Here is a 50473-nt window from a genome sequence, read left to right as displayed (position 1 = left end):
GTTTTCTTCTTGTTTTTTTAATTAGTGTAAAGCCATTTAACACTGACCCGTGAAACATTCAAGCACTGACTCAAGGGACGACCCGGGGTCGTATCTACACATAACAGACACCTCAGTGAAGAACGAGTTTTAAATTCTCTGTAACCAGCAGCCTGCTGCCAAAGGCCATGATTCCTTTGATCTCGTTAGTCAAATCTAACACAGTTTCATGTAATACAATCTCTGGGTTTCCCAAAGAGCCAAAAACTAACCAAAGGTTTGGCCGGTGTGTCCTCAAAACCTGGACCTAAAAACACCATCTACAGCAGATGAAAAGTAATCATGTCATTAAGAAACAGGGAAACTGGAGCAAAGACCTGACGCAGGACCTAAAGATGCATCTGGTTCTTCAATCGATCGAGCCGCTGTTCACCGAAGCCTCATCAGAAATGTCTCAGTGGACGATTGGCTGTCAAGAACCGTTCTTAATGCTGAGTTATGCCAAATTACACAAGAACTGGACTGAAAATCAATGACGACGGGTCTCACGGAGTGATGATTCCAAATGTTACATTTTTGCTAATTAAATTAACAAATTATGAAATTATTGATCCACTTGAAGAAATGACCAGAAAGCTTGCCTGAAGGATAAAAGTGATTATACTGAATATTGGCTTTCAAGCTTATTAGAATTGTCCAAACTCATTCAGTTTTTCCGTGTTTCAATAAATCGCTGCACCTATTTCACATTTTCCCAGCAAAATATTTTAAAAGGGCTGGCTCAAGACTTATGCACAGTGCGTACATTTTATTTTCCACATGACATTGCGTTTGTTTGGAAACCCAGCAGGGATATAACACGGGGACAAAGTCATGCTCTTTATGTTTGCATGAGATCAGAAACCACAGCTTTCTTGCCACAGTCACAGTGGGGGGTGTGGGATCACTGGGAAACAGAAGACTGAGGGGACGATGAAATCATATTATCAAACACCATTCACGCATCACTTTTAAATGACTCCAATTATTCTTTGAAGCACGATTAGCCTGTGGAGGAGTCTCATGAGAACAGTGCGGTGGATTAAATATGTCAGCCTGACACTGAGGCCGCGAGGACAGATTGCAAACTGGGGGACATACAAATGATGGTACACTGTTATTATGATTTATACTGGCAGGTCTCAGACCATAATTATGACTCTTTAATCAATGAGCTGATTGATTAAAGTTCATTTCTGTAGAGAAGGCCACGTGAAAAAGAACAGACTTGGACTAATTAGCCGTGTGAAACCTCGCCGTATCGCAGGTCATCCGATTCCTAAATCCTCACGTAAGCTGACATCACTAATCCTTAATGACTGTTGATAATTTGTGTAAAGGGGACATTCAAATATGTGACCTCTCTGTAAATGACTTGTGTGGCATTGCTTGGAAGAACAACCCACTCTGTGTCCTACATTTCGCAGCAGCTGGTGAAATACTGAAAGAAGTCCTGAGCGTGCATCACTGCGCATCACTACGCCGTGCGATGCACAGGTGACTTTTCGTCCTTGGGTCAGTTTGCACTATTTGATCTCTGATGTTCCTCCGTTTTCTTCTTGAGTGCGCTCAGCTTTCAGCACTTCCTGTCTTTCTGCCTCCAGTAATAAATAACCTTTTGCGTCTCTCCGACCCTGACCTTGGTAACTATTGATGAGGGGATGGAACGCTATTCACAGCCTCATCTACCTGTCATGCTGATGGAGAGAGAACAGCAAGTCAAGCGTAGTACACAGACACTCGTGCATGCTCACACCGAGAAGCAGAAGGTAAGAAGAGAAAAACGATTTCATTTTTAGAAAAACAAACAGATTTTATGGGTAAAAGAAAAGCTTTTCATCCTGAAGGCAGTCTGGTGTACACGTGCAGCCAGTTTGTATTAGATTGCTATGAATCAGACACATTTAGCAGCATACAGAATAATGTGAACTTTTTAAATTTGTTGCAGCGCTCTACACCAGAAACCCCCAAAATTTGGCGTCCAGCCTGTGAGATGAATCATATAAACTAGTTCATGGGTTTCTAATGGGTTCGCCTATTATTCCCTACACACTGTGGATTAGGGTGTGTCCTGGATTGACCTTTGATCTCTCTGAGGACATCCACAGAGGTCGCATTTAATGATAAGTAGTCTGTAATTTCCCTTACGCACTGACATTCGTTTCAGCAGCCGCTGGGCTCCATGACTGATAAGACACGGTACCAGCGTGGAAAAGTTAATCTAACCTGGCCTCCATCATCATTAGAGTTATGGGAGAGGGCGGGCAGGCTCGCAGGGCAGTACCTGTAGCCCACAACAGCTGTCCTTTGGCCTCAGCCCTGATCTAATTTACTCGTAATGATTAGCCGTCACTGAAGGTGAGGCGATCTGTCACCGTGTCTGCCCACAGGCAAGCACTGAGCGTGTAAAGAGCATATTAGAGGAAAAACACCAGAGTCCTGCTGTATTAAATATTTTAAATGAGTCATTTTATTATGTTGAACCTCTTTTTATTCTCTGCTCATTGATCTGCTCTGAGCTGCCACACAGTCGTGCCCACATACATCTAAGCCTGATGCACAGGACCATTCCCCTTTTTAAAAAATGTTACATGTCTTTAAGCTGTGCTGCCGCTTGAGATTTATGCCGCTTCTTACGTTTGTTTTTTCATTTAAACTCCTCCCCCTTCACATCTACTACTATTTCTACTATGTCAGTATCCACGCCACTAAATCGTATATATCGGACGTCTGAACAGGAAAACTCGGCCCGTTGCAGGGAGGACAGAGACACTGGCTGATCAATAGAAACAGCATTTGCTTCCATTGTTTTCCCTCCTCTCAGCAGAATTGCTGTTCTCATAAGGAGACTGCTGCCTGCAATTAGAGCGGGCTAGCTGACGGTGTCCTGGGTGGACGGGGATTCGATTTAGGAAAAGAGATTGGGAGGTGGAGGTGGTGCTGTGTGTGCATGTGTGTGTGCATGTGTGTGTGCATGTGTTTGTGCGTGTGTGTGTGAGCGTGTGTGTGTGTGCATGTGTGTGTGCATGTGTGTGCGTGTGTGTGTGTGCATGTGTGTGCGTGTGTGTGTGTGCGTGTGTGTGTGAGCGTGTGTGTGCGTGTGTGACCGTGTGCGTGCATGTGTGAGCGTGTATGTGTGTGCATGTGTGTGTGTGCGTGTGTGACCGTGTGTGTGCATGTGTGAGCGTGTATGTGTGTGCATGTGTGTGTGCATGCGTGTGTGCATGTGTGTGTGTGTGTGAGCGCGTGTGTGTGTGCATGTGTGTGCATGTGTGTGCATGTATGTGCGTGTGTGTGTGAGCGTGTGTGTGCATGTGTGAGCGCGTGTGTGTGTGCATGTGTGTGCATGTGTGTGCATGTATGTGCGCGTGTGTGTGAGCGTGTGTGTGCATGTGTGAGCGCGTGTGTGTGTGCATGTGTGTGTGCATGTGTGTGTGCGTGTGAGCGCGTGTGAGCGCGTGTGTGTGTGCATGTATGTGCGTGTGTGTGTGAGCGTGTGTGTGCATGTGTGAGCGCGTGTGTGTGAGCGTGTGTGTGCATGTGTGAGCGTGTATGTGTGTGCATGTGTGTGTGCGTGTGAGCACGTGTGTGTGTGCATGTGTGTGCATGTATGTGCGTGTGTGTGCGTGTGGAGGATAAACTTCACCGGGTTATGGTCAGATGTGCTGGTTACTGTTTACTTGGAGTTTTAATAGATGGAAGTACAGCAGCAGGTTTAAGTCAAAGACAAATGTGATTCAGAGCACAAACAGGAACCTGTGTGCAAACATAATACATTTAAATGTTTGCAGAATATAGAGAATTATACTTGTCTTAATGTGGTGTCAGTCCCAGAAAGAAAAAATGACAGAGGACGGACTGAACGTCCACAGAAAGTGCTTCATGACCCGGGGTGGCCTCGCTCCCACGCAGAGAGCGATCCAGCCTGAGTGAGAATTTATCAGCAGCAGCGCATGCAGTCACACAAAGCTCCGCCTGACAGCGTCCGTCCTGTAAGAGCCATCGTCCCACGCTGATGCTGTAATGTGGGCCCTGCGAGCTCCAGCACGTCCCGCTGGTCTCTGGACGAGCATGTTTGGGTGAGGGGGGGCTGGTTAGAGCTCTCTCATTGCCTGTTACTGCTGAACAGGCACATCTGACCCTCCATAAATTGGCCTGCTTTAGCACTCATTTACAATGCTAAACGAATGCTGTCTGTCTAACTGTCAGCACGCTGCTAAACGACGGTTTCAGGGGGAGAAGCCTTGTTTCTTTTTCTTTGTCCTGAAAAGAAAAAGATTCTTGTTGTGTATGTTTTGTATTAATAAAGATATTCTACCCAATACTGAGCTTTTGTTAATGCACTGGTTTGCACGATTGTCCAGCAAAGTTTTTAGGAGTAAAACTAACGGATCCACACAGAAACGTGCAGTCATGCAAACCGCACCTGGAAATCCTTCTTCATCTGGCTTTAAGAACAGCATGCTGCTTAAGATAATTACGACTTGCAGTGTAGTGTGTAAATGCTGAAGTGAACTACAAATGACTCCTGTGTCTTTGAATACAGTCACAATACTTTTCTTACAAGAACTGAAAAAAGAAAGTGAAGGACAAAGTCATCCTCACGGTGATATTTGTTAGAAAAAGATGGCGACCAGGGTCTTTCTGGAACAAAGAGGCGTTTCCCTGGCAACTCCTTCAAAGAAATGTAAACTTATCCAGTCTTTTTCTGATTGTACTTTCATGAACTCTAATGTGACCCTGAGCCTGGTTCTGCTGGAGGTTTCTTCCTGTTCAAAGGGAGTTTTTCCTTCCCACTGTCACCAAAGTGCTGCTCATAGGGGGTCATATGCAGTGTTGGTCAAGTTAATTGAAAAAAGTAATCAGTAACTAATTACTGATTACTTCCCCCAAAAAGTAATCCTGTTACTTTACTGATTACTTATTTTCAAAAGTAATTAATTACTTAGTTACTTTTTAAAAACACGATTTACAACCTGAGTAGGTGATAAAGCGATAGATCTCTCAGCCCAATTCTACTTTTTCTACATAATCCATCATACAAAATGTAATCAAATGGAAAAGTCTCTTTTTAAAACTTGTTTTATTAGTTTTAATCTTTTAACTTTATGCATCAAGCAAAGATTTAATTATCTGCAACATTCTCTGACTGGAAGAAATTAGTTTAACATTTAAACCTATTTTCTGCACATTCCAGCTCATAAAATAAAATATTTTTGTGTTTACACTCACTCTTTCAAATAGATGCAAGTAAAACACAGCAGAAAATAAATAAAATCAAAGACTCAGCGGTCCTGTTGCTCTATTTTCACCTGTAAAGCAGGAGTGGGGCAGGCGGAGGTTTACCCTGGTGCAGGTGTGCCGCGGTCAGTGGAAGAATCCGCGAGTTTCTCTGTGAGTTTCCCATTACGTCGTAGCTACTCGGTGCTTGTTGGAAGTTTAGGGGTTTTTTTCGCTGTAAAAAGAAGTTTTCTTCCCACGCACAGCGGACACTAATGTTTTTGTCACTTTTTATGGAATCAAACTCAAAGTAAGGTCAGTACTTCCACGCTTTAAACGCTGCACGCTCATACTCTCTCTGCACTCGATATATGATCCACTGTTGATCTGCACACAGCTGTTGTCACTAACGGGGCACTCGCTTACGTCACTGTCATGAGACATTCTGGCAAAAAAAAATCACGGTTTTAGTAACGCAGTAACGCAGCGTTCCTACGGGAAAGTAACGGTAATCTAATTACCGTTTTTGCAAGGTTCAAGGTTCAAGGTTCTTTATTTGTCACATGCATAGTTATACAAGTATAACACACAGTGAAATGTAGCCTGACACGCTCCTCGACATGTGCAAAAATTGGGGGGGGGGGGGGGGTGTAGAGGAAGAACATTATATATATATATATATATATATATATATATACACATACATACATACATATAGTATATACACTGGGTGAATGTGCAGTAGTAGCAGCAAGCAGGTGAATTCTGTACATTAATATGAATAGACATCTGACTATTTTACAGGATAGACAATATAAACATATTTAAAATTAAAGGAATTGAAATGTACATTGTGCCTTGGTTTAGTGTCTGGAAGAGTCCTGTCTCAGTCAATTATAGATGATGTGAGAGGGCGGGTGTGTGTGTTTAGGGCACGGATGGCTTGGGGATAGAAGCTCCTCTTGAGTCTCTCTGTCCTTGCCCGGAAGATGCGGAACCTTCTACCAGATTGCAGAAGTTGGAACAGTTTGTTGCCAGGATGGGACGGGTCCATCAGTATCTGCGCTGCTCTAGTCCGGCATCTCCTGGTGTAGGTGTCCTGAAGCGGGGGGAGAGCAATCCTGCAGCAGCGTTCTGCTGTACGGATCACTCTCTGGAGAGCTTTTTGGTCCTTCACACAGCTGTTCCCGAACCACGATGTCATGTTCTGTGTGAGGATGCTCTCCACAGCGCCTGTATAGAAAATCCTGAGGATCTTTGGAGAGACCCTGAACTTCCTCAGTTGTCGTAGGTGATACAGGCGCTGCCTAGCCTTTTTGGTCTGGACCTGAATGTGGGCAGTCCATGTCAGGTCTGAGGAGATGTGGACACCAAGATACTTGAAGGACTACACCCTCTCCACTGGAGCTCCATTGATGATAATGGGCTTGTAGTCTCTGTGCTGACCCCTTCTGAAGTCCACCACCAGCTCCTTGGTCTTGCTGACGTTCAGCTGGAGGTGGTTGTCCTGGCACCACGATGCCAGATTCTTCACTTCATCCATGTAGGCCGCCTCATCGTTGTTGGAGATGGCACCCAACACCACTGTGTCGTCAGCAAACTTCACAATGGTGTTGGAGCCGTGGGTGGCCACACAGTCTGAAGTGTAGAGGGAGTAGAGCAGTGGCGAGAGGACACATCCCTGAGGTGCTCCTGTGTTGATGGTGATGCTGTTGGAGAAGCACCTGCCCACCCTCACCACCTGAGTTCTGCCAGTGAGGAAGTCCAATAGTAATCCCTTACTGTACTCATTACTTGAAAAAAGTAATTGGATTACAGTAACGCGTTACTGCCCATCTCTGGTCATATGATTGTTGGGTTTTTCTCTGTATTATTGTACCTTACAGAGCAAAGCGCCTTGAGGCGACTGTTGTTGAGATTTGTTGCTGTATAAATCAAACTGAATCGTGTTAACTCAGACCTGTGAGTCTCACATGTAGTTCTTGGGGTTTTTTTGCATTTCTCTGAGCACTGCGTGGTTTGGGATGATTTGCTGGGCTGTGCATTAGTGGGAAGGCTGTGCCAGCGCGTTAACGCACACCCGAATGCTCCAGACCAGCCAAAACAAAATGCATTTATGTAGCCGCTGATGGCTGCTACTTAACCTCTTAATTCCTATAGAAACGGTAAGGATGCACTTAGTTTTTCACAGACAGGCACAGAGCCCTGATGTTGTTTTCTTCACAGGACTGTAGGTAGGAAGCGTTTAACGACTCAGTGAAGACACTGATGGTCTCCTGGGACCTGAGGGTTTGCTTGGATGCATCTTATTTTTCTATTTAAAACAACAAGTCTGTCCTCATATGGAGACAATAAGTTTACTTCAAAGCACAATACATATACAATGATTGGTGTGAAATGTTAGCTTAAGAGGTCAAACATGCTATTTGACAGCCGAGAGCTATTTTATGGTTGCTTGAAGAAATGTAGCCAGAACAAAGAAGCTTCTCACAGCAGCTGAATGTTGTGCTAAACCATGGCAGCGATGATTATATTTACCAGTCTCTGCAGTGCTCCTCCATGTCTCGATCTTCTCCCCTCTCCTTGTTATTAAAGGTAAAGCGATTCTCATAACACGTGTCCACATGTGGTTCTCTTTCTCTGTGTGATATCTCTGTTCGATCTCAGGGGTGTTGAGCGTTATATGAATATGAGATAAGGATATATTGACCGCTGACTTTCATGAGAAGGACAGCTTCTCGATATTAGATCGCAAACACAGCAGCAATAACGAGGCCAGCTTTATGAAAAGATGAAGCAGATAACCTTTGAAAGAAAAATGTAATTTTAATGTGTGCCAATATCCTCAAACAAAAGTCTCAACAATCTATTATTGAACTGTCCTCACCCGTAGTTGCATCACCACTGAAACAAATCGTTACCGTGACAGAAACATTTCTATTAAAATCGTTGGTTTTTGGGGAAGTCATCACATCACACGTGATTCAGCAGATAATAAATGAGAAAATCCATTAATGAGAAAATTTACATATTTTTCCCTTGACTGTAATGGCAGCGCTATGTTTTGGTTTTATTTTTCATTCAGACATTTCTGCCTCCGTCTCATTACTGCAGCAAATTGGGATTTAATTCCATGTTTGCGGAAATGAAGGAAAACCAGTTAAACGGCTCAGCGTAGATGTGTTTCACTGGGCTAATGTTCAGATGTATCCATAGACGAGGAAGTCATCAGTTCATATAAGACGTAAAAAAACTGCTGACAGAGCTTTTTCCCCATTTCTGATTTCTTTTTTTCAGACATGCGTGTTTCTGATCCTCAAACACATTTTAATATTAGACAACCTGAGTGAAAACAAGATGCAGTTTTTAAATAACTATTACAAATAAAATAATTACATTTTCCAAACCTACCTGAATTTCATGGACTTAAAGATCAGCTGAACGTATCTTAGGGGGGAAATTACCTCATAAAAGAAAATAAAGAAGATAATTGTGAGTTTCTATTGTTAAAATGATTTAACCTTGTTGTAACCTGAGATTTCTTTTTGCCAGTCAGCTAATTAGAAGGCAACAAACATGTGAGTGTGAAGGACCTACATGCACAGACAAGAATATGTCTCTGCTGAAATCCTCCAGCGGGTCGCATGTTCCCGTCTGATTTTGGGTTTACCCCCAAAGCCAGGCGCAAAAACGATGAACGTGGCTCACGAAGCCGACTAAACCTTTTTTAAATCTTTCTTTCTTTTATCTTTTCTTATGTTTTACAGTTATTAAACCTACATATCCTCAGTTTTAGTCTCTTTACCAGAGAAGAAAGGCTCTGACCTGGCGTCCAAACACGGTGGTGCAGCAGCTTCCTGACACACGTCGCCGCCCCTGCATATTCCCTCACACCGGTGCACCTTTCTGGCCTTTCCCCCTGGACTGCTGTGCGACCACCTGTGTGAATGAGCATGTGTGCGTGTGTGTGTGTGTGATTATGAGTCAACACGTTGGCTCAGTGTCCCACTGCACTGGAGAATCTGGGTCAAAGTGAGCACCTGAACAGCACACGCCTGCACAGACAGAAGCCTCCTCTTTCCAGCACACTGCTGAGCCCAGCTGAAAACACCTGGTGGATAAAAATGCTGTTTTTCTTTCAAGCTGTACAATCAGCTACAGAAAAACGCTCGATGGGGTTAACCTAGTTTAGCTTTTGTGGCAAATCTGTTAAAATGGATAATTAGATGAAAGTAGAGAAGTGCAGATGCTAAAGGAAACGGGGCTGTCAGGGGAGCTCAAGGACGGCATAGTTAATGGGGCATCACGCAGATGACACAGAAGAAAGGAAACAGGGTGGGTGTTGAATGAAGGGATGGCTGGCAGGCTCGGAGCACTTAGCTTGTGTGATATAAAGATGAACAGGAAGTGTAACACCGCAGAACAAGAAAACAGCAAGACGTGTTCGGGAAATTAAAGCCAGCCTGTTATCTAAATGACATCAAGCTTCACAGTCGAGACTTCAGGCTTCATAATGTAAGATTTGGATTTACTGCTATCTTTAAATTACAGAGGACAGTGTCGTTGAAAGGATGTCTTTACACACTAAAGATATCGGCTGAATTATGACTCATCGTGTTGTCTTTTGAAAGTCCCTTTTCTTCCTGTTGTTGTCTCTCGGCTTGTTAGTCCTGCTGCAGCTGCCAGCCTGGAGCCCAGGCAGGATGTCAGCACTCACCCATCAAGCGAGCGAGTCTATGTGACACTTGCGTCCTACTTTGTTGACTTTCTTCACCTGGCACCACTTCTCTCCGTGCGTGGACAGACGTATGCATGAGTAGCCCCTTTTTATAATTTTATAATTCACAGATTCATTACATAAGTCATCTTTTCAGGATTAATAAATATGAAAATGGATGTATTTACATAAAGTGATGTTACGTCACTGTTTGGGACTGGAACCTAAAAAGGGGGTACCTCTCAGTTTAAGTATGTAAGTGCAATAGCAGCACGAAACCCTGCGTGAGGGGGAAGGGGCGGAGCATGGAGAGGTTAGAGTCTCACGGTTTTCCGACCGTGTGCACAGGTACTTCTGGATAACTGCTTTGTTTTGGAACGTCCATGCTTATTTAGGAAGGAGTTCATTGTTACATCCTCAGTTTGTAATAAATAAACAGTCTTCAAGTCCTAACAAATTTCCCACCTGTGGGACTAATAAAGGTCATCTGATCTTATCTTATAATGCAACTGGAAGCATTTCTTTGGGAATCCAGGAACACGCGTCAGCCATAGACTCCCTTTGTGAACTTGCTTTATTGGAAATTACCCTACGACGCTCTTTCCACCCATTCAAATACTGTTGGCTCGTTTAAGGCTGGGAATAAGAATTCTTGTTCTTATTATATGCACAGTGGAGCTGTTATATAATATAGTTTATTCACTCAGGTGTTCATGTGTGTCACTCACTTCCACCTGAAGTAGTAGCATCAAAGTATAGTGCTGTAAACACAACTGATGACTATTTGATGCTGCACACTGTGTGTGAGCTCATCATCAACGTGATAGCATATGGAACAAACACAAATGAGTCGGGTCTTCTCTCGGTCAGCAGGATCCGTCTGACCAGTTGTGGATTCTCCGAGGATGCTCCTCTGGACCCTGAGTGGGGAGTGGTGTGTGCGAGACCACGGAGGTGCACTGTGAGCGATGAGCACAGCAACAGGGAGCTGCAGCCTCAGCACAGCTTAGCAATAGTCAGGATTCATCATCCAGGACAGCGCTTGAACAGTGGAGGTGCTGGTCTGCATGTGCAGACATGCAAGCCTGTGTATGAGCAACCACCAGCCGCTGTCAGCTTCCGTGAGCGACGCAGGACCAAATGAATGCAACACTGCATTCTGCTCAGCATCTGTCCCGAGCTGCCTCGTTACTGCTGCACACAACGAACATCTGCTGCCATCAGCATTTCATCTGGACTGAAAACATTTACTCAACTTTACTGGGTTCAACTGCACATTAATGCAAATATGTAATCAGCTAATTCAGTGCATTTATGCAGGCAGACATGGTCACGGTGACCGTGAAGGTCACACCGAGTGTCACAATGTTCAGCGACTCTGAACATGGCGGCTTGTTGGCTCCAGACCGGCTGATCTGAATGAAACTGATGATCTACTGGGATTTCCCCACATAAACATCTCTACAGTTTACGGAGAGCAAGAAACTAACTAAATCATTACTAGTACTACTACTAATAAATACATAAATAGAAACATGATTGAATACGCTGAACACACTGAGCTAGCCCCAGCCCAAACTGACCCTGAACTTCAAACTGTCCAGCTGCAGCCTCGGTTTCTACCTGTTTTCTGAAGTAGGATCACTGTGGCGATCACAAGTGTCTTTGTGCTGGTTTCCTCTTTGCGCCTGTCAGCTGTGAGTTCATACCTGAATACTGAGAGAAAGCTCGCTTGCGCCTTCATTGCGACAGGAACTTGCGTTGGTGTGCGGGACCGTAGCCTCAGCTGTGATTCAGCTGAAGCAGCAAAGTAATGTAATGAAATACTTTCTCCTGGGAGTAATTAAGTAACATACGCTGCTTAGCAATGGCGGTGACGGTCACAGCGAGCCAGTGAGAACCCAACAGACTCAATAACAGAATCAATAAAGGATCGAATCAATAATTGATGCCAGTAATAGAATCAGAATCCAACTCCCATTCCAGGTCGGATCACATTTGGTGATGAAACATGAAAGTATGGATCCATCCTGCTTGTATCAGCAGTTCAGGTGTAATCCTGTGGATCTGACACTGTGGGCCCCTTAGCACCAACTGAGCATCGTTTAAATGTCACAGCCGACCTGAGTATTGTTGCTGACCATGTCCATCATTTTATGAAGTTACCATCTTCAGATGGAGCTCACTGCAGACCTCAGTCCAACAGAGCACCTTTGGCGTGTGCAGCTGACACACTGACTGACTGTGTAACGCTGTCATGTATGGAGCAAAACCTCTGAGGAACGTTTCCAACACCTCCAGTCTGTGCTGTGACATAAAGAGGGTCCACTACAGTCCCAGCAAAGTGTACCTAAAAATATGTCCAGTCAGTGTACATCAGAAAAGCACACTGATAAAGATTTTGTTGTTCTTCCATGAAACTGTCTGAAGGTGTTACAAAAGTTATTGAGCAGACACAACAGAAATAAAACCGTAGAGATGAACTCTTTCTGTCCCCAGACTGGAGATGCTTCAGGTCCCACGTGGCCTTTCTAACCTCCACGTTTCTGAGACGAGCTCCTGGGATGCTGACCGCACAACAAGGCACAGTGAGGCTGGCACATCACAGCACTGAAGGCCGAGCAGTCGCACCAGAAGTCACCGAGGAGAAACACGAACGGCACGAATCGCCGATGAAACAATCCAGGTCACCCTACATCGTGACATCATCACACTGACAAACCAATGAGTGCTCAGCCTCCGCTCAGCCCCGGAGATGCTCCCAAAGGAAAGATGACATGAACAGTGAAATCCCACACGAGGATTTAATTAAAAAAATAATTAGCAACTGCCCTCGAAGGAATCACATGATCTCGTCCCAAAACGAACCGTTAAAAAACCAAAAAGGTGGATTGAAAGTTGTTTCCAAAGGTGACTGTTCATTTTATTTCTTATAATAAATATAGACTCTTACAGGTCAACAATCACACTGAAGCATTATCATACATACAAGGACGACAATCCTCAGTAAAGATGGGAGCGCACTGATTGGCACTGGCGAAAGCAGCCACTGTCACCTCTTCCACCAATCAGGTGCTGGCGTGCTGCGACTTCAGGACCAGCGTTTGCCTTAGTCCTGAAACGACCATCCCACATGCTTGAAAACCAGATATTCCATAGTGTTGTGCAACAAAGTTAATTTTTGGAAATAAAATCACGGCAGTGGTTTTGTTTTTTGCAGTAGCACCTCCCACAGCCACTGGGATCAATGGTTCCAACTCTGGGCCCAGTAAGTTGATGGTGTGCGTCTCTTTTTGATGGAGAAAGACGGTGGAATAAAGGTATACGGTGACATCACGGTGACGTCACGGTGACGTCACGGTGACAGGATATGAAGGAGTCTGTTTGACGACATAAGTTTTAGTTACAAATCTATCGGCTGATTCCCACATGATTGTTTCCCATATTGATAAAATGGCATCATTTAAAGCCAACAATGGCAGAGCTGCATCAAACAGCAAAGCTCAGCCTACAGGCTGCAAGAAGGACTTTGGATGAATGTTGTTGGTGGTCTACTGCCCCCAAGTGTGAGCCTGAGGAACTGTCAGGAATAACTGACGGAGCAAAGCCAATAGATGGAGAAGCAGCTCGAGCTTTCAGCAACACTACTCCACAGTGTTTTCGTAGCAAAGTCCGGCCCCCACACGTCCACCTGTGTGTGTCCCCTCCTCCCTGACTGTGAGTGTTTAGTGCACATCAAAGAGTCTTAGAGGATCTGCTCCGTGCTCGAGGCGGAGATATCCAATAGTCTCCAGGCAGCGTACGGGTTGAGCTCTTCCTGGTCTCGGCAGAGAGCCCACACGTACATCATCCGGAGGACTTTTTCCTGGAGGAAAGATGACAGATGAGATCACTTCACTTTAAATTCAAACAAAACAAATAACATGATGATACATCTGTAAGCGACTGATTGAACCACGACACAAACATCTGTTTTGCTGCTGGCTTGATCGACCACACAGTCTCCTGTGGTTCAAAGGGAGGGGCTCAGCCTGTGCAGAAAGCTTCTTGGCATTTTCAGTTTCAGTCAACATCCAGACGTCACATTAAAAAGTTTGAAAGATGAAAGACATGGAAACAGAGACGCTGAGTCCAGGAGCCATAAATGGTCGAGTGTGTCATTTAATGCTCAGACATTAGAGCTCAGCTTATAAACTCCAGAGGAACAATACATCCACCATTTATCCTTTGGCAGAAGCCTTGTATCCTGAGCACTGGGCATCTGCCAGCTGCACGGTGCTGAATGGATACTTTGACCTCGCTTCCAAGCAAACGCGTCCCCGAGCTGTCCTCGGCGGCTGATTCACAGCCCATAAAGCTTTCTGGGTCTGAATAAACAAAGGCCAAACGGCTGAATATGACTCCACCGTCTCGTTGCATTCACTTAATGATCAATTTAAAAGATCTCACACACGTGTGAGTGTGACAACATGCCAGCTAAAGCTCTGTAATAGTTCACGATCAACCAACAACTCTGTGTGTGTGTGTGTGTGTGTGTGTGTGTGTGTGTGTGTGTGTGTGTGTGTGTGTGACTTACAGGATCTCCTTCCACCACTTCTCCTTTGGTGTTTCGGATCACCATGACTAACTGAGCCTGGAAAGTGATAATCAGCACTGGACCCTGGTCCATCATCTTACCCATGGCCAGCTGGAGAACAACATGCATGAATATTTACTGACCAGAATTCAAGGATTTCCCTTCATCAGGTGAAACATTTACAAATATAAAAGTCGAATCAGTGATCAGAGTCGTTACAGCTCCCGTCAGCACACGTATGAACTGCAAACTGATGAAGTGTTGCTATTTTTAAACCTGAGATTGCAAAGAAGAGCCAGTAGTCTGAGTATCAGCCCGCAGAGTCTCGTCTTACGCAACTTACATCAATACTGTCGATGTCCAGAATCTTGGAGTGGAACTGAAGCCCCATGGCCTTGGCTTGCTGGATTGGATGAGCCAGCTGGCTGTACGTCTGCAAACCCAGTGAAGGAGAAAATGGAGATCACATAATGACAAAGACACTTCATGAAAAACTGGCCACCTGCAGAGAATCGAGGCACAGCAGAGCCATGGAGCTGTCAGTCCACTTATTTAAACACGCAGAGCCAGCGTGTGCAAAAGGACGTACCGCTTCATAGCACCAGTCCTTCAGAACCTCCAGCTCCCCTCGAATCATGGCCTGTGTGGAAAAAAGGCTTAAATGGTCGTCCTGACTTGTTTTATGAAGGCAGTGCACAGTCGTACCGAGTATTCTCCTTTTGCAGAGGTACACTCTAAATGACAGTTTAAAGATTTAGAAAAACTTGAGTGATATCTGCTGAGATTGGTGTTACCTCCAGTATGTTGGGGATGATGTCTCGCTCACACTGCTTGAGAAAGGAGTCTTTGTCAAAGGACGGGTCCACCTTCAAAATCTCTGTCAGCACTTCAGACATCTCAGTCTTTGAAAACAGTCCACCTTTATGCACACGGACGAGCAGGACAAAGATTTGTAAAAGATTCATCAAGTATATGATAAACAGCGATATAACCTCCAATAATAAGTCAATCCTCTTCTGCTTATCCGATCAGATGTCTGAATCACCCCAACCGGGTCCTTTGGATGTGGAGGTCGGGCTGTTTGATACAACGATATGAAAATGTCTGTCGTTTCATATCGTTTACTTCCTGCTGTCGCAAAATAAACTGTTCACGCCAATATTTTTTCACCGTTTTGATGGTCACTGCAGAATTAGCTTCTTAAAGTTCTCTCTTACATTTAATATCACCACACTGCGGACGGACAAGCGACTGTTTTTATGCGTTGTCGTTAGCAACAACGACGGTAAAACCACCATCCGCTTGTTTATTTTCCACATAAACCTTTCACAATAAAGCTGAAGATCCTGTTGAGATTTTTCAAAATAAATTGAATCACGTGAAAGATGCAGAGTGTTTAGAGACGAGAAGCTAAAAAGAGCCGTCAGGTGCTAACAAATAAACCTTAGAACACGCCGTGTAATAAATACTCAAAGAAAACGGCGGCCTTTCAACTTATGTCTAAAAATGTATCGTTTCAGCATCGGTCAAAACACTCGACTCCAGCTACACGACGCACAGCTGGAAACACTTCACACAAGTCGAGCTGCCCGAGATTCACAGAATGGACAGAAAATGCAAAATGTTTGTGAAATATATCGCTGTTGGACGGCGGATGTCTTATATCGCGATATCAGATTATAGTCATATCGCACAGCCCTGTGTGGAGGAGCTGTGCTCCTTATGAACGACTCCACTTCCCCCCCGAGGAGTGGGCACTCCACCCTGTCCTGGCTGAGGACCAGGTACTGATCCTCTATTGGTGGATCAGTACCGCATATGTTACTAAAAACATCTTGACTAGACATCATATCAAGGTCCACGAATACAAATTAAGTCTTTCAAGCATAAAAAGAGATACATGTAACAATTGTGTGTTTCAAAGCACCGACAGTTCCCACAGATGCTCACCTATGATGTCAGTCATCTTGTCAGTGACGGCACGGGACGCTCTGATAAACGCGTTGTCACTCTCATCATATTTCATCTTCATCTCAAAGAACCCTGTGATTATTAAAAAAATCAGTTTGTCAGAGGTTTGGATACAAAGGTAATCTGATTTCCAGGCCTGGATAAGTTCAGGAAAGCAGTACGAATATTTGTCTTTCTAACAATAAGCACATTATACAAGCAGCATGTTTGTTTATAGCATTTTGAGTCAAAACATTCACAAATGTGTCAGAACATGTGGGCGGCGGAGAGCTTCACCTCACAGAAAGCAGGGCAAGAAAAGCGTGAAACCAATCAAAGACTCATCCTGCATCCCAAACTGGAATGAAAGACTTTCATGGCAGCAGTTTGCCAGCAATGTTATTTTATCAAACACAGAAGTGAGTGATCAGCATTTTCAGCTTAGAAACGCTGATGGGGCCCAAATGGCTGTGAAAAAAACTACATGATTACTTTGTGTAACGTCCCACCTGAAAGGCCATCTTTCACACGTCCAAACATTATTAATCATTAACAGCGTTTCCATAACTAATGCACATAAAATTAACCGAGTGTAGCTACATCTTCCATCACCCTGCTCTTTCAGAAAATGCTTATTAATAGATGCTAATAAACTGGAGGGTCAGTAACGACATCGCCGGCCAAACACAAAAGTACGCCAGCTTTATTACTCGGGGTCAACAGTGAAGATGCAGCAGCATCACATTTAAGACAACAGACATATCATTGGTCCTCTCCTATAATTACACTGGGACAGTTAAGCAGGTAACGCCTGAGCGACTAAAACAAAGAGTCAGTATGTGTAACATGAAGGGGGGGGGGGGGGGTTATTGCTTACTGTTAAAGACCACGTTGTTGTCTTTGAAGTCCTTCCACTGCTGGTACCATTTTGAGTCTTTGTGGAGCACCACGCCCATAGCTTCCCTAAAGTGATGATATAAACATATACAGTGATATAAAATGTGATAAATAAGCACTTTACAGCCAGATCAACAAGGCAAATAGAAATGAAACACTTGAAATGACAATGAGGTGGAGGAAATGGCACACAGCTGTTACAGTCCTCCTCCAAACATCAGGCAACAGTTTGTGTGAAAACTGTCATTTGATGGTGTTAAGCTGATGATACCAAAACCTGCTGAAGAAATAATATTAATGTCAGTTTCTTGGTATCTGATCGGACGTGAGTCCCAGCTCTCGCTGCTTTTAGCTTTGGGTGAGTTTCAATTCTTATATCTTTAGTAATATTGGCCCGATCGATCCAAATATTGATCGTGAAGCTGAGGGGCATGTCCCCTCTTAGCATCAGGCAAACAGAGGGCCCTCACGTACTCGTTGGCCTCAAAGACCCTGCTTTCATCCGCTGCCCCCTTGGAGGAGAATTCCGTCCTCTTTCTGAGTCTGGTGGGAGGCCGATAAGGGCCAGTGTGACCCAAGTCACCGATCTCTTTCTTCACACTCTCCATTCCCTAAAAACAGAAAATCTGTCAGTGACACAAATTATTTCTAATAGTTAGTAAATAATGACCTCGTCTTTAATGATAGCTCTGAGAATAATGGTAACACGTTTATGCGTCATACATGCTGTACAGGAGAAATAAAAGGTGAATCATATTTAACTTGCACTGTGACTGCATACCTGCGATATTGCTTTAAATGCGCCCGTCTTCCCCAGCATCTCTCCACTCTTGGAGACAGTCTCAGCAGATGTCTTTGCTGTTTTGGCAGCTTCTTCCATTCCTTCTTTGATTTTCTTCCCAAATTCTGTCCGGCTGACCTCTTCCAGTCCCTTACAAACATACAGAATCGTACCAGCTTCAGCAGCATGACTACAACAATCAGAGTTTATACGTGTACCTGTCATATTTACCTCTTTGACCGTCTCTGAAATGTTTCCCAACTTCTTCCTGAGAACCTCGGACGTCTTCACTGTTTCAGACTCTATATTTTTCTGGGAAAAGACAAGGAGAGCATTTCCAGACCTGCTACTAGTTTAAGTGACAGAAGTTCAGCGTGCGGCCAGATACTTACATATTTCCTCCGAGCTTGCTTCAATGCCTCTGACTCCTCGAGTTTTTTGGCCTCTTCTCGAAACTTTTTGATGTTTTCTTTCATTTCCTTGCTCTTGTTTAGCTCCTGTTTGAGGTTATCCAAAAACTCTCCCAGGAAACCTCTTCGTCCACCACCCCGCTCTCCTGACAAATACCTTACTTGAAGAAGGGCTGACTGAGGCACCTTGAAGACACACAAAAACCCCACCAGGTTAGGATGAATGCAAATATAGAGTTTGTATTTCTCAAATGTATTTCTTGTGCCAGAGTTCTAAAAATGTAAACCTGACCAACAGTTGATTTTTAGAGAGAAAAGAAATCCCACCATCTATATCTATCTAGATACAGTGTGCTAGACTTGGGCTAAAAGAGGAAAATTACCAAGCATTTGTATTAAAGTTTCAGCAAAGCCTTTCAGAAACTATACAAACGCAGGTTAACTCTAAACTACAAGCTGCAGTACGACTTCCCTGAATAAACTGTGACATTTTAGCATTTTAAAGCACCCCAAGTATCTTTCTGTGTTATTACTAATGATTATATATGCCAATATAAACCAACAGTATATAGACTATATGGCAAAGGCAGACATAATCAGGGTCAAGTAGGACTTATTCCAGGTGTTGTTACCTGTGGAGAGTGTGTGAGGAGCCCACGTATCGTGTAGACATTGGGTCTGTTGGAAAGCAGCAGGTAGGAGGAAGGGAAAGCCACCAAACCCCTTCTTACACATATCTGGACAAAGAAACAAACTTCAGCAGACACTCGAGGCTGAAATAAACTCTTGAACTGAACGTGACGATAAATCACGAAGCTTTGGTGTTTTTACAGGAAACTTCTTTATCGGAACGCTTCAAGTGAAGCAGCAGCAAACAAGCTAACGATAGAAAAAGTTTTCCAGAAACAATGTTTGGAGCTTTTGGACTTTTCACTGAAATTCCAACATTTTATATGCTCCCAACTCCAAGAGCTGAGACACCGGCTGCTTACCCCTCTATTCAGACGGCTAGCTCGGCTAGCTTACAGCACGTTTAGCAGAGAAGTTAAACGAAATTGAGATTTTCGCCGTTTCGGCTAAAAGAGGCCGTGGAATAAATGTCGTTTCAGTTCGTTCCCTTATCGTTTTGTGGTGTTTTTACGTGGATATTTTACACACATGGCCCAAACACTCACCTGATAACACCGACATAAGGGGGTCGCCATCTTGAACGTCGTGCTTGTGACCTTCTTCCGGTGGTGACCTTCCTCGTCCACGAGGGGGCTGGACTACAGCTCATTGAGCCAACCAGAGCTCAACAGGACCGTTCCACCGCCCCAGTGTTTGTGCCTCATATTTACGAGATCAACTTTGACCTGCAGTCGCTGCTCACTATTTGGCTCATTTAGCTCACATGTTATGAAACGTACGATCAGCGCACGAGCACCACAAACAGTGAACGCGTTTCAAATATTGAGGTTTATTTTATCAAAACACCTTACAGAACAAAAGCACTGACAGGAAGCATGATAGGACAAAAATAAAAAATTAAAAGTTGGTCTCTAAAAAATTTAAACAGAAGGAAAAACAAACACTTTGACTATGACGTGTCACTAAAGCCCATTTCAGACATGCATTTAGTTTTACTTTTGTAACAGCATCTGAACGTGCTGGCTTCATGCCTGAATGACTTCTTAAAACTCAAGAAAGCAATAACAGCACGAGCTAATGTTTGAGTTATGTCTCCTGAGCTCACTGTAGAACCCCAAAGGAGAATAACGTGAACATTAACAGCCTCACATCTCAAATTCATTTTTGAGCTGCAGTAAGATCTCTCACTGAGTGGTACTCTGACACATGGTGATCAGTCTAATAGTCCTCATAGCTTCATTCAAAGTCAAGCTTACCCATGTCTGAGTGATTTTAACATGTGACACATCCAATGTCTGAAAAGGGCAAAAATAAAGAGTTTCACTGTTACATTTATCTAACATGGTATACTGGGTGAAGGGGCAGTTCAGGAGTACAGAGTGAGATCACAAACTAAAATAATGTCAGATGCAACACGGACACACAGGTTATGCATTCCTGTCAATCCTAACATCAATTTCTCTTCCATTCAGGCGATAGCCGTTCATGGTCCGGCAGGCGCGCTCGGCAGTTTCGGGATTGTCAAAGCGAACCACACCGCAGCCCTTGGACTTCCCGTTCTCCATCTTAATATCAGCATACTGGACCATTCCTAAAGGAGGATGAACACAGATGTCCAAAATGACTGAAAATGCTGATTAACAGTGCTGATTTCATTTGATTTGATTTGAGTCTTACCGCATGCGTTGAAGGTATCCTTCAGCATCTTCCAGGTGAAGTCAAAAGGCAGCTGAAAGACAAAAATATCCCCAAATTAATTTAAAGTATAGACATACTTCTCCAGTGAATACGCCAAGCTAAAGTGTGGATTAACTTACATTCCTGACAAAGATCTGACATCCCTTCCTGACATTGCTTCCCCCGGCTCCAGGACCTCCAGCCCCAGCTCCTCCAAAGGAATTGCCGCCAAATCCACGCTCCAAGTCACCAGAACGGTCAAACTGACCACCAACACCTCCAGATCCCATCCGGTCAATTCCAGAGCTCATGCGGTCAAGGCCGCCAGATGGAAAACGGTCAAGTCCTCCGGCAGAGCCCATGCGGTCGAAGTTGCTCGCCATTCTGTCAATCCCGGTGTTGCCCATGCGATCCATTCCCATCGGAGAGCCAAAGTCCATGCCGCCGCCGCCGCCACCGCCGCCACCCCCCATGCGGTCCAAGCTAGATGGGCCCAAGCGGTCAAATCCAGATGGGCCGAGGCGATCCATACCTGAACTCATACGATCCAGACCAGGTCCGACCCTGTCCATACTGGGTCCCAGCCGATCCATCCCAGAGCCCATTCGGTCAAACCCGGAACCCATCCTATCTAGATCAGACACGCGGTCCATCCTGTCCATTCCCATCCGATCCATTCCTCCCATGCGGTCCATGTTGGTTCCCATGCGGTCCATTCCAGAGCCCATGCGGTCCATTCCCAGCGAGCTTCCTATAAAAGTGAGCAAACAGAAGAGAGAGAAAAATGCATGAGTGGAAGTAAGCACCAGTGTGGCTTTCAAACAGAATCCTGTAAATACTAACCCATTCCTCTTTCAAAGGAGTCTCCAAAATTATTGCGAGACATTCCCATTTCATTTCGCCCAAATTCCCTGTCAAAAGCACCACCAATCCCACGGTCCATCTCTGACAATGCAAGAGATGAAACCATTAGACATCCAGCAAAACGTGAAACTGTTCCACGCTTGCTCTGGAGTGCTGAGTGGGTTTTCAACACTTGCTTACCGTTCATCCTGCCCATCCCTGAAGAGCCAAAGCGGTCCATGTTCATTCCTCCAAAGTTGTCCATCCCTATAAACAAAGACATTAATATTACAGAAGGCACTTTTTTTTGGAAAGACCAAATGTAGGTAGACTCAAAGTTTTACTACATACCTCCTCCTCCCATCCGGCCTCCCATGTTGGCGAAGCCCATTCCTTCCATACCTACAGGGACAGAGTGACACTGAGCTCTCACTTCACTGCTGTCTTTTAGTCAGTGGATTAAAAATAAATTAATGTGTTTTAAGAAGCTGCAGTTGTGTACCTCCAGGACCCATGTTGCCCATCCCTGCACCACCACCTCTGTTGAGCTGAGTAGCATCAATAGGTTGGCCCCCAGGTCCCAGTCCCAAACCAATACCACTCAGGCCACCTGGTTCAGAGACAACAGGTTAAGTTTGAAGATTGTGTGTGTGTGTGTGTGTGTGCGCACGCACACACACGCACACACACACACACACACACACACACACACACAGTCAGTAGCATAAATACAGCTGACACTTTCAGGGGAAGCAGTAAACCAATGTCGACCTCCATGAAACAAAGATCACATGACCCCAGGGGCTGCTGGGAAACAACAGACATGAAGCATGAGCAGACAGTAGAGGAGATGGGCGACGTCAAGTAGTTTTGGAATATCATTTAAATAGTTACTGGGTTTCTCTCTCCCCAGTTTAACAAAAACTATGGTAGCATGGATCAAAGTGGTCTTCAATGCAGCAACTCGAGTGAGACAAAACTAAATATTTCATCTAATTTAACAAAATTAATCATAAAAATCGGGACTTTAATCGACGTGAATATTTTAAACTCTCAAAACCTTCTGTTATACTAGAACAAGGCTCGATGTATACTCACGGGGAAGGGCAGCTGCTCTGTCCGGTGGTCCAAAATCTTTAGGAAGAGATTTCTCATCCTGTAAAAAAGGCAAAGGCATTGTAACCATACTCATCGTCAGGCCATAGAGCTCTAATGTACAGCAAAGGCAACATACCAGTTTGACGTGCATCGTCCTGTTAAACAGGAGCTGTCCATTGAACATTGCTTTGAAACCGTTAAGGAAAACATGGCACGCGCACACACACACACACACACACACACACACACACGAGAGATTCAAAAAGATTCAATGGCTACCATAGAAATGCTGAATTTTTCCAAAGGATACAGACAGCCTGCACTGCTTCGATGGACATATCAAATGTGACGGTGCCCATGCCTCGACTTTTCCCGTCCTTGTCCTCCAGAATGTCCGCCCTCACCACCATGCCCGCCATGCTGAACACCTCCTTCAGCTTCTTCCAGCCCACTTTGTAGTCAAGCTGTAGGTAGTTTCAGACAGTTAATTAGACAAGACTAAAGTTACAATAAGACACAGTTCCATATATTCAGTATTCGTATACAGACTGAAAAACGGATAAATCACTAAGGCTTACATTAGCCACAAAGACAGTGCTGCCAATCCTGCCAGCCTGGAGACCATGGATGATCTCATTGGGGATGTTCGGGTTATTCAGGAGGCTCGGAGGAATGTTGACCATGGGACCATTTGGTCCAGGACCCATACGATCCATTCCGCCCATTCCACCCATTCCTCCCATTCCCCCCATGCCTCCCATTCCGCCGTGACCTCCTGGAGGGCCTCCACCTTGGGCCTTGTTGATCTCCCGCTGGCAAATCACACCATCAGGGTCCTTACAAAGAAGCACAAAATAATGAGTCGGCCAAATCCACAAGTACAGCTTTTGTCTGTGCGTCGGACAGCTTCCCCCTCTGGGACCTACCTCTTTCACTTTGAGGGGCCGACCATTGAGGTTGTGCTTGTTGACCTTCTCCACTGCTTTCTTCATCAACTCTTCCGTCCTGAACTCAACAACACTGACAAAAACACATTTCCAGTGAGAAATGTGTGTAAAACACTGGTGCATGTCTCACGTGCAGTTTGCACTATTTGCTTTTGACGATAAGTTAAAGTCTACTTACGCACAACCCTTTGTTGATTGAAGTCATTGGAACAGGTCAAATCAAAGGGAAGAGAAAATATTTCAAATTAGTTAAAGTGATTGTAACACTGGACATATTTTGACAGGTCACAATAAACAATCTCATGCAATTAAAAGTTCATCACCATACACAAGCCTACAGCCTTGGTCACATCTGTGCTTCCAAAATAACACTACATTGTTAAGATCTTTTTAAGCCAAGCCAGTAACACAATACAGGCAAATGTATTCAATAGAGTTTTCCCCCAGCATCCTAAAGGCAGACAGTGACAGAGGATTCCCAACTACTGAGATATTAGAGTTTTCCAGCAGTTCTATGGAATGAGTTTTATTTATCAACCATCTAGCAGCCTTGCTACGACCTCTTGCAGACTACGGCCCATTAGATCATAAGGAGCAAATCCCACAACCACAGGGACATTATCAGCTACTGCAATCCCACAGGATTGGCTACAAAGGAGCTGAAGTCCTGTTATAAGATCATCAACCCTTCGATGGCCTCGAGTCAATGCCACAGACAACTTCAAATGAAACATGCCTCCGGCACGTCACCGTGTCACACACACTCCACCAGGTTTGTATCTGAACAATTCCAACATAGTAAATAAGGAAACCAAAGCTGACAAACACAGGTTTGTCTAGGCTTATTCGTGTGTTTTATTTGTATGTATTTGCACTTACCCTGGATTTGCCTTCTGCGTCCATTAAGTGTTCCACGTACGTTACCTCACCCACTACAAATCAGATTCCAGAGACGACACACACCAAGGGGAGAGAAGCCGAGAGAACAATGGGGGTTTAGAGCAGAAACAAGTAGGGTGGCCGGTGACAGTGAGCTCAGACAGCCAGTCCTGAGCCTTCCCCCAGCACCTCATTCAGCACAATCTGGTACAGGTCTACAAAAAGCAAGCTTGGACTTTTCCCCTCTTTCTTTAATTAATTGAGACTTCTTAGCCCGTCCTTGTTAGAATTCTCCCGAAACACCAAACGCAGTAGACTGAGGACAACAACTTTTGGACTGGCCAACAGCCTTTCAAGTTGGATATGATGCCGCAAACACCACCTCTTCTACCTGAAGATAATTGACCAAATAATTTCAAGTTGGCAAAGCCTCCTTAATACCTCAGCCGCTTTCCTGTCAAACCTCAGCAAACTTTGTCAACGGTTTTAACCCTCAGTCCATCAGCTGAGCCTAGCTGAGCTAGAAACCTACCCATAATCGTAATGAAGAAAAACTTTTGGATGAGAAGCTTCTCTAACTGCCAACCTGATCATGGACTAGACCTGGTCCTGAAATGCACGATCGTAATTTGGATTCAGCGTCGACCACAGCCACGCCTTTGTTCCAGGTCATGTCTGCTCAACAGATGGACATTGATGACCAAACCTCTAGAGACAAGGACGGTGCATAAGAAGCTGCTTCGTTTTGTAGACCTGTACCCCAAATAAATCCGCAGCACAAAGCTGTGCTTGGTACAACATGAAGATCTGCCGAGAAAAACATTTGCTTGTCAAGGTCACACCTAAAAAAGAAAATGCAATTTAACTCCACAGTCAGTTGTCATGAAACAAATACTACTTGGACCTTCTGAAAAAGCATTGTACCCTTCTTAACACATGCTCAAATAGGTGCCAGTTAAATGCATTACTCCATAGCTACACAACATGTTTAACACTTTAATTGACTTTTAAATAATCCTTACTCACATCCACATTTACTGCATCACAAATTAAATATTACATTTCTCCGAAGGTTTGACCACAAGTTAATAAATCTTAAGTGTGTAAGTTTTACTGTTAATTACAAATTTCAACTGAAAGCAACCTTTTCCATGTTTCTGGACCAAAAAAAAAATCACTATACTGTAACAAAGAACTGTATTTTTAATGCATTTCTTGGGGGAGGAACCACATCATTATCCCATTCATGATCACAAGCCATTGGACTTTCGAGTTAGTGGACTTCCTTTGCACATTTACGACCGCCACTTCACAAAAACTCAAGATTTTAGTAATCTTAAGGGAGACTGAAAATTCAAACATCCAGGTTCACCACGCTTGTACACGTCTGCAGCGACTCCTTAGCTGACAGACAGATTTTTAAAAAAAGGGGACCTTGTCCACAACCATTGTTCCAAGTGACTCCAGCATGGTCTCAGACAACACTGTACAACTCCCCAGAGCTCTTCAAAACTGCAGTGGTCAAACAAAATGACCCTGCATCCTGATTTGATCTTTTATCATGTCAAAAATGTGACACGAGTCAACCCCTAATCCTGATACCTTACCTTTCTCTTTCATCAGATCTTTCAGGGCTTGCCACTTCACATCATATGGGATGTTGCTGACGAAAACGCGGTATCTCTTGTTTGCGTTTCCATAGGGCTCATAGCGACCACCTCCACCTCTCTTCTGAGGCCTTTCCTTCCTGCTGGCATTGGCCTCATTCTTGCCTTTTCCATTCATTTCCCTGCAAAATGTAAAGTTCACAAAACTTTCTAAACATACTTTAAAAAGCTTTTAAAAGACTTGCCAAACTCACATCCATCACATCTCCCATTTTTGCTTCATTACAATCCATCCATCTTACTTTAAAATGTTTCGTTATATTGTGTTTTTTTGTACTTTAATTAGCTATAGTTGTGTTTAACTCCTTATAACTACTGTAACAAAACATTTTCCAAAATCTGGGGGAACAGAAAGATACCTCATGTCAGTGGTTCCCAAGGTGGGGTGGGAGGGGGGGGGTCTGTTGTTTATTTATTTGGTAGGTGGTAGTTTATTTTATTGCAGTTTACTTTTGTTTGTTTATTTGTTTACAGAAGGTTTCCTTGTAAAACAAAGGAGGGCCTAGCAAATAAAGTTTGGAAACCGCTGCCTCGGGAAAAGTGAATTTCAATGCTAAATGCTAATACTAACTGCAGACACAGGCATCATTTACACAGACACACAACGGTTAACTAGCAGCCTGCTATCTGCAATCCAGCCGCATGGCTAGGCCTCTCCTTGGATAAAGCGGGCCTGTGCTATATTAAACTGTTTAAGTAATGCCAAAAAGCAGCAACAGCGACCGGACATAAAGTTAAATATGTCCACTTTCTGTTGCAACAAAGCAATAGCTACATGTACTTTTAATCCTATCATACATCCAGTAATATATAACGCAGGGTTGCATTCGGTAAATAGACGGGCCCCAAATGCCGCTTAAGCTAGAAAAACACGTACAGAACGTATTTAAAGCACACCGGGGCTGCTAGTCTACCATTAATTGCATTTTTAAAAAATATAATTAAACAGATGCCGCTGTATACAAATTTATCGCTGTGTAAGAAAACAAATTAAGCTAACTAGCTAATAAGCCGCAACAAAGGAACCTCGATGAATGGCCTTACCCCTGCTGCGAAGTCGGCTGCTGCTGCGGCGGCGTCGACAGCTGCTGCTGGCCTGCTTGCTCTGTGGTAGTTTCTACCTGCTCGTTGGACATTTTCTTACGCAAATTAGTGCTTATGAAAGGAAACTGTACTAGAAAATTTGATATTAGTGATTCTTGCGCTTCTAAAGAGAAACTCAAAAGCACATATACTGAATTCGTACAACACCTCTCACTGGTACGCCAACGGAGGAAAATGGCGGAAAGAAGGAGGAAGCATGAGTTTAAACGAGAGGTTCTTCTTCTTCTTTATATTATTTATCGGCGTTTGGTAAACAGCAAAATGGTACATTACCGCCACCATCCGGTGAGAAGTGTGGACTGAAATGTAAAAAAATAAAATAAAATCGTCCCAGACAAATTAGTCTACATTAAAAAAAATATATATATATGGCCTGATAATTTTCACTTATCGAGTTCTTACGAAATAAATCAACCAAGTCCAGTTTCAGTTTCATATCACCAAGCTGTCTTCATTCAATGAAAGGGTCTGCTTCCGGTATTTTCTTTTAAAACTAAGGACATCGCGGCACGTACATTGATTTTCAGAATAATGTGCAAGCGTACATAAAGTTTGATGAACGGTAAAATAAGTAGCAAAGGTTTATATGTTTTCAAAGAAACGTGACAAACAGGTCCTTCATGTTTGAAGCGTTACTATTTTTATAATGGCATCACAGTTTTATGCTCTGCAATTATTTTACAAATGTGCCGGGCATGGTTTGAAGAATTTGTATTCTATTGCAATGATTTTGTTGGTATTTTTAACCTCTACTGTCGTTTACATTATTTAACAATGTAAACATAATAAAGCTGAATTCGAGTTGTTATGCCCGCCAGACCTCACGGGGGCGATAATTAATAGGCAATCCGTCTAGTCACAACGATATGAGCGGGGACGGAAGGAGTGTCGGTTTTGTGCTAATTGCTCTCTTTGCCTTAACAGCTATCTCGTGAATGTTCATTATAAATGGCCCTGTAATGTTCACATATTGTAGTCAAGTACGCAGTAATATTAGGAATATAAACTCTTACGAACTCTTTATATTGCTGTTTGCGGTTCTGAGACCTAAGCGTTGCTACCGAAATGCTAACATTAGCATTAGCGCTTAGCTAGGAGTGTGTACGACGAGTCTTTCGTTACCACATGCACAGAATGAATGAGTGCGCGTGAATTAATTCGTGTTATTTAGCTTTGATAGATTTTTCAAAACGTTAAATAGCTAAACAGTTAATCTCATACAGCCATGGCTACCGGTGCTGATGTCAGAGATATTCTTGAGTTGACCGGAGGGGATAATGATGGTCCCATCACCAAGAAAGACCTCATCAACTCAGACAAGGTGAGACTGTGTTATTCATGTTTGTCTTATAGTGAGATGGACGTTTGTGTTTTGTGTTGTATACGATAATTCTAACGATGTCTGTCCCTGGATTTAAGTAACACTGCTTTAAATTATACTTTCAATGAATTTCACTAGCTGTTGGGTTCGTAACATGCAGGTATAATAATGTACTTATGTACTTACAGCTCAAAGCTTTTGCCAGGGAGAGAAACTGAAGAGATGTGTATTACAATTGTTTGAGCACAAATATTTTTGCAGTTGAATAACGAATGTCTGCATCTTCCACCTCAGAAAAAAACCAAGAAAGCAACAGAGACGCTGACCTTCAAGAGACCAGAGGGAATGCACAGAGAGGTCTACGCTCTGCTTTATTCTGATAAGAAGTATGCTTTTCTTTTTCAATATTAGTCAGTTAATATTTTTAATGTTTCCTGTTTGGGAATTTCAAAAGGATTTATTTGCATTTGGAAGGAATCTAAAGTGTTTTGTAAATAACTTTGCATTTCTGTGTTTCTTGATTTTATGATAACAATTAGAATATTGATAATAAAGAATTGTTTTTTCTGTTTGTCCATAGGGATGCACCCCCCCTGCTGCCTAGTGACACCACTCAAGGTTATAGGACAGTCAAAGCCAAGTTAGGCTGTAAAAAGGTTCGTCCCTGGAAGTGGATGCCCTTCACAAATCCAGCACGCAGAGACGGGGCCATATTCCACCACTGGAGACGTGTTGCAGAAGAGGGCAAGGACTACCCTTTTGCTCGCTTTAACAAGGTAGGGAAAACCCTCTTCTACATAAGTAGTACAGGCAAGAAGGACATGTGGTTGCAGCTACCCGTCCTTTCGCATTATTCATCCTTTTTCACTGTTTCTCTGTTTTACCTCTATAGACAGTGCAGGTGCCAGTGTACTCGGAGCAAGAGTACCAAATGCATCTCCACGATGATGGCTGGACTAAAGCAGAGACAGACCACCTGTTTGACCTTTGCAAGCGGTTTGACTTACGCTTCATCGTTGTCCATGACCGATATGATCACCAGCAATACAGAGTAAGTGTTTAGTGCCTCATCTATAATGGATTTGAAAATTACAGTAAGGGGAATTTAAAGAACACACGTTTTAATTTTAAAAACTGTTTTGTTTGTTTTTTGTCAGAAACGCTCTGTGGAGGACCTGAAAGAACGATATTATAGCATTTGTGGTAAGCTGACCAAAGTGCGCGCAGCATCAGGGACAGAACCCAAAATCTACATCTTTGACGCTGGCCATGAAAGGCGCCGCAAAGAGCAACTGGAAAAGCTGTTCAATCGCACACCTGAACAGGTTTGTGAATTTGCATTTTGACCTGTATCTATGTGCAGGTGTATAGACACGTTCTTTTTGTGGGGGAAAAAAAAAGAAAAAGATTTTTCACAGCATTTTAAATGTGAAAGACCGCATTTCTCCGTTTTTCCCTGCAGGTGGCAGAAGAGGAGTATCTTGTTCAGGAGCTAAGGAAAATTGAGACTAGGAAGAAAGAGCGTGAGAAGAAAGCCCAGGATCTGCAAAAACTCATTAAGGCAGCTGACACAACGACAGAGTTGAGACGAGCTGAAAAGAGAGTTTCCAAGAAGAAGCTTCCACAAAAAAGAGAAACAGAAAAACCGGTATGATAGGATTTCACTCAAGAAGAGCAAAGTAAAGCACATGACTGCTGGTAACAGAGGAAGTCAAAGAAAAGCAACAATGGGGAGAATTTTAATAATAATAATGGTCACGGTGCAGCTTTGTCCTCATTTTGCACTAAATTAATTGTTACTTGCTTTAAGTGGTGTTTTGGTCATTTCTTTATTTTGATGGGACAAGTGTCTCTAATAAACCGCACCGATCTTCTCTCAGTGTTCTAAGTAACATTTAAACCCAGTTTGATCCATAATAATGCCTCTATGGTGACGTTTCAGACGTATCCAAACAGTTTGTGTCTCGCATTTATAGTTTTTCTTGTTTAGGCTGTTCCAGAGACGGCAGGCATCAAATTCCCTGACTTCAAATCAGCGGGCGTCACACTGCGCAGTCAGAGGGTGAGTATAGCTCCGTCCTGTTCAATATTATTAAATAGTCCTATAAAATCACTCTTAGGGAGTTGATGTAAAAGTAAAAATGTGAAATTCTTTAAAATAGCAAGTTTTTGTTTGTCCAACTCTTAATTTCAAGATACTGATTTGTGAGAAACTAGAGTTTCTGACTTTAGTAGCTATTCCTCTTATCACTGTGATAATTAATTCTATTACTGACTAGCTAATATCTGTAAAACCTAGCCTAGCACGGGGACTCTTATTCATCTTCAAGACTGATGAGGAGCTGCCGCTCTCTATGGAAAATACATTTGCACAGCTAAAGGAGTGGAGTGGCCCCACAGCTAATCAGTCAGATAGAGTTCAGTGGATAAAGACATTTTGATCTGGCCCGCTGAAGTGCATTTCATACGAATTAAAAGCCCCGAGGTGGAGCTGTTTATCCTAATGTCCCGGTACCTTAAATCACGCTCGTGTGTGTGTGTGTGTGTGTGTGTGTGTGTGCGTGCGCATTTTTCTCTGCGTGTTTGTGTGTTATTAAGATGAAACTGCCAAGCTCCGTAGGCCAGAAGAAGATCAAGGCCATTGAGCAGATCCTGATAGAGCAAGGAGTGGGTGAGGATGACTAAACTTTAGCAATTTGTTAACATTCCCCAGTTTCACAGTCTTAACTCTTCTTTGCGACAGAGTTTAGTTTCAGTACAGAAGGAAATAAAAGGATTATGTAACCTTTGAAGCATTGCAGGGATGCTACAAATAAGTTAGAGTTTAGTTGAACACACAGGACGTTTTTCACTTGTCTTTATATTTGTTTGCAGCATCTCAGGCGCTCACTTCACGTTACAGTTGACAGTAATGCAACAACACTTTGTAACATGTAACCACTTTAGCTAAACACACTGTGCATGCGTAGACTGTACACACCATCAACTAAATAAATGTGTTAAAGTGCTTAAATCACACTTTAGTCTTTCCTCTTTGTGCCCTTCTGTAGATCTTAACCCCATGCCCACTGAGGAGATTGTGCAGATGTTCAATGAGCTTCGTAGTGACTTGGTGCTGCTGTATGAATTGAAGCAGGCCCACAGCAACTGTGAATACGAGCAGCAGATGCTGCGTCATCGCTACGAGGCCCTGCTGAAGGCCGGCGGGTGCGTGGGAACTGTAGGAGCCGGTCCAGTCATTGCATCACAGGGTGGGGACATCAACGCCACCAACAGCACTACAGCATCCACCCCAGGGGCTGAATCTCAGTCCTGGCTCAATGCAGATGACATTAAGGTGGAAGCCAAGGAGCAGATCATCGACGTTGTAGGAGCACCGCTTACCCCCAACTCGGTATGTTTGTGAAACTCGGAAACGAACTTTTCCAAACCGTTATCATTGTGTAATAATTTTTGTTTTATACTATTATTAGTAGTATTAATGGGCGAGAAACCAATGAAGAATCCAGCGCTCGTTATTGCAGCAGTCACTCGTCGTGGTTGCTTTTTTGTATCTGTGTTGAAAAGGGTCGAACCTGCTCATAGCCTCATAATAAAGCTCTGCAGCAGTAGAAAAGAACAGTAGAGACTAATGACTGTCTTCACCCTCCTGAGGCAAACAGCAGGTGTTAGCAGGGGAGAGCGCAGCATGAGTGGGTCAGACTTTTCTCCGTTGTAGGCATTTTGGATGTTATTCATTAAGTGGTCGTAGCAAACCCCAGCGTGACTGTCGTGTATTTGTGCATTGCAGCGCAAGCGGAGAGAATCGGCGTCCAGCTCGTCTTCGGTGAAAAAGGTGAAGAAGCCTTGATGGGAGCGGCAGCTTTTACACGTGGAAGCGAAGCGGCAGTGTTACTCATTCAGATCACAGTGGCGACGGCCACGAGTGAACCAGAGAGACACAGCAGAGCTGGACACCATGTTGTTGTCTATTTACGTACACTCATTGCTCACAACACACACACACCTTTTCACCTACTAACGAGGCCTTTCGAACCCCTCCCATCAGGCCTGCTCAGCATCGCTGTGACAAAGGCAGCGACTGAGTGACATTTCATTCCATTACTGCTCGTCTCCCTGCCTCCACCGCTGCTCGGCCTTAGATGAGGCAAGATCAACTGTAAATTGCCCGGCTGAGCTAATCGGGACACGGGGAAGAAGGTGGGAACGACTGCGTAATTGAAATGAATTGGAATGAAAGAACGGGGTCGGGGAATGGGAGGATGGCGAGCCGCAGTGCTCGTTTGACCCGTGTGAGGGTTGTTGTTTCGTGCCGTAGTGTTTACTGGAAACGTGTTTTGTGTTAACCTGTGGCGCCGGCCCGACCTCGCTTCCATCTGCTGCCCAGTTTTTTTTCATGTCGGACTAGTGGGACTGATTTGTGTTTTCAGGTGACCTTGGAGATGCTTTAGTCAACGTTTCAATAAATGTCTGTTTCTTTCTTACATGGAGGTGTGCGTGTCTATACCTCAGAAGTTTGCCGTTCACATTTCAAAGGGACGTCACTCTACAGATTTCAGAGATCTGCACTTGGGGGTAATTAGTGTTGAATACACATTTGTTGGGGAAATTGTAGGGTCACGACATTCTTACCTTACCTGTCATCCAAGTTAAGTGACAACTAATGACTTCATTAATATGATAATTAAGCAGTGATCATTCTTAGGTTGGCATAGCCACTAAAACTTCATTAGGTTTCCTCCTCATAATATTGCTAATTGCATGTCAATTATGTCGTTTAGCCCACTTAGACATTAATTTCTATGCAAATTTTGAATACGTTTGCCAAGAATAGGGGGGGGGGGCGCTTTGATATGGGTGTACATGGGTGCACATCACTTTTATAGCCTTTATATTCTTTAAATTGAATCTCTGCAGCCTGCACACAAAACTTACATGTCAGATGTTTGTCTGCCTTTTGGGTTCCAACCTGCAAAACAAAGCACATCATGCATGTATAGTTTTTGAGTTATTAAAGTATTCAAATGTGAATTTATCTGCAGGAGAAACTGACCCCGAAGCAAAGAAAGCGTTTGATCTTTTTAAAGTCTTGATCTGCTGCAGCTTCCCACAATTTCCCAACAGTCAGATGTGGAAACATTCGATATCACATGAAATGATCAAAATGCTGCAATTGATCGAATCTTTACTTCCAGCTCTAATTAGCATTGCTGCAGTTTCCAGAGTCGAACCATTCACAAACTGCAGCGCGTTTGATTGAGAGGAAAGAGCGAGAGAAGCCAAGTAAACATGGCTAAAATGGATTCTGTGTGTCTATATTTCATGTTGAAAATTGGCTCATAAATCCAGCGGTTTGATCTATGGAGCCCGTTGTTGCTTGAAAAAACCTCCGTAAATGTGTAATTTCTCCCTTGACAGAACACAGCCGAAAGGCTATCTTTCTTTCGCCTCCTCCTCCCCTCTCTCCCTCTCTCCCCTTCTTCTGTCTTTCATTCTCACCCCCTCTCTCCCAGCCTGCTGTTGGATTAATGCTCTGCTCCCTTCCCTCTCCTTTCATGCTCCTCTGATATCTTCTTTTCATCGCTGCTCTTGCATTTATCAAAACTCGGGCCTCTCGCTACCTCTCGATGTCTGAGGCCACCTTCAGTTATACGGCAGGCATCGTGTAAGACTGGCGCGGAGAACGCGAAGGTTAGAAATAAATGCTATTCTAAATTGAAAATAGGCGAGCACTGAGGCGTCGGCGACCACGTGTGCGGCCCCCCCATCCAACTCTGACCAGCGTGGACTCCATCCGTGCGACAGTATACGTTCTGCAACGCTGATGTGAAAAGCATGAGGCAGACCTGCGCTGGAGAGCGTCTTATAATGTGGTCGTGATGGCGCTGAGATGGGATCTCTTTATCAAGGCCCGGCTGAGGCTTTAATCACGGCCTAAGAGGTGTGCCGGCTTTTTATCATAATTGAACTGCATCCGGGCTAATCGCCGACATACGTCACTGTCGAAGGGGAGCTCGGCTCCAGCGGCAGGCGAAGGTGGAGGTGATTGAACGCACAGTTAAGAGAGAAGATGTGTACTGAGGGACGTGTGGCAGGAAGAGGCAGGTAATAGCACAAGTGATAGAACGCTGCTCAAATGCATCACGCCTGGAGGTAACCGTTGATGTGACAAAGATTAGATTGTGGATGCTTCCCGTCTGTGGCACAGTGCTTTATACCCATCATGTCACATGCAATCACTGATTACTACATGTGTGCATCAGTAGTGTGAGGACAAGCTCTGAATTATTCCCTAAACTCTGGATTTTGGCTCATCTACATCATTAACACGTCCACAGCAGACTTTCACCTCCGTGCCCCTCACTCATGTTTCTCACTTTCACCTTCTCCACTATTTAGGTCACCTTGAGGGAGAAAACTTTTAATCATTGTTCCACATCAAATTCACCTGTGCCCTCTGGGACACTGAGCCGCAACAGAGGGGGGACGTTGAAACTGCTAGTTGGGAAATAAAGTGCCCACAGGGCTGGACAGTAGAAGTCATTTCCACTGGATTTTTTTGCTAGTGGGGGGAAGGCCCGCTGCAACACAAACCCAATCACTTGTGCTAAGCAGTGCTTACAGCTAGGCATTAACCCCACTGTCCACTCTCCACATTAAAGCCCCGGGGAGGCAGAATAAAGAAGAGTGGAGTGGAGCAGAGCAGGGAGTGGGACTGCTCCCCGGCACCGTGATCCTTCTGGGAACATCTCGAGTCAGGTGGTGCCGTCTGTCAAGGTGTCCTACCTTGAAATAAAAGAACGGGGCTGTGTACTGATGGGCTTGGAAATGTCATTTCTTGTCATGATATAAAGACAAATGTGAAAGAGGTTGTGCTTCAGCAGTAAAATCAGAAGTTGTGCTGCTCCCCAAATGTGAGAAATGTAACATCACAAACTTCAATCTGCAAAGACAAAGTACTCGATTCGATTCAGTCATAGGTTGGTGCCGAGCTGAGGCTGGAACCCAGTTTTCTTCTCCCTGAAGCTTTGTCACAGGGACTAATCACAAGAGTTTGATCCTTTTTGTTCAAATGAACAATGAACAGCAAGGTTAGAAAGGCCCCATAAGGAGCATCACCTCTGTGTGTGTAGTGATAGCAACCATGTGGGCCACGTTAGAAATGCCACCATCACAAAAGCTCTGACTCCTTTTCTTTGTAGTTGTCACGTGACCTCAAATATGAAGTGAAATGTTTCCAATTTACCTTTTCAACACTTGAAAAGATGGACGAGGGGGGACGGGTGCATAATTGCACAACACTGTTTATAAAACACAAAGATGTCTGGTGTGGAAATAACTTTGGGCTTCAGCTTCCATGTGGTTGCTTTGCTGTTTGTTATAGTCTATCATGGCGCACATAATAAAGAGAAGGACACGTGGCAGGCTGGGAGAGGCTGTTCAGTGTGCCGTGATTGCATGCCGACTATAAACAAGGCCCGGCCGGACAGATCAGCTCCACTCTGTTCTTCCATCAGCCTCCAGAAACAAATCGGTTTGATTTGATTTGTCAGTGAGAGATCGAGAAGACTCTGAACAACATGTGACAGAGTTACCTTGACAAAGCAGCGCAGCGAATGCTTTTCTCCCTCTCTTTACCTGCACAAGCGCAGCTCTAACAAAGAAGCAAAAAATCCAATTTGCCATGCGGATCCACAGCTGTCACGGTGGGGGAATTAAACATTACCCATAACTCACTGGGGTGCTGAGCAGGTCAGCGGATGGCGGGGATTGTAACATCACTCTGGGGTGCAATAACAAAGGATTTTAACCTCTGACTCCTTTGCTATGGCTGCTAGTAGAACATCCTCATGAACAACAAGAGCTTTTGCTTTGCTGGTTAATCTCTGGTGGGATTGACTCAACACACACCTTGGCCTTCGCTGCACAAAATTCTCTGCAACACAAACAGGAAGACGTGCGCAAATGTCGGCATAAACACAACCATTTTTTTTCACCCCGCTGGCTCCTGTGATGCTCCATAGGGGGTTGCAGGGATACTGTAGGTGCTAATGTCCCAGTGTCATCACCCACGCCGGATTCCTAGCCTCCTTGCCTGGCTGGCCCGCCACCACCAGCGCCTCAATTACCTGACTGACGTTTCATTAGCGCCTGCAGCTGATCCCGTGGCTGAGAGGCAGCGGGGCGCAGAGGAGCACGGAGCGAGTGAGAGAGGCGGAGGGGAAAAGGAGGCTTCAATGCGTTATATTCTCATGCGCTGTCAGTGTCACAGCTTTGAGTACAGCCACACAGCCACTCATTACATTGCAGTCATTTAGTACATGCTCTTATTGAGATGGACCGTGTATACTGAAATAGAGCTGGCGGGTGACACCAGCTCTGAGCTGACATCCGTAAACCTGCCGTGGATTGTTGGAGCAACCAAGAAGCGTGCGAGCCTGCAGGTGTGTGCGCGCGCGCATGTGATGCAGGGTATCAGCAGCAGCTCAATGTGTCTATGAGACAAATCAATCCGGTGCAGCGTACTGATCAGAAGTTTATCTCTTCTCGTGTTGCTCTGTGCGTATGGATACACAATGCGTATGTGTGGTGGCGCATCCTGCGCAGATACCTCCGTTTGTGTGTGATGTGTGTGGCCTTTCCATCCTCGGGGTTAGTGCAGGCCATGTCAGAGATGAGCCTGAGGGGGCTTAGTGAGACCCCCGGCCTGAGCCTCTCCACACAGCCCACGCTTGGCTAGGCTCTCCTTCCCATTTGTCATCCTGTGCCAGTAAGACCCCCGGAGAGATTAGGGCAGAGCAGAGAGACTGGAGGAGTAGCAGGAATAAGAGGATCAGTTAAGCTATAAACACAGACAAGTTTGTGTCTCTCACCCACTCTGGCACAGTGACAGTTTGTAATGGCTGTCAAAAGTTCGCTCTGTGCCGTACATCTTCCTTTAAGGGACACTGCAGCGCCCGAGTGTCCCGCACCTAGCGTGGGCAAACACAACAGGTACAGGAAGAGAACAAAAGCGGCTCAAGCCTGACATTAAACAGCGGCGCTAACTGCATCGACCCGCGTTGACCCGAGCTAATGAACCGTTGCCGTGTGCAGGAAAGGAAATGCTGCGGTTTGCCTATAATTAAAATTCTGTGGCACAAAGACCATTAGTCAAATCCAGAGAGCTCCTTCATTTCCATATTTTTGAATATTCTACTTAATTATGCAAAGGGTTCGGGGAGGTAGATGAGAAGTTTTAAGAAAGCCTCATAAAGTCCTTATTAAGAGCAGAGGGGATTAATGACAGTTAATATGAGGGCAATCAAACATTTAATGCAAAGGCCCTCCTGCAGGCAAACAGTATTTAAATGAGTCAATTAGACATTCATTATCTACAAGCCTATAAGTGGAGTCAGATCTGCATAAATGTTGGTGCACAGAATCATTCCTCTCTAAAAAGGAACTAATGAAATATTAAAAAAGTTAACAAGTTAGACGTGGAAAATGTACAAATATTGATTGCTAGAGGGCTGGTTACATGTTGTCATCAAATCAGAGGAGAATGCGCGATATCTATTGGAGATTGTCTCATAAATCATAATTATTGAGTTAGCATGATCTCTCCTCCCAATTAGCCATGTAGCATTGTTGAAGCAGGGTGAGAGAGAGGAAAGGGGCAAGTCCACTCTAAAATCCCATCAAATCCCGCAAATTAATATGTCCAGGTTTAGCCTAAGTGCCCGGTTCTCATGCTAACAAACCACCTTATAACAAGTATACACGATAAACATACATATTCTGCAGAGGATGACTTGAATAATGTGCCAAACTATGCAGATATATCACTGTCAGGACTTCTGCCTCCTCCTCCTGCTCCTCCATTCCTTCTTTCTTTCCCTCTCTCCATGTCTGCCTCCGCTCTTGTCAGTTGCCCCAGCACACAATTACTGTGTGTGATTGCTATCAGGCGGGACGGTCGGGGAGGCTCCCAAATTAGGGCCTAAATAGGATTTCCTACATGGCGAAGGGCACAGGCCTGGACATGGTAATGAAAGCCTATACATCACAATCAGACCGACAATCCTATTCATACTGCAACACATTACTCTCACTCCTCATAATTATAGAGGGGTGACAGACAGGCCTGTGAGGCAAGGTAGAGGAGGAGGCGGAGGGAGGGGTTTGCCGGCGAGGTGGCTAAGCAAGTGTCACAGTTTGTGAGTGGCTTCTTCTCTGCACTCCTGTGATCTCCTGATACTTTGAGTGACCAGATTAGGTGGAGGAGTCCACTGGGTTTAATTCTGCATAGTTCCAGTATCTGACCCTTAGATGGATCTGTGTAATTACACACACGCGCGCAAAAAAAGGGGGTCCTAAATTGGGCATTTTCCCCCTGTGGAAAGGTTGTTCCACGAAGACACACTGACCACATCTTCCATCAGGCTGAGTGACACGGGCACAAACACACTCCCTCGCTCCGAGGGATGTGATGAGATGTGAGGGGGACAGCTTTGCGATCAATACCATGAGCAGGAATCAGCGATGGGGAGAATAAGACAATGGCCTATCAGATTGAGGTTGACTTCTCCTTGTATGTTCGGCAGGCCTGTGACAATAGATTGGCCCAGAAATCCGATGGCACTCGGCGAAAGAGAAAAAAATGAGGAGACAGATGAAAAGAAAGATTGCTAATGCTCTCCAAGCAGGCATTTTAATCTGTGACAGAGGAGGGATTTGGTGAAAGCCATTATCACACAGCAGCCCCCACCTTCTCCTCGCGCCCCTTTCTTTTCTGATAAGGCAGCCTTATCAGACTGCTCTGGGGGAGACCGCGTACTTGTGTGTATGTGTGTATGCATCCACACCTTTGCATGTGTTTGTGCTGCAAAATGGGATATTCCAAATGCGATTCATTGGATTCAAGAAGCCCATCACCTTAAGGACTCAGTCAAACGGTAAGCATTGCAAAGTGGATTCAGATCACAATAACCCAGTTCACTAAAGGCAGGAACCTGCAATGCAGAGAGGCAAGTAAGGTGCATCGTTACATGTGTTCGTCGCTGAGGCCTGAGGGAAGAAGCCGACTCAATTTTGTTTGCATGGGGCTTTGCTCCTGTTTTTTGCATGCGTGCATCGCTCATCTTATAACTGCAGAGATTAGGCCAGGAAGGTGTCTTCATGAAAGGGACACTAGCTGCTGTGCACAGTTCAGCCGAGGCCTTCCAGACTATAAAAGCCGCCTGTCACACACTCATGTCCTGCTTGTTTTGTGAATTTAAAGAATATATGTTTGGGTGCAACCTTTAGGAGAACTCCCTCCTTGTCACATCTATCTGGAGAAAGTGATAAGTGTGTGCATGCATGAGTGCTTGCATGCATACATTTCCGTGTTTGTGTGCGTGTTGCACAGCAGTCTTTACGCACCTCGTGTCACTCCTTTGTGTCTCCTCAATGCAGTGTCCCTTCTGTGATCAGGACAATCCATCAGGCCTTGCTGCTCATTAATCACCACACACACACACACACACACACACACACACACACACACACACACACACACACACACACACACACCTCTGGGATCAGGGCAGGCAGTGAAGAGCAGCAGCAGGCTTGGAGCACTAACACCTGCACCACAGAGAGCAAGTAAGCACAACATGAAATGACCTCAGAGACCCTGCAGAGACACATCTGCACCTGGAGGATCTTTGTTCCTGTTTTAATGGAAACTTTTCTTCTTTTTATTCATTTATTGATTTGATTTTTATTTCATTGCATTTACATGTTCTTACATCACATTGAGTACAATATACTATATACAGTTTTAAAAAGACATCTAAAGCATAACTTAGTTTAGTGTGTTGTATCACACACCCGTGCCCTGCTTGGGTTGTTAGCATTGTATGGGTCTGGGGGCTTTGTGTGTGGAGTCTGCACCCACAGTGCACAGACATGTGTGGATTACCATCTCTGCTGATTCTAAATTGGCCTGAGGTGTGACCGTGAGGATGAATGGTTTTCCTGCGACAGTCCGTCCAGGCTGAGCCACTCGCCCGGTGACCCTGAGCTGGATGGAAGGAGTTTAGCTCTCACATTATTGGTGCTTGACACAAACACGGGGTGTCAGGCTCAGCGTCTGCACCTTTTGTTTTGATTGTTTTGTCTTTACTCAAGAACTATTTTCACACATAAACTCCAGACAGTGTTCGCAGAATTTGGTCATGCCACAGTCTGACGTTAGGCTTTCTCAGATCTTCTTCCTACCAGGACAAAACAAGCATTTCCTGAGCCGTTCAACCTTTTATTGACCCAACCATCTACCCCAGCCTCCTCCTTAGATGAGCCCAGTGGTTCTAGAGTCACATCGGCCCGCCCCTCCGGTGCTCCCACAGGAAACAAGTCATAATTTCTAAAGCTCTGAAATTATCGCAGTCATGCAGCTCCCCATACATTTCTTCTGGAGAAACTTCAGCACGAGTTGGTCACCACTAGACTCAAAGGCTTCTTTGCCTCTGCAGTTTGCCTCACACCTCCCCACACGGCCTTTTACTATGGATCATCAGATCAGATCTGAGCAGCCCTCCATAGAACCAGCCTACTGGCTAATTCACTATTGATCCTGGCCCATAGAGCAATTTCCACTCGTGTTTGGTTTGGGACTACAGTTTCGGTCACGCTCCGTCTCTCCCTTAGGGGCAGGGAGGAGCCCCTGCCCCTCTCTTATCAGACAGAAAGCACACACACAAAGACTGCAGGGGATGGAGAGGGATGCGGAGTGTGAGGCGAGCGTTGCTTGTAGAGAAAGAGGGAGGTCATTAGTGGATGGTGAAGAGTTTGAGAGAAGGCAGCTCCGCTCTGGCTTTGTGTGAGGCTGCAGCGTGTTACGTAGTCACATGACTCTGTGGTTGTGCTTGTGTTAAGATTCACAGAAACAGGGGGGGAAATCTCCACTTCACTCTTCCATGCAAAGCACAGGCTGTTTATTTCAGAAGGTCATCAGCACTGGCTCTGAGCTGGTGACGAGGTGACGTGACCGGGCAGATTCGTTAGGATTGTGCCACTAAGCAAATGTGTGTTGAACCGGGCCGCTGACAGACAGACGTACTCCCCTCATGCTGCGAGCCAATCTCCTGCACGTACACAACCGGGGGGTGGGGTGGGGGGCTCCACAGATCCACGTTCCTCTTTTCCCTTCCTCTATCTACTCACCTCTCACTCTCTATTGCTGCTGTCTCTACATCTCTTCTAACCTTCCCCGCCGCCCCCAAATACACCTTCTCTTTATCTACCCGCCTCTCACTCTCCATCCACGGGTCCTTTCCCTCCCACTTTTCCTATACCTGTCCCTCAAGCCTCCCCCCTCTGGTTCCCCTCTGTCTCTCTTTTTCTTTCTCCCAGTAACAGCATTCCCTGGACTAATTGCAATTCTGTCAGAAGGTAAATGCTTTGTGACCAATCGCTGACAGTCACGCCAGCCAGCCGCCCGGGCTGCCGCTGACAGTCATTGTGGGGCAGACAGGACAGCCTCGGCAGCGCCTGCAGTAAGTTAGGAAGCGGTGTATATGGATGTGGCCTCTCAGTGAGACTCCAGCTGTCTGCTATTGTGTGACACTCCCATTACCCCACCACAGAAAAAGGTAGACAGCCACAGAACAGCTGGATAATGCACTGTCTGACTGACGACACACTCTACCTCTCACACATTCACTCTCACCTCGTCTCCAGGCCTATGACAATGCCGACTTGATGCTGTCAGGTCTGGAACCAGCCGGTGTGATATGTCAGCGCTCGCACTGCTGGCTCCCGACGTTCAATATTAGAGCAAACGCAAAGGTGGCTGGGTCAGGAGAGAGTGGGAACTGATGATGAATGATGGATTAGAGGAGATGCGGGGGAAACAGTTGTATTTTTATGCTGAATTGCAGCAGCGGTGTCGCCCACATCTTCCCAGTTACAACCAATGAAAACACAAAACGTTATTTTGCTATGAAACCGTGCACGATACGTTCTCAGGGAGCAGAAATTAGAATGCAGGATTAGCCTTACCAACAGCTCAGCTAATTAAAGCAGGCTGTTGACAGTTGTCAACATGACCCTTTGCACGATGGTCCCCTGGGGGTCCTGTTAGCATGCTAATGCTAATCCCCAGTGACGGGGGACAGGGCAGGGCTGTCCCCTGCAGCCTCTGCTGTTGTGACCACAGGATGTGTCAGGACAGGCACGATGATGTGCTAACACGGAGACGTCCCCATGTGCATGTCACACATCTGTAATTAGAAAAGAGGCAGCGGGAGAGCTGGAGGGGACAGTTGTTGTGGGACCACTTGATCTCTGGTGTCAACACAGCTCAGAAAAGAGCAATCTGTGCCTAAAACTGGCTCCTAAAAGAGCAACAAGCTTTAATGAGACGGTTTGCTTGAAGTAAGCCCAAGAAAAGTGGAAAAGAAAAGCACGGGGCCACAGATAATACCCCCCCCCCAGCCGTGGGAGGGTTATGAGTGAGATTTCCTACACCTGTCTGTCTATCTCGCTCTCTCTTCTCCTTTCCAAGGGAAGGTCAAGGACACATGAATATTCATGGAGGAGCCTGGCACAGGATCGATGGCTTTTAATTGTTTTCTCTTGGTTGGTGGAGGGACGTGCCAGTGTCTATTGATCTGTTTGAGCAGAGGCCACTCACAGAGCACGACTCAGAGACCTTTTCCTGACTGAACGCACAATACACTGTGTGTGTGTGTGTGTGTGTGTGTGTGTGTGTGTGTGTGTGTGTGTGTGTGTGTGTGTGTGTGTGTGAGCGGTTGGGGCTGAGGACGGTGTGGTGATTACGATTTTCATGCACAAAACCACAGGCTGCGTGAAAGTGCCTCCAGGGCCTTAGAGCTACACAGGGAGGTGGAACAGACCAGGAGAACATGTATGAACATCTGTCCCACGGGTCCAGAAGAAGCTCCTTACATTACTGAACATTACAGGATCAAAGCTGTTTTTGAGGGTATGAAATGAGGGAGAGAGAAACATCCATGGCAGGTCATCATATCGTTCTTAACCGTGTTCACGTTTTAGTGCTGCTAATGATTTTGTTTCACCTTTATTTGATCTACTTCTGCTCCACAGAGGTGAATGCTGTGCTTTCTCATTCTTACATTATATTAAAAAGCAGTTATTTACTGCAATTTTAATTTAACACAGGACTCAAAACACAAAAAGCCTTTTAACTGTCATGACTTGTGGTTTTTAATCGGCCCAAGGTTGAAGACTCTCCTTCTCCCCAAAGTTTGCATTTTTATGTCAACTTCTTCTCTACACTCGGTTTCATGAAAGTAAAGCAAACAAAGAAAATCTCGGGGACACTAGGAAAAAAACAAATAGTACAGATTATTGGAGAAAGGGTGAGACAGATAAGAAGAAGGCACAGGTGAAACAGGGCGGGGCAGGAAGAACAGGAACAGGAAAACCCCAACCTTCAAAGGAAAAGAGAAACTAAAATGAGACAAACACTTCTGACATTTACAGACGTGAAATACTGCAGTCTGCATTCACCTGTAAGCTGGATCTTATTAGGTTTGGCTCGAAGGCATTTTCAGGAAAAACGTAAACTTTTTTGTGTCAAACTTCTGGGACCACGTGTAGCTCATAACATTTTTTTCTTCTAGTGTAAAGAAGCACAAACGCACTGTGGAAACACATTTCGTGAACCGTCTGCAGGACGCATGAACAGCCAGTGATGTCCTATGTAAAGTAAGTGCAATTTAAATTGTGTTTCCGATGTTTTCACATTCAGTCAATCTGCTGCCGTAACTCAAGACAAACGTCAGCGCAGCTCTGCGGCTCAATCGTTTATTGTCCGTGTCCGGACCTCCGCTGGCTCACAGGAAATTAAAGGTTTCGACAATCGCTTTGATGACGCGATCCATCCCTGAAAGCTTGTAAGAAGAGAAAAATACAGTGAAAAGGGATTCTGCGTTCTCTCTCTGCACCTTTCACCCTCCGCAGTATTATGATTCTGATACAGTATTATGATACTGATATATATACAGTATTATGGTAATACCGCAGTATTATGATTCTGATACAGTATTATGATACTGATACAGTATTATGATACTGATATATATACAGTATTATGGTAATACCGCAGTATTATGATTCTGATACAGTATTATGATACTGATATATATACAGTATTATGGTAATACCGCAGTATTATGATTCTGATACAGTATTATGATTCTGATACAGTATTATGATACTGATATATATACAGTATTATGGTAATACCGCAGTATTATGATACTGATACAGTATTATGATACTGATACAGTATTATGATACTGATACAGTATTATGCGGTATTACCAAGCGGCCACTCTTTGACTGTTGTAATCACAAACCATCAGGTACACTGTGTCTGTCCTCTGAAGACCAGTGTTGGTCAAGTTACTTGAAAAAGTAATTAGTAGCTACTTACTGATTACTTCTCCAAAAAAGTAATCCTGTTACTTCACTGATTACTCATTTGCAAAAGTAATTAGTTACTTAGTTGCTTTTTAAAAGCATGATACACAACCTGAGTAGGTAATAAAGTAACAGATCTTTCAGCCTGTGAGGTAGTCACACTCAAATGTCAAGGAAGGAGGTAGGGAAGGAGGTAGGGAAGCAGACTACGCACCTCAGGCTTCCAGAGGCGAGCAATTTATTTACAGTGAACTCAATTTAATCTGTAACTTAACAAAACTTCCCCCCAAAGTAACTCAATTAACAAAACTCAACAGAACATGGATCTCACAACACAACACAATTCTCCTCTCTCCCCTGAATCTGGTGCAGACTGGCTTTAAATAGGGCCAGCGTTTCCCTTCAATTAGCCCAGCCAGTGCCACTCACTCACACTGAGGGATCTAAAACTCTACACAGATGATTAAAAAGACACAAAACCTCTTCACACTTCTAATTAGCACATTTACACAACTAAATGGCAGTATTAACGAAAGGAAAAAGATTCAACAAATCCCTTTAAACCTTGACTCAAACAAAAGGAAGCGTCTCTATGGAAAAAGAAACCCCTCCACTTGGTTCGACCTGCTGATGTCATGTGTGACATCAGCAGCACTTTAAAATGAGGAAATGCTAGGCGGGCGTTTCCCCACAGCTGACCTCATGAAGACTGAAAAGACAGAACAAAGTATGAACAAATGACTTAATCTGTAACATAATAAAATATAAAGAAACGTGTAACTGAGTATTCAGTGTAATTTGCAGAATGTTTGATTTGAAGGCAACAGAACGCTTCCACAAACAAACCCGAGATAGTGAGTGCAGCAATGTGACAAATAGCAAATCATAGCAAATACACAGAAACAGAATAATGTGCAAAAAAAAGGTCAACACATATGGGACACATGCAGAGCACTGCAACTGCTCTGTTGTCACACAGCCCAATTCAATTTTTCTGCATAATCCATCATATAAAATTGAATCCAATGGAAAATCTCTTTTTTAAAAATTGTTTTATTAGTTTTAATTTTTTAATTTTCTGCACCTTGCATTAAGCAAAGATGTAATTATATGCAAGTCTTTGACTTGAAGAGATGTGTTTAACATTGAAACCTATTGTCTGCATGTTCCAGCAGATAAAATCAAATCACGTTTTGTGTTCACTCTTTCAAATAGATGCAAGTAAAACACAGTAAAAATAAATAAAATCAAAGACTCAGCAGCTCTTAAATCTATTGTCAGCTGTTTCGCAGGAGTGGGGCGGGTGGAGGTTTGCCCACAGCGGTCATGTCAGTGGGAGGATGCGGGGGTTTCTCTGTGAGCGTCACGTTCCCGTGGCAGCGCGCTCGCTGCGCGCTCAGATTTAAGTTTAATTTTTCGCTGTAGAAACAAGTTTCCCTCCCACGCAGAGTGAGCAGCTGACGCTGATGTTTGTGTCACTTTTTACAGAATTAAACTCAAAGTAATGTGATTACTTCCACGCTGTAAACGCTGCACGGTCGTACTCTCTCCATCGCTCCATGTTATCCATTGTTGATCTGCACACGTCTGTTACCACGGACGCCGCACGCTCGCACGTCACTGTCATGAGACTCATCACGACGGTTTAGTAACGCAGTAACGCAGCGTGCTAATGGGAAAGTAACGGTAATCTAATTACTTTTTGCAATAGTAATCCCTTACATTACTCATTACTTGAAAAAGTAATCAGATTACTTTATTACTGCCCATCTCTGCTGAAGACTGAAACAAACAGCTGCTCTGAGAGGACAGAAGAGTTCGGACCACCTTTCTTTAAAAACACGAACATATCCTGTTACATTGGGGAGATTTATGTTTCACAGTGTTTGTACTGTTGTGAGAAACATTTACATCTGACTGTTTACACTGCGAATAACAGATGAACGCGCTCACCTGCCTCCCAGCCAACCACATCTTTTCCTCTGGAAAGATTATCCCCTTCAGGGGTCTCTTCTCTCTATTCCATTTATTCTCTTGTAGCTGGTTGAATTTGTCAATTTGAACAGGCAAAGTTGGGAGATTGGCAGCAAGTGAGGAGTAAAGATGAGGGTGTGCAAAGTGGAACAGAGGATGGGGGGAGGAGAAAGAGAGACAGATACAAAAAGACTGTGACAGTCATCCATTTGACCCAGGCTGTTGAGTGAGATCAGTCTGGCTTGTCAAATCTCTGTGCTAACAGTGAATAGCCATATCTGTGCAGAGCATAGAAGGGTGTCATGCACTATGGTTTCATGGTTCAGGATAAGGCTGGATGAAGCCATTGGCTTGATGACACAGAGACAGACACACTTTCACTTTCCTTCAACTCCTCGTCTCCTGCTTTCTGCGACTGAAACCAAACTGAAACAGGGGCGCTTGCTTCAGTCCAGTGTGCCTGTTTTTATAGAAGACTAACAACGAGCAGCTTCGCTATATTTTAAAGAGGGCAAACCATTTCTTGCTCATAGATTAAACCCACCCTCCAATTATTGTACAATAAGAACCCTTCATCCCTACTTCAGAGAGGCCCTCCTCCTGCTCACGTCTCCAATACACTGTAATAACCTTCTCATCCACACACACACACACACACACACACACACACACACACACACACACACACACACACACACACACACAGGACCTATTACTGCCTCATTAGCCTGAATCATACAAGAATTAGACTGCAGCCTGGCGACAGTAGCACGGAGAATGGCTCTTTTTTTGCTCAGGAGTCAGGGGTTAAGTTACCAATCAAAATAGCCAGGCAGATGTATCGAGACATTTTAATATTGGCCATTGTGGAAGCTGTAAAAAATTTTAATCTCTCTCTGGCACGGTTGCCCCCTAAGGCAACTCAAATAACAGTCTTCAGGAGGGGGGTCGGTGTTCAAAGAATTGATGTACCCTGTGGCATTTGGATAATTGTGTTGGAATTGCTGCCACCTTGAACAGTTTTCAGGCTGAGCAGCTTTTCTTTCTTTAAACTATTTGCTTACCTGGACCACAGATTTCTCTGTTTTCTAACTGCAAGTGTTGAAATCTTCACTTTCTCCAGAAAAGATGTCGAGCCGCTGAGATCATCCAGGTACGCTTACACATAATAATGCAAAGGTGTCTCTGCTGCGCTCTTTCATGCAGGATAAATAAACGTGGACAGCTCAGTGAAAATGCATCACTTTATATCCAAATCTGAGCAACAAAGTCAAACCGTCACAATGAGAGCAAAACAACATATTAAATGATTCATATAGAAATACAATAATTATTATATTGAATATTTCACGGTTCTGTGCATTTTCATCGACATGAATCCAAATTAGAATCACTGTATGAAAATAATTGTTCTATGAAAGCACGATAGTCATTAGTGCTCTGTGATACTGCACGTTGGGCCGCAGTTTCCAGCACTGACACTTTGGCCTTACAGCGAGCAGCGTGTCATCACTTCTGCAATTCGTTCCACAGTAATTAAATAATTAAATAACACAACGACCTTTCAGCTTCTTTCAACAACGTTTTCTGGAGACTGGAGTTTAAACGCGCCGTCTGCACGTTGACTTATTATTATCCACTGAACTTAAAGACAAAGAATCGATCCTGTCACGTTAGCGTCGATCCGATACCAATACCAGCATCGACACTGTCGATCCGCCCACCTCTCACGGGCGCTGTGGTGCCTCTGACTGTGTCGGCTCCTTCCCTGTTAGAAACGAGCCTCTCCAGTGCTGCCGCACTCTTCCTTTGCACCGTGTAACCAGCTCCTGTCACGGGGACGCGTGAAGCAACAACGACAACAACCTGCTTTGTTTGAAACCACAGAAAATCAGGGTTCAGCACTATAGAGCCAGCATACTGAGCACTCAGTTTAAAGGGCAAACTGGGGCAGGTGTTTTTACTGGGCCCCAGTTAATATAATATAAACCAGCAGAGGGGGCAAATGATGAAGACTGGGCCGAAACAACAGGACGCTCAAACTCATGCAACACAGAGCACCTGTATAAAAAAGCCCAAAGCCGACTGTACGTCCTCAGGAGGCTGAGGTCTTTTAACATCTGCAGGAAGCTCCTGAGGATGTTTTACCAGTCGGTGGTTGCTGGAGTACTTTTCTATGCTGTGGTGTGCTGGGGGAGCAGCACAGCAAAGAAGGACTCATCCAGGCTGGAGAAACTGATCAGGAGGGCTAGCTCTGTGGTCGGCATGAAGCTGGACACTCTGGTGACAGTGGCAGAGAAAAGGACATTAAAGAAACTGATGGACATTATGGACAATGCTGGGCATCCTCTGCACACGGCCATAAACAACCAGAAGAGTCTGTTCAGTGACAGGTTGCTTCTCCCAAAGACAAGAACTAACAGACTTAAAAACTCCTTTGTCCCACACGCCATCAGACTGTTTAACTCCTCTCTGGAGGGGAGAGGGAGGGGAAACAGGAGGACAAAGGAGGGAACAACTAAGCTGTAGTGCCTCTTCACCTCACTGTACAATACCTTTTGTGCAATACTTTTTGTAAATAGTCAACAGTGCAATAGACTCAATACTTGAAATGTGCAATTCACTTGTATTTTTATTTTTTATTCCTATTTATTCTATTTATCCCCTTTGTATATTTTATTTATATTGTCTCTGTATTTATGTGTGTGTGTGTGTGTGTGTGTGTGTGTGTATATATATATATATATATAACAATTCTGTAACTGTAACTTCGGTCGTTGCTGTGCTCTTTGGAAGTCGAATTTCCCAGAGGAACCCACCCGAGGGATTAATAAAGTTCTATCTTATCTTATCTCACAACTCTGTTTATCAGGTTTTACACCTGCAAAGCAGATTGTTTCCATCTTACCTGTCGGATCTCCCTTCTTCCTCTTTATTTCCTTCTTCTTCTTCACGTGGATGTTCCTCCTCATCGCCTAACCCCCCACCCACCCCCCAACCCCCATTTCTGTGGTCCTGTCCTCACCCAGGGTTCAGACTAATGACTAGTGACAGTCCACTGAGGGGAGCGAGCTGTTTGCAGTCAGCAGTGCGTTTGTTGGTAATTATTTTCTAGAGTGTCACATTAGTGTCAGCCTCATGGCGGTGAGAGAGGAGCGAGGACGGGGCCTGGGCGCAGAGTGAGGGGAGGGGAAAGGGTGTGATGTTTGGTGGTGGGCAGTGTTGTATTTATGTGTGCAGACTGCATGGTGGGCTGAGGACACCGGCTGACAGCGCTGTTTGCAAAAGCTTTTACACGTTTCCATCTTTTCCCCTTCGAGTCTCACC

General features: G+C 44.5%; 3 protein-coding genes and 1 long non-coding RNA gene across 4 annotated transcripts; 2 read left to right on the top strand and 2 right to left on the bottom strand.

Moving 5' to 3' along the window:
- The first annotated feature begins 5503 nt into the window (after positions 1 to 5503).
- LOC309701391 lies at positions 5504 to 11765 on the top strand. Its single transcript, XR_014274967.1, has 2 exons — positions 5504 to 5553; positions 9006 to 11765. It is a non-coding gene; the product is annotated as an uncharacterized lncRNA (long non-coding RNA).
- On the bottom strand, positions 10512 to 19852 carry timm44 (translocase of inner mitochondrial membrane 44 homolog (yeast)). The gene is made up of 13 exons (XM_082525510.1): positions 19745 to 19852; positions 19202 to 19306; positions 18552 to 18755; positions 18391 to 18471; positions 18160 to 18309; positions 17853 to 17989; positions 17359 to 17444; positions 16482 to 16574; positions 15326 to 15450; positions 15121 to 15171; positions 14875 to 14964; positions 14532 to 14642; positions 10512 to 13820 (listed from the first exon to the last, which is right to left on the bottom strand). The coding sequence occupies exons 1-13, from the start codon at positions 19772 to 19774 to the stop codon at positions 13701 to 13703; spliced, it is 1383 nt and encodes a 460-aa protein (XP_082381636.1). The 5' UTR covers positions 19775 to 19852; the 3' UTR covers positions 10512 to 13700.
- A 156-nt stretch (positions 19853 to 20008) lies between these two features.
- On the bottom strand, positions 20009 to 27613 carry hnrnpm (heterogeneous nuclear ribonucleoprotein M). The gene is made up of 16 exons (XM_082522798.1): positions 27355 to 27613; positions 26251 to 26432; positions 24644 to 24696; positions 23943 to 23950; positions 23744 to 23837; positions 23396 to 23653; positions 23128 to 23281; positions 22954 to 23003; positions 22818 to 22875; positions 22222 to 22329; positions 22071 to 22121; positions 21921 to 21986; positions 21720 to 21821; positions 21017 to 21627; positions 20877 to 20928; positions 20009 to 20790 (listed from the first exon to the last, which is right to left on the bottom strand). The coding sequence occupies exons 1-16, from the start codon at positions 27444 to 27446 to the stop codon at positions 20627 to 20629; spliced, it is 2103 nt and encodes a 700-aa protein (XP_082378924.1). The 5' UTR covers positions 27447 to 27613; the 3' UTR covers positions 20009 to 20626.
- Positions 27614 to 28500: 887 nt separating this feature from the next.
- On the top strand, positions 28501 to 33219 carry dmap1 (DNA methyltransferase 1 associated protein 1). The gene is made up of 10 exons (XM_082522797.1): positions 28501 to 28735; positions 29030 to 29121; positions 29316 to 29511; positions 29628 to 29786; positions 29893 to 30060; positions 30198 to 30383; positions 30726 to 30797; positions 31334 to 31406; positions 31786 to 32129; positions 32526 to 33219. Exons 1-10 carry the CDS (start codon positions 28640 to 28642, stop codon positions 32583 to 32585), a joined length of 1446 nt encoding a protein of 481 aa, XP_082378923.1. The 5' UTR covers positions 28501 to 28639; the 3' UTR covers positions 32586 to 33219.
- The last annotated feature ends 17254 nt before the right edge of the window (positions 33220 to 50473 follow it).

Source organism: Aulonocara stuartgranti (assembly GCF_965226115.1).
Source record: "Aulonocara stuartgranti genome assembly, chromosome: 23".
NCBI classification, from domain to species: domain Eukaryota; kingdom Metazoa; phylum Chordata; class Actinopteri; order Cichliformes; family Cichlidae; genus Aulonocara; species Aulonocara stuartgranti.
Note: the sequence above shows the minus strand (reverse complement) of the source record. Positions and strands in the feature narration are given on the sequence as shown.

Excerpts from the sequence above, each read along its gene's own strand:
- timm44 (XM_082525510.1), bottom strand. The coding sequence starts at position 19,774 with ATGGCGACCCCCTTATGTCGGTGTTATCAG. Across the intron at positions 15,172-15,325 it reads TCATCCCCAACATACTGGAG|GCCATGATTCGAGGGGAGCT; the intron begins GTAACACCAATC and ends TTTTCCACACAG. Across the intron at positions 13,821-14,531 it reads AAGTGGTGGAAGGAGATCCT|GAAAAAGTCCTCCGGATGAT; the intron begins GTAAGTCACACA and ends TCTTTCCTCCAG.
- hnrnpm (XM_082522798.1), bottom strand. The coding sequence starts at position 27,446 with ATGTCCAACGAGCAGGTAGAAACTACCACAGAGCAAGCAGGCCAGCAG. Across the intron at positions 21,987-22,070 it reads AGGCCGGATGGGAGGAGGAG|GGATGGACAACTTTGGAGGA; the intron begins GTATGTAGTAAA and ends CTTTGTTTATAG. Across the intron at positions 20,929-21,016 it reads GTCAGATCTTTGTCAGGAAT|CTGCCTTTTGACTTCACCTG; the intron begins GTAAGTTAATCC and ends TTTGTCTTTCAG.
- dmap1 (XM_082522797.1), top strand. The coding sequence starts at position 28,640 with ATGGCTACCGGTGCTGATGTCAGAGATATTCTTGAGTTGACCGGAGGG. Across the intron at positions 28,736-29,029 it reads ACCTCATCAACTCAGACAAG|AAAAAAACCAAGAAAGCAAC; the intron begins GTGAGACTGTGT and ends CTTCCACCTCAG. Across the intron at positions 29,512-29,627 it reads CTTTTGCTCGCTTTAACAAG|ACAGTGCAGGTGCCAGTGTA; the intron begins GTAGGGAAAACC and ends TTACCTCTATAG.